General features: G+C 43.9%; 2 protein-coding genes across 3 annotated transcripts; one reads left to right on the top strand and one right to left on the bottom strand.

The window, feature by feature from the left end:
• Positions 1-25,107: 25,107 nt before the first annotated feature.
• On the top strand, positions 25,108-50,721 carry CHRNB3 (cholinergic receptor nicotinic beta 3 subunit). Of its 2 annotated transcripts, XM_082444409.1 has the most exons (6): positions 25,108-26,227; positions 35,399-35,893; positions 36,883-36,927; positions 45,805-45,914; positions 46,152-47,034; positions 49,222-50,721. In XM_082444409.1, the coding sequence occupies exons 2-6, from the start codon at positions 35,603-35,605 to the stop codon at positions 49,354-49,356; spliced, it is 1,464 nt and encodes a 487-aa protein (XP_082300535.1). In that variant the 5' UTR covers positions 25,108-26,227; positions 35,399-35,602; the 3' UTR covers positions 49,357-50,721. The 2 variants fall into 2 exon arrangements, with proteins under 2 accessions (XP_082300535.1, XP_082300536.1); XM_082444410.1 differs by lacking the exons at positions 25,108-26,227; positions 35,399-35,893 and adding an exon at positions 36,223-36,799.
• A 9,765-nt stretch (positions 50,722-60,486) lies between these two features.
• LOC309651560 (neuronal acetylcholine receptor subunit alpha-6-like) lies at positions 60,487-66,837 on the bottom strand. Its single transcript, XM_082444408.1, is given in 6 exon segments — positions 60,487-62,288; positions 64,334-64,680; positions 64,683-65,028; positions 65,032-65,311; positions 65,413-65,522; positions 66,243-66,837. Coding segments are annotated over 6 exon segments (1,242 nt in total). The 5' UTR covers positions 66,270-66,837; the 3' UTR covers positions 60,487-62,156.
• Between the last annotated feature and the right edge of the window lie 5,252 nt (positions 66,838-72,089).

The following is a 72,089-nucleotide window of genomic DNA, read 5'->3' as shown; positions in this document are numbered from 1 at the left end:
CTTCTGAAGTGGGTGGGCTGTCTCCTAGAAGCTAACATCTACCACCCACTCACTCCTTTAGAGTCTGGCTTCTGCCTACACCAGTCTTTCATTAGTGTCATTACTAGTCTCAGAAACGTCAGCGCAGGTTCTTTGGAACCACTACGCCATGTTGCTTCTCCAAGTAATTCATGGTTTGGTAGGAAAACACACTACATCAGTTGGGAGTTCATCTCACTGCAAGTAATAGAGTATCATCAACAGTGTCTTCAATTTATTGCTGACTTAACAGAGGTGAGCTATTTGGGTCTGGTTTAGCAGTTCAGCAACATCATCAAGGACCCAGGCCCTTTCAGACATGCTCAGTATATTGACGTTTTGTCCTCATGCTTGTTGGTTACTAGTCACAAGATGGCTGCAGTTGAGCCAAGTATCATGGCCTCACACTGCATTCAAAAGCAGGAAGCAGCAAGGAAGGAAGTGGGCAGAAAAGGACTTTCCTTTTAGTAGGGAGAAAAACATTTTCACAGAAGCCCCCCAGTAGTTTCATTAGCCAGAACTGAGATGTGGCTGCTGGTCTCAGCTTCCCTTTTTTCTCTGGTCTCCTAAATCAGAGCATTTCTCTGATCTCTTCAGGCAAACTTAAAAGGTCTTCTGTGTACCCACTGTACCTCTTGGGTACCTTGATGACAAAATTTAATGCTTTCATGTCTTTGTTTAAGTGCCTTTCTTCCTCAATGAACCCCACCTTTCATTTTTTCATCCCCAGGTTCTGATACCTTATAAGTACTTTTCACATGCATTTTTGAATGAATGATTGGGTGAAGGAGGGAAGGAAGAGGCCCTATCTCAAGTCCCTGCTTTTTTCTTTTCTGCTCACTCTTTTTCTACTGTTGCTGTCAGCCCTGATACGTCTTCCAGCCTGGAGTCTTGCATTTTCAACTCCTCCTGGAACTAGGAGTCTCAAATTCAACACATGTAAAATGAAACTTATCATCTTCCATCAAAAATAAATCCTCTGGAATGGAGATAATATTTTGGAAATCTGTCAGCTGCTTTTCTCCATTACAACCCCTCATGTGCGGCTTCTGACCACTCATTTGCCCTCTGGAGGGTTTGGCTTGCTGTGGGAGGAATGCAAAGTGGAGGTGGATAATAGGCAGCTTTAGAGATCCTGAGCAGTCTTTCAAAAACAGTCATTTATTATGGAAAATTCTAAACACATGCAAAAGTAGACAGAAGAGGATAGTAAGTCTTGGCATATTCATCACCCAGCTTCAACAGTTATAAGCTCATGATCAGTTGTGTTCATCTATAACCTACCTACTACCATCCTAAAAAAAAAAATCATTAAATATCCAACCAGTATTCAAATTTTCCTGACTGTCCTGTAAGGGAGAATAATTAGCCACCTCAAAATGTGTCTCTTGGACTTGAGAATTATTTTTGGGCTAATTGTTTTTAAGAAACAAAAGGCTCAGGAAGAGCTTTTATCTACTCCCCTTAACTGAGGAATTTTGATAAAGGGTCTGTTCCAGGAGGAAGTATCACCATAGAAAACTAAAGTATAATAAGGATGAGGTGTGGTAGCCTGGGGGAAATCAAAGTCCTCTCTGTGTCCCATTGTCTCTGCGTGGCCCACAAACATTTGTTTGCCAAACGTTTGCTCTTCCTCCTATAAACTGCCTTCCTTCCCTTTGAAGTCCCAAGCCCCTACCCCCTTCTCCTTCTCTCAGATGGCACATAAACCTCAATTGCCTATCTTGTCCTGGAGCCCCATTCTTATGGAGCTCCCACACTTATGTAATTAAGTTTATTTTCTCCTGCTAATGTCTCATGTCGATCTAATTCTAAGACCAGCCAGAAGAACCTAGAAGGGTAGAGGAAAAGTATTCCCCCCTGCCCCCCGCCCGTGATCCTTGATTGTTTTACAGTTTGTATGACTTGTGATGCAATTAAGATCCACACATTGCAATTGGTTGATATGTCTCTTATTTAAAAAAATCTATTGGTTCCTTCTCATCACCCTTTTTCCCCCTTACGGTTTCTTTGTTGAAGAAACATGAAGTTTCTGGTTTTTCTGATCATCCCCCTAAGGGGTGGATTGACATATTCCTCTGTCTTCTGCATTTCCTATAAGTTGGAGGTTAAAGCTATGGCTCGTTCAGATTGAGGTGGACTTTTTGGGCAAAGAGACACACTCGTTCAGTGATGTCAGCAACTGTTGGTGATCATTGCATAGAACCGTTAATTATGAGTTGCCAAATTATGACATCCTATCCTTTCTTCTTCATTCATTTGCTAGACTACTTCTTTAAAGAGCTTTCCCTCATCAACTATTTGCTTACGATGAGTTACAATTTGATCAGGAAAGGCCACATGAATGAACTCCCCTCCTGGTTCCGTTTAGCAGGAAATGGTGTTTAGATGCAAAAACCTGGTGCTAGGAGTGCCCACTCTTTGTGGAATGATCATTGTTCCTAGGTCTTTTCAGTGGATAGAATTAAGAAACACATTTTTAAAAGGCAAAATGCATCATGAATTTGTATTTATACTTCTGAATGAAAATCAGGACGACGTTTTTTTTCCCTTAATCTTGTCAATCTTACATCTGTGTCTTCTCTTTCCCATGCCCAAATCCTGATTCTCAATGACACCACTGTAATTACTGGTTTTGAAATCAAGTAGGACCCTGTGGGGCCCTCCCGGGTGCAAATCCTTTCCATGTTCCTCCGTTTCTTGTTTGTAGCAAAGAGGCTTCATTCAGCTTCCTTGACCTTTTCTGAGTTCCAAAGGGCAGATTCAAACAATTGCTAATCAGGGAAGGGAGGGAATGCAGAAACAAAGGAGGAGCAGCCAAGAAACCACTGTGCAGAAGACGGCAGAGTAGGCAGACGCGGAGTTCATGTCTCCTCACAAATAGGGCATCTACCAGGCACTGGTGGGGGACCTTGGACACCTAAGGGGACAAAGGGACCCCCATGTGACCGGGTAGGATGTGGTGGGGGGAGGAGAACTGGAGGCAGGATGGCACTGGCACCCCTGAGGGGCGGCTGGGGGAGGGGAGGGGTTCCCATGCTTGGAGAGGCCCACCCACAGTGAGGGGATCAGCGGGGACCAGGAGAGACCTTCGTGGAATCAGGAGATAGGAGGGGAATGGGGCCAGTGTTTCCCCAGCCCGCTCAGGCCCTGGTGAGCCTGCTGGGGTCCCAGGCCTAAATCTCTGCCCTCCAAAGCCCCCGTCAGCCGTGCTGAGCCTAAGCCCCTACCCGCCATCCTACTAGGATGTTTTCCAGCTGAGTGGGTCTGGAGCCTAGGCCCCAACCCCTGCCTAAGGCCCACCCTGCCTAAGCCCCACCCTCCCTTCACAGCAGAGGCTTTTCCTGGCCCTTATTATTATTTTTGCTGTTGTGGTTCTGTTTTGCCTTGTTGTTGTTGTTTCATTTATATTTTTATTTTTTTCTAATATAATTTTTACCTATCTAATTTTATTTTATTTTTTATTCTTTGTTATTGTTCTGCTCCTTTTTTTTTTTTTTTTTTTTTTGGTCTCACTGTGCAGCTTGCAGAATCTTGGTTCCCAGGCCAGGGCTCAGGCCTGAGCTCCTGTGGTGGGAACGCGGAGTCCAAACCACTGGACTAACAGAACCTCAAACCCCAGGGAATATTAATCAGAGTGAGGTCTCCCAGAGGTCCTCATTTCGGCACCAATACCTGGCTCTACCCAACCACCTGCAAACTCCAGTGCTGGACACCTCAGGCCAAACAACCAGTAAGACAGGAACACAGCCCCACCCATCAAAAAAAATGAGATGACAAAAAAATATGTTACATGCCGCAGACCGGCTGCAGAAAGCTAGAAGTTCCTGGCGGTGAGGGGTAAGGAACTGAAAAGCACCAGGATGGGGTCAGAAGGGCCAAGACAACTGATGGTTGCAAGGCAAGTTTATTCAAAGAGCATGAATGTATATATAGGTTTAGTACGGAACGAATATTAGACAATAAATCAGTAAACCTTGTATTTCCACACAATTCTGTCGACACTATCTATGCGCCACTATCTATGCGCCACTATCTATGCGCCACTATCTATGCGTCAGCATGCCTTATGGGCCGTTCTTTGGAGATACAGACTTCCCCCTCAGGGCAGCACGTCCTTCTTCTGGGGAACAACCAGGGGCTCTTAGATCCAGAGCAGGCACCTGGAACGAAACTGGCCGCAAGCCATTTTCCTTTTTTACGCTCAATACCGCAGCGTCAGGAGTGCATACCAAGAAAGAGACAAGCAGTTCTCCGGAAAGCAGAAAGCTGAATAAGCTTACAGTTTGGGGGCCACCACAGTTACAGATGAAGGAGCAAGGTAAAAACCTATAGGACCAAATAAATGAAGAGGAAATAGACAATCTACTGAAAAAGAATTCAGAATAGTAAAGATGATCCAAAATCTCGGAAACTGAATGGAGGCATGGATCAAGAAAATACAAGAAATGTTTAACAAGGACCTAGAAGAACTAAAGAACAAACAAACAGTGAAGAACAATGCAATAACTGAAATGAAAAATACACTAGAAGGAACCAATAGCAGAATAACAGAAGCAGAAGAACGAGTAAGTGAGCTGGAAGATAGAATGGTGGAATTAACTTCCAAGGAGCAGAATAAAGAAAAAATAATGAAAAGAATTGAGGACAGTCTCAGAGACCCCTGGGACAACATTATATGCACCAACATTCGAATTATAGGGGTCCCAGAAGAAGATGAGAAAGAGAAAGAGTCAGAAAATATTTGAAGAGATTATAGTTGAAAACTTCCCTAACACGGGAAAGGAAATAGCCACCCAAGTCCAGGAAGCGCAGAGGGCCCATACAGGATAACCACAAGGAGAAACACACCAAGACACATATTAATCAAACTAACGAAAATTAAATACAAGGAGAAAATATTAAAAGCAACAAGGGAAAAGCAACGAATAACATACAAGGGAATCTCCAAAAGGTTGTCCGCTGATTTTTCAGCAGAAAATCTGCAGGCCAGGAGGGAGTGGCAGGACATATTTAAAGTGATGAAAGGGAAAATCTTACAACCAAGATTACTCTACCCAGCAAGGATCTCATTCATATTTGACAGAGAAATCAAAAGCTTTACAGACAAGCAAAAGCTAAGAGAATTCAGCACCACCAAAGCAGCTTTAGGACAAATGATAAAGGAACTTCTCTAGCCAGGAAACACAAGAGAAGAAAAAGACCCACAAAAACAAACCCAAAACAATTAAGAAAATGGTAATAGGAACATACATATCGATAATTACCTTGAATGTAAATGGATTAAATGCCCCAACCAAAAGACACAGACTGGCTGAATGCATACAAAAACAAGACCTGTACATATGCTGACTACAAGAGACCCACTTCAGACCTAGGGACGCATACAGACTGAAAGTGAGGGAATGGAAAAAGATATTCCATGCAAATGAAAATCAAAAGAAAGTTGGAGTAACAATACTCATATCAGTTAAAATAGACTTTAAAATAAAGACTGTTACAAGAGATAAGGAAGGAAACTACATAATGATCAAGGGATCAATCCAAGAAGGAGAGAAAACAATTATAAATATTTATTCACCCAACATAGGAGCACCTCAATACATAAGGCAAATGCTAACAGCCATAAAAGGGGAAATCAACAGTAACACAATAATAGTGAGGGACTTTAACACCCCACTTACACCAATGAACAGATCATCCAGACAGAAAATAAGTAAGGAAACACAAGCTTTAAATGACACAATAGACCAGATAGATTTAATTCATATGTATAGGACAATCCACCTGAAAGATTGAATACAGAATACACTTTCTTATTATGTGTACACAGAACATTCTCCAGGATAGATCACATCTTGGGTCACAAATCAAGCCTTGGATAATTTAAAAAAAGTGAAATCGTATCAAGCAGCTTTTCCGACCACAACACTATGAGATTAGAAATCATTCACAGGAAAAAAAACTGTAAAAAACATAAACACATAGAAGCTAAACAGTGCACCACTGAATAACCAATAGATCACTGAATAAATCAAAGAGGAAAAAAAATACCTAGAAACAAATGACAATGAAAACATGATGACCCAAAACCTGTGGGACGCAGCAAAAACAGTTCTAAGAGGGAAGTTTATAGCAATTCAATCTCACCTCAAGAAACAAGAAAAATCTCAAATAAACAATCTAACCTTACACCTAAAGCAACTAGAGAAAGAAGAAGAAGAACAACAACAACAACAAAAACCCGAAGTTAGTAGAAGGAAAGAAATCATAAAGATTAGAGCAGAAATAAATGAAATAGAAATGAAGAAAACAATAGCAAAGATTAATAAAAGTTGGTTCTTTGAGAAGATAAACAAATTTGATAAACCTTTAGCCAGGCTCATCAGGAAAAAAAGGGAGAGGTTGCAAATCAATAAAAAAGGAGAAATGAAAAGGAGAAATTACAACTGACATCACAGAAATACAAAGGAGTATAACAGACCACTACGAACAGCTATATGCCAATAAAATGGACAACCTGGAAGAAATGGACAACTTCTTGGAAAGGTACAACTTTCCAAGACTGAACCAGGAAGAATAAGAAAATATAAACAGACCAATCACAAGTAATGAAATTGAAACTGTAATTTAAAATCTTCCAACAAACAAAAGTCCAGGACCAGATGGCTTCACAGGTGAATTCTATCAAACGTTTAGAGAAGCGCTAACACCTATCCTTCTCAAACTTTTCCAAAAAATTACAAAGGGAGGAACATTCCCAAACTCATTCTATCAGGCCACCATCACCCTTACACCGAAACCAGACAAAGATATCACAAAAAAAGAAACTTACAGATCTATATCACTGATAAACACAGATGCAAAAATCCTCAACAAAATACTAGCAAACAGAATCCAGCAAAACATTAAAAGGATCATACACCATGATCAAGTGGGATTTATCCCAGGGATGCAAGGATTCTTTGATATATGCAAATCAATCAATGTTATACACCATATTAACAAACTGAAGAATAAAAACCATATGATCATCTCAATAGATGCAGAAAAAGCTTTTGACAAAATTCAACAACGATTTATGATAAAAAGTCTCCAGAAAGTGGGCATAGAGGGAACCTACCTCAGCATAATAATAATATATGACAAACACACAGCAAACATCATTCTCAATGGTGAAAAACTGAAAGCATTTTCTCTAAGATCAGGAACAAGACAAGGATGTCCACTCTCACCACTTTTATTCAACATAGTTTTGGAAGTCCTAGCCACGGCAATCAGAGAAGAAAAAGAAACAAAAGGAATACAATTTGGAAAAGAAGACGTAAAACTGTCACTGTTTGCGGTTGGCATGATACTATGCATAGAAAATCCTAAAGATGCCACCAGAAAACTGCTAGAGCTAATCAATGAATTTGGTAAAGTTGCAGGATACAAAATTAATGCGCAGAAATCTCTTGCATTCCTATACACTAATGATGAAAAATCTGAAAGAGAAATTAAGGAAACACTCCCATTTACCATTGCAACAAAAAGAATAAAATACCTAGGAATAAACCTACCTAGGGAGACAAAAGACCTGTATGCAGAAAACTATAAGACACTGATGAAAGAAATCAAAGATGACCCAAACAGATGGAGAGATATACCATGTTCTTGGACTGGAAGAATCAACATTGTGAAAATGACTATACTACCCCAAGCAATCTACAGATTCACTGCAATCCCTATCAAACTACCAATGGCATTTTTCATAGAATCAGAACAAAAGATTTTACAATTTGTATGGAAATACAAAAGACACCAAATAGCCAAAACAATCTTGAGAAAGAAATATGAAGTTGGAGGAATCAGGCTCCTTGAACTCAGACTATACTGCAAAGCTACAGTAATCAAGAGAGTATGGTATTGGCACAAAAACAGAAATATAGATCAATGGTACACGATAGAAAGCCCAGAGATAAACCCACACACTTATGGTCACCTAATCTATGACAAAGGAGGCAAGAACATACAGTGGAGAAAAGATAGTCTCTTCGATAAGTGGTGCTGGGAAAACTGGACAGTTACATGTAAAAGAATGAAATAAGAACACTCCCTAACACCATACATAAAAATAAACTCAAAATGGATTAAGAGCTAAATGTAAGACTGGACACTATAAAACTCTTAGAGGAAAACATAGGAAAAACACTCTTTGACATAAATCACAGCAAGATCTTTTTTGACCCACCTCCTAAAGTAATGAAAATAAAAAAAATAAACAAATGGAACCTAATTAAACTTAAAAGCTTTTGCACAGCAAAGGAAACCATAAACAAGACGAAAAGACAACCCTCAGAATGGGAGAAAATATTTGCGAATGAAGCAATGGACAAAGGATTAATCTCCAAAATATACAAACAGCTCATGCAGCTCAATATCAAAAAAATAAACAACCCAATCAAAAAAATGGGTGGAAGACCTAAATAGACATTTGTCCAAAGAAGACATAAAGATGGCCAAGAGGCACATGAAAAGATCCTCAACATCAGTAATTATTAGAGAAATGCAAATGAAAACTACAATGAGGTATCACCTCACACTGGTCAGAATGGCCATTATCAAAAAGTCTACAAACAATAAATGCTGGAGAGGGTGTGGAGAAAAGGGAACCCTCTTGCACTGTTGGTGGGAATGTAAATGGATACAGCCACTACGGAGAACAGTATGGAGGTTCCTTAAAAAACTAAAAATAGAACTACCATATGACCCAGCAATGCCACTACTGGGCACATACCCTGAGAAAACCATAATTCAAAAAGACACCTGTACCCCACTATTCACTGCAGCACTATTTACAATAGCCTGGATATGGAAACAGCCTAAGTGTCCATCGACAGAGGAATGGATAAAGAAGATGTGGTGCATATATACAATGGAATACTACTCAGCCACAAAAAGGAGTCAAACTGGGTCATTTGTAGAGATGTGGATGGACCTAGAGTCTGTCGTACAGAGTGAAGTAAGCCGGAAAGAGAAAAACAAATATTGTATATTAATGCATGTATGTGGAATCTAGAAAAATGGCACAGATTAACTTATGTCCAGGGCAGGAATAGAGTCACAGACGTAGAGAATGGATGTGTGGACACAGTGGGGGAAGGGGAGGGTGGGATGAATTGGGATATTAGGTTTGACATAAATACACTACCATGTGTAAAATAGATAGCTAGTGGAATCCGATGACCTAGATGGGTGGGATGGGGGGGTGGGAAGGAGGTCCAAGAGGGAGGGGATATATGTATACATATAGCTGATTCACTTTGTTGTACAGCAGAAACTAACACAACATTGTAAAGCAATTATACTCCAATTAAAAAAAAAAAAAGAAACAACTGTGCAGTGACAAAGCAGGGTCCTGGTTCCTCCTCAAGGGCTATAACAATATCTTTGAGTTCTTCTGCAGGAACTAATGTCCCCACCCAGGTGGAGGATGGTAACTTCAGACTGAGCACAGGAGTCCTGGAGCGCCGCCCTGTTACCTCACCACCAATCAATCAGAAGAAAGTTTGCACATAGTGCAAGATAACAAAGACTCTGACCCTCTCCTCAAATGTTACTGTGATTAAGTTTCCCTTTCTCCCTTTAAAAACTTTCATGGTAGAGCACAGTCTTCGGAGTTGGTTCTTGGACATGAGTTCAACTTCTTCCTAGGTTGCTGGCCTCCTAAATAAAGCACCTTTCCTTTCCAACCAACTCCTGTCTCTTGAGTATTGGCTTTTGAACAGCAAGCAGCTGAATCTGAGTTCGGTAACAGTTTGCTTCATCTCACAATTCATTGACAACAATCTCAAAATAATAATACCAACACCATTATCAATAATACGATTACTGGACTTCCCTGGTGGCACAGTGGTTGAGAATCCACCTGCCAATGCAGGGGTCATGAGTTTGATCCCTGGTTTGGGAAGATCCCACATGTCATGGAGCAACTAAGCCCGTGGGCCACAACTACTGAGCCCGCGTGCCACAACTACTGAAGCCCATGCACCTAGAGCCCGTGCACCGCAATGAAGAGTAGCCACCACTCACCCTGACTAGAGAAAGCCCACGTGCAGCAACGAAGACCAACGCAGCCAAAAATAAATAAATAAATAAATAAATTTATTTATTTAAAAAAATAATATGATTACACAATACAGGTTTTGGGTGTGGATTTTTTTGGGGAGTACTTCTCTTTGTCATCAGGATCTATCTGACTACAGATGTACAGTCAAATTACTGTGAATTAAAGTCCCTTGAAATATCTCACCTCTGTGCATATGCCACCAACTCACTATACAGTCAGATTCATTTCTTTCAATTTTTAGAATATTTCTCTTTTCCTTTTTAAATTTAATTTTGTTTTATAATTATACAAAATACTTACTTGGTTTCAAAATCAAATCTACCAGATGAGGTATAGTCAGAGAAGTCTAGCTTCCACACCTGTTCTTTCAACCCCATTCTCTTTTTCTCCCTATCAGTAACCTTTTTTCCCTCTCTTTATGGTTTATCTTTCCATTTTTAAAAACACAAGTTTAGATATATTTATAGAAAGAATATGTGTGTGTACATTCACATCCCTCCCCTTTATCATATAAATGATATATTGTTTCTCCACTTATTGATATAATCCAGAAATAACTATGCAGTAGTAGTATATAGAAACATTTCTTTTTCCTTTTTTTCATTTGAATACTTCTTCATTTTGTAAATGTAAGTAATTCAACCAGATCCCTGTTGACAGACAGTTGCTTTGTTGCCAAACTTTTGTTGATCGGTGCTGCATGAAAGTGAATGCATCTTTTCATATTCATGCTACACTATCTTTGGGACAAACACCTAAAAGCAGGAAAGCCAGTTCAGTGAATAAAAGCATATGTAATTTTCATAGATATTTCCAAGTTTCCCTCCATAGGAATTATACATTGCTGGTGGGAATTTTGCATTCCCACCAGCAATGTATCAGAATGCTTGTTTCCCCACAGCTTGGCCAACAGAATACGTGGTCAAACCTTTTGCCTTTTGTCAACCTGCTAGGTGAGAAATAATATCTCAATGAGTTTTAATTTGCATTTTTCTTATTGTAGGCAAGGTTGAGACTCTTTTCACATGGGTAAGGCCCATTTGGATTTTCTTTTCTCTGACTTCTCCATTTCTCTAGTCCGTGTTTCTATAGATTTTTTGGCCTTTTTCTTTTTTAATTTAGAAGCTATTTTTATATCAGGGATAATAACACTTTGTCTATAGTATTTTGTCCTGGTTTGTTATAATTTGCTTATGGTATTTTTTGCCAACTTTTTTTTATGTAATCAGATTTACTAATCTTTTCTTTCATTGCTTTTGGATTTTAAGCTTTAGGAAAGTTTTCTCATTTTTCAAGTTACAGAGGAATTCACCCATGTTTTCTTCCAGTAGCTGTAGGGCTTAATTTTTCACATTTAAATCTCTGATTCATTTGGAACTTATGTCAGTATACCATGTGAAGAAGGGATCTAATTTTATCTTTTTCCACATGGCCATCCAGGTATCCTTAAACCACCTATTGAAACTTCTATTTCTCCCCCATTGACTTGAAAGGGCTCCTTCATTAGAAACTGTCATAGACCAATGGATCTTTTTCTAGATTTTCTAGTCTGTTCCTTGGTCTGTGTGTCTATTTCTGTGCTGATACCACACTGATCCAGTTACAGAGTTTTATAATATTTTCCTGTTTCCCCCATTGTTCTTTTTCAGGGGCTTCCTGGCTATTTTTGCTTTTATGTTTTAGTGAATAAACAAACTATCCATTCTTTTTATAGTTTATATGGTCATAAACTTTATAATCAGTTTAACTTTCATGAGATTATCAAGACTCCGGGCAATGCAGCCAGTTCCAACACCCTGTACCTACATGCCTCTCAGAGGAAAGGCAGCTGGGGACGGGGTGGGGGGGGTGGAGTGGGGGGAAGCTGAGCATTTGCCCCAGAGAGCGAATCATCCAAAGACACTGAGATTCCACCCGGCAAGCTGGAAGTCCAGGTGTCCTTTCCAGAACTTTCCAGAAGGTGAGGTCTCACGATTGGTTATGGAGAAATAAAGAGGATACATTTTGTGTATGTTTCAGCACAGGAGGGCAGGTAAATGTTGGTGCTGTTCCGCTTCCTATTGATTTTCTTGCTTCTCTTAATAGCATAAGCGTCTTCCTCCTCCTCCAGACTGGAACCTCGGGTTGTCTTTGCCCCCCTCCTTCCCATGCCTCATCCCATCAGTCACCCAGGCCTGGAGGTCCCCCCTTCACAGTGTCTTCACGTTTTCCAGGATAACAGATCAGCAGGACCTCAAGGCTCTAACCGCTGGCACCCAGCTGTCATTGTCAAAAGAAACACATGCTTTCCAGAGCCAGCTCCGTGTACACACATACACACGTGCTTCTAACCAATTAATTTTAACCAATTAACTTTAAGGAACAAAGGACACCACTCCCCTTATGGTCTCATCTGTCCACTATGTGACATAAATGTCGATGTTGTTCATTGTCTGATTTTATTTGTTATTGATTTATTTGTTTTTGGCCGGACCATGCTGGCTTGCGGGATCTTAGTTCCCCCACCAGAGATTGAAGCCAGGCCAGCAGTGAAAGCGCTGAGTCCTAACCACTGGACTGCCAGGGAATTCCCCATCCTATGATTTTAGAGCAAAGCAGTGTGCCTTGTCCAGAGTGGGGTCACTCACAATCGAAAATCCATTTTCTGTGGGCTGCAGATGGCTCTCTCTTTAAGAAACACACGTGCTGTATACACATACATATATACATATACAGATATATAAACATCTGTATACATATTCAGAGATGAAAAACTAGTGTGTTTTATCTAGGAACATTTTTAGAATCTAAAAATACTCTCAGACTCTACTCTTATGTATGTGTCAAGAGTAGTGTGCACCAAAACCCATGTGCGTGCCTTCTTAGTCATAGTACCTCAAACTGCAAACAGCCTAAATGCCCATCAGTGAGAGGGTGGATGAATGAATCGGAGTGAGTTCCTTCAGTGGAATTCTATGGGACAGTAAGGAGATCGGACTAGCGATAAACGCATCGATTTGGACGATGGGCAGACGTGAACATGGACCCAAGAAACAGACTGCCCCCTCCCCAGAAAGAAGAGTACATATGCATAGTTCCCTTTTTGTGAAGTTCAAGACAGGTAAAACCATGTATGATGATAAAATCAGAATAATCCTTGTGGGAGGGGGTGTAGTCTGGGAAGCGGCAGTAGGGAACCTCTGGTGGTTGGAGGTGCTCTGCATCTTCACCTGGGTGGAGGTTACCTGAGTGTGTAGCTGTGCAAAGTTTCACTGAGTTGTGTATTTAGTATTTGTATACCTTCCTTGATGTATGTTACCCTTTAACTTAGAAAATCTCAGAGAACCTTCCCTCCTGAATCCTCCAACACAGCAAACTTCTCTAAAACTCCCTGATCCCCAAATATCTGGCACAGGGAAAGCCGTGTTCTTACTCTGCCTTGAGCCCCCCATCTAAGTGTGTTCGATATGATGGCGCCCCCTGGAGCACAAAACAGATCCAGTTGAAAGGGAATTTCTCAGCCTCTTATTTCCCATGTGAGTGAGGGAAATATAGCTCAGTTTATGAATCATAAGTTGGAATGCGACAGAGTGAGATCAGAACTCCCATTAGGAAAACAGAAGTTCTCACGTCAAAGCACGCGGCCCGCTTCACAGGCAGCTCTAAATTCCTTGAGGGTGGGAGTTAATCATCTAAGCCTTGTTTTATCCTTTGTGCCTTCAGCACTGGCTTCCCTGAACAGAGTAGAAAATCAGAATGAATGAATGAATGAATGATGCGTAGTGGACGGAGGGGTGGATGAAACCTTACAGCCTCAGTAAAACAGCTTAATGATCCTTCCTAAATGTGTGTTTTCTTTGTGGTAGGTCCTCCTCAGGGCTTCATGATTAGAACAAGCCTCTCTCATCCCCTCCCCTCCAATTCTATTGTGTCTTTGATGAAATATAATTATATCTAAGGGGTATTTTTCTCAGTGCTCCTCCTTGTTGGAATACGTCCTGTTCTCATGATTTGTGTCCCATGGTGAAATTTTCCAGTGATAAGAGCTGGCTTATAATCTCACATTTTCTTCTCATGGGAATTGGCAACATGAAGAGTCAAGATAGTTTGAAATACACATACAAAAAATATGGATACCTGGGTTTTTCACCAAAGGCTTAATATAAAAATCAAACTGTCAAGCTTTTCCACCTGAGAAGAGTGAAGTTCTCTTTGAGAGCCAGCCCTGCCAGCCTGGGACCTGGGCAAGTCAAGGTCCCTCCACCCAGGGGAGGGGTGTGGGATGATGGAGAATATCTTCCAGGCTGGTGAAGGCTCAGCCTGGGACTGTGGAAGGGAATTGTTTGGTGCAAGGCTGCTGCTGTGTCTCTAGAGTTTGTTAGAACAGGAGTTGTTGTTTTAAAATTTTATTTTTTTGAAGAATAGCTGATTTACAATGTTGTGTTAATTTATGCTGTACAGCAAAGTGATTCAGTTATACATAAATATATATATATACATTTTTTTCATATTCTTTTCCATTATGGTTTATCACAGGATATTGAATATAGTTCTCTGTTTATCCATTCTATATATAATAGTTTGCATCTGCTAATCCCAAACTCCCACTCCATCTCTCCCCCACCCGCCTCCCCCTTGGCAACCACAAGTCAGAACAGGCAGTGTTTTTGAAGACACGCTTGTCCACTTAAGTACTGCTGATGTCCTTGGGCCACAGGCTGAGGAAGGAAGACCCACGGGTGCCTACTCTTTGCCACTTCCTAGAACATCTAGAACGTTCTTTCACTTTATCTGACACCTGTCCTTAACCCTCCAGAGAACTGGACTCCTACTGCATGTTCGATCAGAACCAGAACTTGCCCTCAGCACACTGGCTTTTGGGGCAGGACAAGGCTTTGTTGTGGGGTTTCCTGCACACTGTAGGGCGTTTTGTAGCATTCCTGGCTTCTACCCGTTGGATGTCCCAGTACGACAACCGAGATGGCCCCCAGTTGAGAAGCATTGGATTAAACTGACCAGATATGAGGGCCTGTACTCAAAACCCAAGAACTGGCTCCCACTTGTCTCTGCCCCAAACTTCCAACACCCCCTACTGCTAAGCCCCTGGGAAGGGGGCAGTAAAACCTGAACCCCATGACTCCATGATAGCCATTGGGGGGGGTAGCGGTAGAGACTGTCAGATAGAAGAAGGTAACAAAATGCAAATTTTATGACAATGTTTGGTGTCCAGGACCTCTTCTGCCTGGAGCCAGGCCACAGAGGACTCACACAGGATTGCAGAGCTGGTGAGATCAAGGAGTGCATTTGACCAAACTTTCTGAATCAAATCTAAGAGCCGTAGCATCTCCTTTGTGGTCACTCTAATGTAGGAGGAATCGAACGTGAAATCTCCCTAATTAAATGCTTTCTGTGATTCAGTTCCTGGATTCAGAGATGACCCTGCATGTCTGCAATGCCTGGGTAGCCCGAGAGCCACAGTGGGTGTGGCAGCATGGGCTGGGAGATGGTCCTCACCTGTGCCGCTGCCCCTTCCACGGCCACGATGGCAGCTCTCACTGCTGCTCTGTGCCCCCATCTCATCTTGCCACAGTGACTGTGGGGACTTGACTCTGTCTGACCCCAAATCCTTTCTCCCTTTTAGAAAGGACCCTGCTAGTTCCTTAGCTACAGAGGGGGCAAAGGACCAGGCCGGATGCATCATAATACCTCACCCCTGGCCACAGTGACCCTCGGCCAAAATCCTTTTTTGACATCTTCAAAGTTGGTAGAGAAGCCTCCTCTCCCCTCTGGTCAGGGACTGTTGAAAGGCACACGTGAGGCTGAGTGTCCCATGCGCTATATTGTCCATCACGCAGAGAAACCTGTCTCCATCGGGAGAACAAAAGCGTCACCTGGGGAGAGGACGTCCTGCTGACTTTGAGCCCCGGTCCTGGCCTCCACGCTGTGCAGTCCTGATCCCAGCCTTCCTGCATATGCAGAGCCTCATCTGACTCCATAAGACCCCCAGGATCACTCCAGTAAGTGCCCCCCGCTTTTATTCTAAGCAGGTGTGAGCTGGAGTCTCGTCCATTGTAACCGAGAAAGTGCTGGTGATTCTAGACTGGAAACGCCATCAAGGACAGGACCCTGTCTCACCATTTTCGTTATCACTCACGGTTTCTATCCCGGATGGATCTCAAAACTGGTTTTCAAGGGACACTTGTTGATTAATTCTGAATGTTCTAGTCTGAACAGTGGCAATTTGTAAACAACAGTCTTCACGTGGCTGAATGAGCCAGAAATTTACCTGCTTTACTATCCCCAAACCAACACGGCTTCGCCTTGCCCGAGAGGAACTGTGCTCGCAGTTAAGGACAGCCTGTCTGTGGCAGGTCACCCTGCTCATCTCCGAGGTGACTCGGCTGACATCCTGGACATGGTGCCCTTCCTCCCTTCATGAGGGTCATTCTGAGGCTGGTTAGTCTAAGAGGACAATCTTTAAAGCATGGAAGGACTGTTGTATCATGGGTATATCTGCCTATATTCCATGGATAGTATTACTTTTTAACACCTATATTAGTATTTAATTAGCAGTTAATACATACCTTATATATACACATAATTATGTCTAGTTAGATGGCACATGGAAATCGAGAACTCATTCCACGACCCTCAAGTTCCAATTATTTGAATGTTTCTCATATCACTCATGGGGGCCAGAAAGCTTGTGTTGGCAGGTGGTCTCTGTGGTCCAGCTTCTTCATCAGTTGAGACCATTTCTCCACTGTTGGGGTTTTTGCCTCCAGCCCTTTAGGGACAGAAGACTCGACATTTCCAGTCCCATCCTTCAGTGGTCAGTTGGGACCTCTGACCACTCCAGAATCCACAACTCACAAAAAAATAAAACACAAAAAAATATCAACCGTGAAGAAGAAGGACAATCTCTGTTTTCTTTTCTATGAGCCGCCATCTTTGTTTTTCTGATATTTATGTCTTAACTTCTTATTTAATGCAAGGGAGAAGCAATTCTACGATCTGTGCCTCTGAACTGCAAGAAATTATAAATTGTTGTCAGCAGTTGCAAAGAAAAAAAGTAATACCTTAGACTCCCATATTATCATGCCTTATTCCTCCTTTTATAAACCAAAGTACAGTTGCTTTGTCATTTTGGAAAAAGATGGGTGTGGTTTAAGAAGCTCCCAAGGACTCAACCAAACTTCAGGTTTAAAACCTGATTAATTTAGTTCGTTCTGGCTCTTGGGTCAAAAAAGATTTGAGTAGTTTTGAGAGGGACATGGCTGCCTTGTGGGTAAGATGATCATCCTATAAGATGGAGGGTTGGATAGAAGCTATTGAATACTAAGGAATGCACAGATATGGGAACAGAATAGAAGAAGAAAAGTAAGTAGGGAGAGTAAAGGCAAAGGGAGTAGATGAAAGAAGTCTCATCAAAACATAGGTCAGAATGTTTCTGTTTCGAGGTACATTTATCGTCTCTCCTGCATTAATTTCCCATTAAGGATTTTTTTAAATGGCAATTTCTCAAATTTCCTTAATCATGTAGCTTAAGCTCTACAGCCCAGCATGGCTACTATCAAAAAAAAACAGAAAATAACAAGTGTTGGTGAGGATGCGGAGAAATTGGAACCTTTGCGCGCTGCAGATGGGAGTGTAAAATGGCGCGGCCACTGTGAAACACAGTATAAAGGGTTCTCAAAAAATTAAAAATACAAATACCATATGATCCAGCAATTCCACCTCTGGGTATATACTCAAAAGAACTGAAAGCAGAGACTCCAAGAGATATTTGCACACCCACGTTCATAGCAGCATTATTCACAAAAGGCAGAAACAACCCAAGTGTCCATCAATGGATGGATGGATAAGGAAAACGTTGTCTATACAGTCAGTGGAATATTATTCAGCCTTAAAAAGGAAAGAAATTCTGACACATGCTACAACATGGATGGACCTCGAGAGCTCTGTGTTAAGTGAAATAAGCTAGTCACAAAAAGACAAATGCAAATATAAGCTCTATCATTCTGCCTATCTGAGGTACCTAGAATAATCAGATTCAGAGAGAGCAAGTAGAAGGGTGGTTGGCAAGGCTGGGATGGGGAGAATGGGGAGTTACAGTTTAATGGGTACAGTGTTTCAGTTTTGCAAGACGAAAAAAATTCTGGAGATGGAGGTGGGTGGTGGTGATGATTGCACAGCACTGTGAATGTACTTAACACGACCAAACTGTACACTTAAAAATGGTTATGACAGTAAATTTTATGTTGTGTGTATCTCACCACAATTCTTTTAAAAGCCCACAGCTCACGTCCCCCTTCTGGAGTCCAGGGTCCCACCTGCCAGATCTCCACGCATCACCCTGAAATGCAACAGGTAACACCTGGGACCTTGTTGGAAACACAAATAATCGGTCCCACCCCAGACCTCCTGAATCAGAAACTCGAGCCCTGGCATTATAGTTGTAACAAGCTTGCAGGGTGACTCTGATGTCCCTCAAGTCTGGGAACCGCTGCCCAAGGGTGATAGATGTGGGGCAGTCAGAAGGGATATGTTTGAGATTCAGGATATGTCTTGAAGGTGGAGAAAATACACCTGGGTGGTAGGTTAGACACAGAGTAGAGAAGAGGAATCAACAGGCAGAGGCTGAATAGATTTGAGTGAATGAATGTCTTTTAAAATTGTTCTGCTTTTAATTTTTCTTCATTTTACTAGAGTCAGAAAGAAAAAGTAAAAGCCTCCTTTCTCAAAGCATCAGGTTGGAGAACAGGAAACAAGGTAGGATGGTTGGTGTATAATCTTTAGAAATCCATGTGAGGTAGGCCTTATCCAAATGTGTACTTAACTGCACACACGGCAATTATGTAGCAGGTAAGAAGTGGTCGAGTCATACATTTGCTTACTGACAGGCCTGGTGACGTCACACACAAAACCCACACTCACAACACACCCCAGAGAGCTCTGAGCGTGCCTCTCTTCTTTCTTTTTATACCAACGTCGGAGGGGGAGTGATGTAGACCGTGGCCCGAGACTGAGGGGTTTCTGGGACCGGGGACTTTCAGTTTGAAAACTGGGACAGTCCCGGGAAAATCGGGGTGGTTGGTCACCCTACTTATAACCCAGACTCATAGAATTTCAAACCCAAAAGGAGAGTTCTTCTGGTCTGTGGTTCAACACGCTGGCTATAGATTAGAAACACCTGGAGAGCTTAAAAAATGTATGATTCCTAGGCCTCACAGTAGACCAGTTAAAATCAGTATCCCTGGGCACAATAGCAGGCATCAGTATTTGTGAAAAGCTCCCCAAGGGAGCATTGAGAACAGCTAATCTAATCCAACATCTTGACCCAATAGAGGAGGAATCTGACGCCACAAAAAATTATTTGTCCACGATCACACAATTAATTAGGGGCAAACTCAGGGTTCCTGGCGGTAGGCCAGTGTTCTGCGCCCACACACAGCACTTTTGCAGATACTGACTGATGAGTTACCTGCAATTCACCCCGGCCCAGGGCAATTAACTAGGACAACTCACCCCCACACCCCGTCTGGGCCTCAGTAAAGCTGACCCCGCCGAGCGGCCAGCTGTGTGCTCACGGCTGAGATCCAACACTCTCTTCTCTTGCTTCCTTCCAACTTTCCTCCCTCCCAGCTGCTCCTGAAGGATTCAGACCCAGCCCCTACTCCTGGCCCAGGGATGCCCTCTGCCCCTGGTTGCAGATTTGGCCTCCGCGGTTCTGACCCCGGCATTCTCTCCCTTCAGCCTCCGGAGGTCCCTCAGCGCATCTGCTTTGGGCACCTGGGACCACTCACCTGGGTCCAGGGACCACCTGGCGGCACCTCCACCAGCAGGGGCGAAGATGAAGCTCCTTTAGCTACAGAGCTGACTTTGTAGAACAAGCAAAAGCCACAGCAGCCTGTTTCTCATGCCTGGGGGAGCCTGGCGGGCTGACCACTTGCTCCACAGCCCGAAACAAGCCCCGCTGCTGAGGACGCAGAGCCTAGAAGAAACAACATGCCTCTGACCGGTGAGGCGCTAGCCAACCGGACCAGGAAGGGCTCAGCTGTTACCCCGCCCAGGAAAAGGCCCCGGAAAATGACAACAGTGAAGGAAGTTCGTGTCACTCAAGGAGGATGACGTAAACCCTCAGAAAAGAAACAAGCAAACAAAGAAAAGAACAAGTAAAGAATGAAATTGGCAGTGTTGAAGGAGATTTCTAGGTCCAAGATGGAGCCTCTCCTGCCCGGGGTGCCATGGCACGTAGGTAACTTTCACGTCCCTGTAAAGGCCCACTTGACCTGGATGTTCAGGGTAAAGGCAGTCAGCTGTCCCCACCCACCACGCCAACTCTGGTTGGGCTTCTCATCCCAAACCAGGTTGACGCTGGGGCCCCAGACAACCGGATGTTTTCCATTTTTCTCTTCCTTGTTTTTTATTCTTTATCCTATAAAAGCTTCCTGCCTTCTGCCCAGTTTTCCAAAAGGAGACCGTCCACTTCATGAAGTGTCAAGTGTTTGTATCACCTCAACTGTCTTCTTAAGTCATTTTTTTAGCAGAAGAACAATGAGAAGCCCCCCCGCAGCCCGGGGGTTCCTCCCCCCTCGCCGTGTCACAGCCGGCTTCCTGAGGACACGGTGCTTCTAGGGCCGCCAGGGCTTTGGGCCCTCACTGCCCCGCCTCCTCGTTTGCGGTGGTTTAATGTGGTTTGTTCCCCTGTCATCAAGTGTTTTCTCCTGGTCCTTGTGGTGCTTTAACTTGGAAGAGGATGCCGGTCGGTGGTCTGTGGTCTGTAAACCACGCGGGCCCCGTTCCAGACCCACCGAACCAGAACTCCCGGGGAAAGCATCCCGGAATTGGTGTTTCTCGAAAGCTCCCGGAATGGCTGGGATGCACAGATATGTTTGGGAAACGCTGGCGTGATCGATGCGTTTAGAGATGGTTTCTTTCTGTTTAACCCCCTCCTCGCCCCCTTCCTGGACAAACGCCAGGGTTCCGACGGTGGGCGCTTCCCGCTCCAGGGCTTGGCTCACTCCACGGGCGGGCGGGGCACCAACTCACCCCCTGAGCGAGTTCTCCGGGCCGAGTCCGGAGCGCCCTTCTTTGAGAGCCGTGCGTGGGTGGGTGGAGCTGTCGCGCCAACACCCCACTGCCTTCGAGTGCTTAGTTTTGGATTCAGGCAGCCTTTTAAATTTTTTATTTTATTTTTAAAGTTAAATTTTAAGGAACAACGTCTAAAGCATACTTCCTTTTAAAAGGGGCCTGTCGGCCTTAGCTTGCAGTCTGATCGACGGTCCAACAGGGGGCGCCCAAGCCCCGCACCGCCCCGTGCGCGCCGCTGGCTCCCCGCTGGCCCTGGTCTCTGGGCTGTGCCACTTGGGGGACCGCAAAGCTTCCCAGGAGCCCTTGGCTTTCATCCTTCGACCTCAGGAAAAAAATTGACACACGTAAAAACCATGATTTTCAAATCGCTACGGATAATGAGAAATGTTACTACTGGGAGGATGTCATACAGGTGCAGAGGAAGAAACAGGGTTGAGGCTTTGCCCCTCCCAGGGTCTTGGATTTAGTAAGTTTTAAACCAAATTAAAGAATTAATTTATGTTAACTTATTAAAGTTAACGTAAATTAGCTTCTTTATAAGTTTTAAGTCAAATTAGGAATTCCCTTTAGGGTGAATTTTTAGCTCTCAAAGGAGAGGTTATTTTGGAGGGCATGAGATTTTCAAGTTCAGGCACTGAGATTCCAGCCCTTCTGACTCCTATGAGCACTAACACCCATCCCTCCCACACAACATCCCCACTGCTGGCGGTGCGCATCGGAAACTCGAGTGGGGCGGCACTGGCTAGACGTGGGCAGACAGGCTGCAGGAATGACCGAGGGTGGAGGGAGGGCCCAGAGAAGAGGGCTGGGACCTCTTTGATGGATGACGGGGCAGGGATGGCACGGATGGGCCTTCAGAAGGCAGGTTGGGTGTCCTCCCCTCTCCCGTTTCTCCATGAGCTGGTACAGTCTGCCTGGGGGCAGCATACATGATTCTGGCCCAATTCTACCCGTGCGACCCGAGACAATGACTCCACCTCCCTGGGCCTCAGTTTTCTCGCCTGTAAAATGGTGTTGGTGCAGAGGGGTTAGCCATCGAGTGTAAACGTATCATAGCAGAAAGCTTCCTAAGACATTTTTTTCTGATCTAAACTCCTTGCCCTTTAATTTTTCTCATAAAACCTCCTTTCTGGGCCCTGGGTCTCCCAGCTCCCCCTGGATGAACATATTTAACTGTCTTAAAACACATTGCCCTAAACAAAGACAGTGTCCCAGATGCCATTCTCACAGGGACCCACAGACTCAGTGCTGTGTAATTGTATTCTTTGTGATAAAGGCAACTCATTAATTGAACACCTCAGTATAATTTAGTGTTTCTAACTCTGTAAGCTTTTTGGTAGAATAAAATCTTAAATAAGAAAGACATGTAACAGAGAAGAACAAACCTGAAATATACATGATGGCCCATTCTCAAGACTCTGACCTTCAAAGGGTCAGAGACCCTTTGAAGACTTTTTATTCACATAGAGGTAAGAAGTTGCAGAACAGAGAATAACATTTGTCTTGTTAGAGGTTTACAGGAACATCGTGACCTGACTCACAGGGACAGCAGCAAGAACAAAGGATTCCAGCACCAAGAAGTTTACAACAACTAGCCGTACCCCCTCCCCTTTCAGTATAAAAGCAGCCTGAATTCTAGCTGGGGTAAGATGGTTCTTTGGGACACTAGTCCGCCGTCTCCTCTGTCTGCTGGCTCTCCGAGTAAAGTCGCTAGTCCTTGTCCCAGCATCTCATCTCTCAATTTACTGGCTTGTCACGTGGTGAGCAGTGTGAGCTTGAACTCAGTAACAGACATATTTTGTCTCAATTTACAGAAATGTGGTCACTTTCAGCTATTCTGCCTTGTTCGTATGGGCCCAACATCCCAGGCTTTAGAGCTTTTTCTGGCTCTTGATTCTACCACTCACAGTGGATGACAAGCTTGTACGGTTTAGTATTGGAAGGCACCTTGGAAATCAAGCTGATCCTCTTATTTTTGTGTTATTTGCAAAACTGATAAGCATATCTTCCATGCCTTGAAGAAAATACTTGAGAGATTTAAACGTGTCAGAGCCATGCTGCCACAGGGGAGACCACCGCTGGAGACCTCCTTCCAGGCTGGCATCATTTATTAACCAACACTCTTGTTTGTGGTTGCTCAACTAGGCTTGAGGTTACTTATTTGTACTATGGAAGCGTCTACAATTCTTTTTGTCTACATAAAAATCAGGAAATACTTTCTCAAAGTTTCTTCTGTTCTCAAAGTCGATATCAAAACATTCTCCTTTTTAATGGTGTCAAGTTTTATATTATAGTCAGTAACAGTTCAGCTGAAGCCTAAACCTGTATACAACCTACATAACAACTATGCGATTGTGTGTGCGTGTGTGTGTGTGTGTGTGCACGCGTGCATACCCACAGGGGCACGTGCACTGGAGGGAAATAGACCAACACCTTGATGGTGGTTAGATTAGGAAGATGGATTATAAATCTTCTTAAAATTTACTGTTAAGATTATACTACTTTTACCATTTAAAAAATACTAATCATAACTTTGTAAACCTTCACGTGAAAGTACATCTGTTTCGCGGCACCTGCAGTTTTGGTTTGCGGCTCTCAGGATGTCCGTCCTGGAAGTGGTCTGGGCGGTGTTCCCGCGTCATCAGAAGGCGCAGGCTCACTCCCCACGGGGAGCGTGTTTGGTCAGTGATGGAGGAGCAGCGGGTTTGCTCGGGCTCCCAGGATGCAAACGTGTCCCCTGTTGACGATGGAGACCTTCTGATTATTCTGCTTTGGTGGACCCACTCCGGCACCCCAGGCAGTCACCCAGCTGACGTTTATCATTGGTTATAGAGCAGGTGAGGGAAAGAGCACACACTGGCTCAGAACAGGATGATCTGGGGGATATGAACTTGTTTTGTTCTCTGGAATTTTCTTTCCCCTACATTTCCCAAGAATGGAGCTAGGGCTCCTTACGTTTGTAGAGACCAAAGGCAGAAGCCCCTTGAAGACAACCTCTCTCCCTATTTGTTTGATGTCCGCTTTCACCAAGAGTTTGAACTCACTGAAGAGATTATTTGAGGTTTCTAGAGCAGGATGGAGACGAGGGGAGTGTCTTTTCAGGGGGAAAGGGGGCTGTAAAGGGAGATAGGCCAGAAATTTCCAGAGACTGGCCGGTCCCTCCAGCAGCGGGGACCAGCCACTGGGGAATCCTGTCACCCAGACTTCCTGACCAGGAAAGGGTAGCAGAACGTGGCCAGCCACTGACCCTCTGCTGTGGTCAAGACGGACTAGAGGCTACAGGCCTGCTTGTGTTTGGGGGGCCACAAAAGCCTTCCCAATTCTTTTGCTACCCTAGGCAAGGGGCTGGAATTCCTGTAATGACACAGACAGAATTTCCTGCCAGCTCAGTGGAATGGCAAGCTCCATTTTATTTGATTTATTGAAAATAAAGAAAGGTGATACTTCCTGCACCTTGGGTTAGTGGCTAATTGATTCCTGAGACAGTTGTAAGTTCACTGCGGGCCTGGAACGCAATCAGATGGATAGGAAATCAATGTCTAATTGTTTCCTTCCTCCTCGTTCTGAAGCATTCACAAGTGATAGGCGCTGGGGATGTCATGGAGAGAGGGTAAGAGGACGCAGCCCGTCCTCCGGAGCCCGTGGTCTGGGGAGGGGACAGCCGCATGGTGTGAGGGGGTCTCTGAGGGAGGAGCGGAGAGGGGGTTGGAGGAGGGGACGCAGTCCTGCCTCCCCCTCCTTGGCCAGGGCTGTTTTAATTCTGTGCTGGTACCTTGCTGAGCGTCACCTTGGAAGTTGCTAATGCACACGGTGGGGACTTGAATGAGATACAGGGAAATTTTAAATTGGATTAAATCAGTGTAGCTCAGGTCAGTGGTCAGTGCCCAGAGTGTGTTGTTCCAGAACTGGAGCCCCATTGCGTGACTCTGCTCCCACCTGGCCCTCTTCTCTTTCCAGCCCTAACTTTCTCTTGCCAGATTTGCATTGCTTGAGGGCCTCTGCGTGTGGACAGCACTGAGCTAGGTGAGAATCGGACCAACTGTGAACAAGATGAATCCAAAGGTGGTGAACAAGATGACACTCCGACTGTCCTTTCTCCTGTGGAGGGTCCGCTGGACCTGCCGCCTCCAGGAAACCACAGAGGATGCTCTGACCTTAAAGCACGTGAGAACCGCTAGATGACGACCCTAAAGGACTTAGTCATTATTCCTTTTTGAAACTGAGGTGCAATTGACATATAACATTATGTTGGTTTCAGGAGCACAACGTAAGGATTCGATATTTGTATACATTGTGAAATGACCACCACAGTAAGTCTAGTTAACACCCATCACCACACATGGTTACAAAATTTGTTTTCTGTGATGAGAACTTTTAAGATCTACTCTTTTAGCAGCTTTCAAATATGCAATACAGTATTGTTAACTCTAGTCACCATGCTGCACATTATATCCCCAGGGCTTGTTTTTATAACTGGGAGTCTGTACCTTTTGACCCCCTCGTGTTCACTATTCTGAAGCTCCAAGTCCAAAATGAAGGATGATGGAGGAACACTGTGTAGGAGAAACTTCCACTAGCTTCCATGTTGCATGTTTTCATATGTGGTTTTTCCCTTTCACACAGCTCTCCAACCATGAGAAAACTAGCTCAGAACATTCAGAAGTTGTCTGGGTTCATCTTCTCTCCATTGCCCTGCATCTCTTTGTGAGAGAGTGAATTAATAAGTCAGGAGTTAGGACCCAGAGATATTTCTCAGACTTAAACGATCTGACAGCCGACTAGAAATCAATGAGGTGTACTTTCAGAGACATCGCGCTGATGTGAGCTGGTTCGACCCTATTTTACCCTCTCCAGGTGTCCACTTTCCCCGGGTTCCGCTCTGAACTTTGAAGCACTGCATTTTCTTGTTCTTTCCGATGGAAATACCTTGTTGTTAAAAAGGAAGGAATTATCTTTCTCAAGCTGACATCACGATGCTGGCAGACTTCATCCCGGTGCTCAGCGCCCTCAGTGTCACCAGTTCAGGTAAGCTCAAGCTAAAATAAATGAAGACTTGATCATCGTTAGTGCTGATAATGTTAGAATTACAAAATGTAATGTGTAGGTATCTTTAGGATAGCCTTTAAAATGTGGCGCCGATGAGTAAGTCTATGAAATCTGTATATTGCTAAAGAAATCATATCTATGAATTCCATAATGTTTATACTTTTGTCATTTATTGTGTTATTCCTTTTGAATCGTTATCAGCTTGGTACGAAGATATAAAAGCAGGGAAAATCTTACCAAATGCACTGAATGGTACTCAGAGAATTGTTAAAATATTTAGCATAGGAATTGACTATATCAACATTTTAATATCCTATCTATGAACAGTCACTATATCTGTGTGCAGATAATTATCCAAAATATCATGTAGACATAGAAATATTTTCATAAATTTGTGTATGTAGGTATATTCAGTATGTATGTACATCAGAATTAAATGAAATATATATCAAACGTCTATGGACCTGTGTGAGTTTTCTGTGACTATTATCCACCAGAAAATAGAGGAATTCCTAATAAAGAATGAGGGCAAATAAAAGGAGAGAGAGAGAGTGAAAAGGAAAGAGGGAGAAAATAACTGAAAAGTTTAGGGGAAAATGGTCATTGTCTCCTGCCAGTTTTCTGGGTTTTGGAATCATTTCACTTTTCCTGTAACTTAAGAACAGAAAGCTCTTCCATGACACAAGAAACCATACAGAGCCAGGAGCCAGATGGTGAGAAAACAGTGTTATGCCTTTAGCAATTTGTATTTATTTGTCACTAGTATTTTTGCCACATCTGATTATTGTAATTTTCAGGTAGAGAACCAGAGGCACTGAGATAGATTTGCCCAAGTCCTGAAATAAATCCTGGAATTAAAAGTCATAAGGCTGTGAGGCACACACACCTGAACGTCATTATATCTTCAAAAATGTAGCCTTTGCTACGTACCTGGGGCTCAGAAACACACAGTCATTTCTAAGTGCAGAGAGTGGCAAACCCACTTTCAAATATCACTAAATGTGGTCTCTGCAAAGCCTTAAGTGCAACTTGCCAATCATAAAAATAATAATCAACTTCTGTGTGTTTTAGCATGCAATTAATCATGAAAATAATAATCAGTTTCTGTACAATTAATGTCTGGTGTTTTTCTGCCTTAATTATGAGAGCATCCTATTTCCTATGAAAGAATTGATTCCTACCATTCCGCCCACAGAGAAACCACCCTCTGGTTCACCTCTGCCCCCTCCTCTGTGTGTTGTAAGTTACACAGAAAGTTGGAATCAGAGGAGGGCCTGGTCCCCGTCTTCCTGTGTGGGCTGCAAGAGTTTGGGAATGTAGACTGAGCTGTATACATCCGTCACTGATCTATAACAAATCCATGTAGTAACCGGCAGTAACTCTGGAATTTGTGAGTAGTTCTAGATCCACTGGAGTCTATTGCTATTTTTAGATCTGCACCACCTTTCCTTAAGTTCTTTAACTTGACTACTCATTGTAAAGAAAATAGTTTCTTTTTGTTACACAAGACTACCTTTTTCAAATTACAAGGGACAAGCCCTCATCTCTGCATTTCTGGTTTTGGTGGCAGGATCACTGTCATGGCCACGCTTTGTGTCTGCTCCCAGAAATAGGGACTGTGTCTTCTTCATCTTCCCATCACTCTTACCACCTGATGACGTGTGTTATTCATTCAAAAAAATATTTATTGAAGATCTACCATATTGTAGTCATCGTTCCAGTATGTGGGATGCAAGGAGGAATAAAACAAGGTTGTTTTAAGAAACTCTCATGCTAGCAGGAAGCCATGAAATATTTATTATTTGAGTCCACCCTGAGGGCTAGCTCTGCGTGTCGGCAGAAGAGGCTATTTGTAGTATGATTTTTTTTTGGACGAGGTGATGATAATGAAAGGCAAACCCCAAATATACCAAAAGGTGTCAAACAAAAAATACGCCTCTCCCAACCATACTTGCTGAGGTTTGATATTCTTCAATTACTTCTTTACTCTTCCAGCTGAGGATAAACAATGGTATTATTTTCAATAAAATCGTAAATAATCATGGGAAGTTTCATCCATTAAGTTTTTTTATTGAAGTAGTGTTGCTTTATAATATTATGTAACTTATAGGTGTACAATATAGTGATTCACAATTTTTAAAGGTTATAATCCATTTATAGCTACTATAAAATGTTGGCTATATTCCCCGTGTTGTACAATATATCCTCGTAGCTTATTTTATACCTAATAGTTTGTTCATCTTAATCCCCTACCCCATGATACCCCTCCCCTGTCCCCACTGGTAACCACTAGTTTGTTCTCTATATCTGTGAGTCTGCTTCTTTTTTGTTATATTCACTAGTTTATTGTATTTTTATCATCTATTAAGTTTTATCAATTATTTATACTTTGGTATAAGAGAGTTTGTCAAAATTTTGCTGAAAGCAGTTGTTGATATGGGGGTGAGGAGAGAGCAGAGGGTCTGAGCACCTGAAGAAAGGTAAGGACACAGGAGCACGAAGAATAAAGAGACCAGAAACTCAAGTCGTGGGTTCCAAAGAAAAATTTGTCTCAAGCTGTTTCTGGGCGCCCCATCCAGATCTGTCGTGGTTCCACTCACTGGGGTCGAGAGAGCCCTAAGCTCCTCCCAGGGAGTGTCTAGTCCCGGGGTAGCTTTGGTCACCGTCACCTGGATGCCTTCTCTGCTGCAGCCAGGTGTGAAGGGCTGTTCTCGAATCAAGGGCACATCTCGATCTTGAGCTCTCTGTGTACCTTTGGAACAGCAGATGTTGGCATTAAGAGGTCACGTTCGTGGCTGTCTCATGGACGTAAAGAGCCCAGAAGCGCTGGGCGTGTGAGTGGCTGGACCTTCTCCATCACCGCTCCCTATTTTCACTGGGAGAGGCTAAAGGTCTTGCTTGAGCTCACACAGCCTGGAATCAGGACCAGACCTCTCGTCTCTGGGTCTGAGTCCAGGGCCTCTCAACGTTGAATAAATATTCATTGGACTCTCGTTCTAACGAGTGATGAGTTTGGCAGGAGACTCGGTGTCCGGAGCCAAGAGCAGCGCACCCTCCTGCAGCTCTGCCCCAGCCCGGTTCCACGTGGAGGAAATCACTGGAATCAGGCAGGGCGCTGCATCTCTGTCTGTCCGTCTGTCCATCTGTCCACATGTGCTGTCTGGTTCTCCCTCTTCTTGCCCTCTGCCTGCGGGGCCGCTTGTCTGCCCAAGGGAAAGATTTTGACAAAGAAAAATGAGACAAAGATTAAGTAGGGACGGGACTGCCCTGGTGGTCCAGTGGTTAGGACTCTGCGCTCTCACTGCTGAGGGCGCTGGTTCAATCCCTCTTTGGAGATCTAAGATCCCCCAAGCAGCGCAGCACGGAAGCAAAAAAGGATTAAAAACTTAAGTAGGGAGAAGAGAAGAAAGGGGGAGAAAGATGTTTCAGGAAGAAACGAAAATTCCTTTTTTACCAAAAGAGATGGTGAAAAGCATCTCTAACAGGCAGCACACATCCTCTGAAGATGTGCGTTAGACCTAGTGTGTGTTGTGTGTGTGTGTGTGTGTGTGTGTTTTGCGGAGGGGCTGCAGGGAAATGCGGGGAGACCCTTGTCTGGTCTGAAGCAGGGTGGCTCTGCTCTGTGACTGTAAAGCACTGGACGTCCCCCTCCCCAGAGAGCGACCCCAGAGCAGCGCCCGTTCAAGAGTCCCCCCAACCAACCCCGCAGCAAAGCAGCCTGCCAGGTGCCACCTGCAGCAGAGGGAGGTTCCGGGGAGGCGGGGTGGGCGATTACAGAGAACCCTCAGCAGGGCCGAGTGTGTCCCCTTGACCAAACAAGTCCTCCCCGGGACCTGGTTGTAGAGCACCATGCTTCCCCGCGACAGACAGCTTGAAGCAACAGTTTGGAGAATACAGTGCTGACAACACAACAGCAGAAAGAGCAGCAACAACCAGTATGTGCTCATAGACGTGAACTGTGGGAGCGGGTTTCATGTGGCAGTAAGACCACGGTGGAGGGAACAGTCTTTTGCCTCCTCAGTCCTCAGTGAACTTCAAGGGACGGTGGACAGATGGCAGCTTGGGATTCAGAAGGCCAGCCCGCCCCCCCATTCGCTGGGTGACCACTCTCAGGTCCCCTGGGTCTGCACCCGTAAAATGAGGGGCTCGCATCACCATGAAAGTCCCTTCTGGCTCTGTTGTATTCACGTCTTTATCATTTCTCTTTCCTTCCTCTTTAGTTAATGCTGAAATTATTTACAAGTACAAATGTCCTCCCGTCCCTCCCCTAGGAAGCTGACTTTGGGGACTGCAAACCCCCATGGCAGAGGGGGGTGGGAGACTCACTCATCTTCCAAGAGCAGTTTCCTGACTTGTCAATGAATCACTGAGATGTATCTTAGAATAGTGGTCTTGTCTAATTAAGCTGAAATAGAAGTCCATTTGCAAAAATTTGGTTTACACACAACTTTTCAGGAATCCACTTTTTTCTTAATGTATTTTTAAAATTTTACTGAAGTATAGTTGATTTACAATGTTGTGTTAATTTCTGCTGCACAGCAAAGTGATTCAGTTATACATGTATATATTCTTTTTCATGTTCTTTTCCACTATGGTTTATCCCAGCATATTGAATATAGTTCCCTGTGCTACACAGTAGGACCTTGTTGTTTATCCATCCTCTATATCATAGTTTGCATCTGCTAATCCCAAACTCCCACTCCACCCCTCCCCTACCCACCCACCTTGGCAACCACAAGTCTGTTCTCTATGTCTGTGAGTCTGTTTCTGTTTTGTAGATATGTTCATTTGTGTCGTATTTTAGAAGGAATCCATTTATTTCTTAAGAGACCACTTGTCCTGGAAATCCTGAGAACATCTGTGGTTCCACATCCTCTGGAGCCGTGAGCTGGTCTCCCATGCACAGAAAGTGCCGTTATAGCCTTTTGTGCATTTATTCATTCATTTGCTCATTCACTTAAAGTCATCTAATGTTTACTGAGGCCTTAGCCTCAAAGAGTCAACATGGAAGCCCTTGCCCTTCCTCATACCATTCTATTTTACAAGAAGAACAAACCAGAAACAGTTTTGGGCCTGTCTCTACATCTGCTCCAATAACATCAGTGACTTCAGCTTCTATTTTGGGGAAGATACTAGGCAGAAAACATTCAACCTTTGGCCTTTTTCTTTTCTTTTTTGGTAAGGTCTGTTTTGGGCAATGCAGATTTGTACTAGCCAGCTCAGGCCACCATAACAAAATACCACAGACTGGGTGACTTAACAGAAATTTATTTTCTCACAGTTCTGGAGGTTAGAAGTCCATGGTCAAGGTGCCAGCAAACTCGGTTTCTGGTGAGGGCTCTCTTCCTGGCTTGTAAACTGCCGCCTCCTGGCTGTGTCCTCACGTGGCCTTTCCTCTGTGCTTGCCTGGGGAGAAATCTCTGGTTTCTCTTCCTCTTCTTATGAGGACTGCAATCCTTTCGGACTAGGGCCCCACCCTGCTGACCTGATTGAACCTTAATTGCCTCTCTTGAGGCCCTGTCTGCAAATGCAGTCACACTGGGGGTTAGGGCTTCAACGTATGGATTTGAAGGGACACACATCCAGTCCGTAAGAGCCAGTACGGAGCTACGCCTTTGCCTCCTTGACTCAGATGGCAGCTCACCCTCTGACATGGGCAACAGGGTCAAAACAAACACACAGGTCTCTGAGAGCAGATCTGCTCACTTCCCTCTGGACGCTGGTGAAGAGCAGGGTCCAGCTGTCCTCACAGAGGGGGTGGCTTTGGGAGTGGCAGGGGCTGGGGAGGTCAGGTCATAGTCTTAGGAGATCCTTCCCAACGTGCAACTCCCACTGCCTCCAAACTGACAGTAAAGTTATCCTGCCAGGAAGGAAGGTCCGAGGTGCAGTCTTAGGATCCTTCTCACATGTCCAAAATTATGATAATGCAGGGCTGTCCCAGCTAATAAGCCCATGGTGTGGGTGTGTGTGTGTGTGTGTGTGTGTGTGTGTTATGTGTATGGTGTGTGTGTGAGTGTGTGTATGGTGTGTGTGTGTTATGTGTATGGTGTGTGTGTGAGTGTGTGTATGGTGTGTGTGTGTGTATGTGTGTGTAGTGTGTGGTGTGTGTGTGGTGTGTGGGTGTGTTATGTGTATGGTGTGTGTGTGAGTGTGTGTATGGGGTGTGTGTGTATGTGTATGGGGTGTGTGTGTTATGTGTATGGGGTGTGTGTGTGTTATGTGTATGGTGTGTGTGTGAGTGTGTGTGTGGTATGGTGTGTGTTATGTGTATGGTGTGTGTGTGAGTGTGTGTATGGGGTGTGTGTGAGTGTGTGCATGGTGTGTGTGTGTTATGTGTATGGGGTGTGTAGTGTGTGCTGTGTGTGTTGTATGTGGTGTGTGTGGTGTGTGTGTGAGTGTGTGTATGGGGTGTGTGTGTGTTATGTGTATGGGGTGTGTGTGTGTGGTGTGTGGTGTGTGTGTGTGTTATGTGTATGGTGTGTGTGTGAGTGTGTGTATGGTGTGTGTGTGTGTGTGTTATGTGTATGGTGTGTGTGTGAGTGTGTGTATGGGGTGTGTGTGTGTTATGTGTATGGGGTGTGTGTGTGTTATGTGTATGGTGTGTGTGTGTGCTATGTGTATGGGGTGTGTGTGTGTGGTGTGTAGTGTGTGGTGTGTGTGTGGTGTGGTGTGTGTGGTGTGTGTGTGTTATGTGTATGGTGTGTGTGTGAGTGTGTGTATGGTGTGTGTGTGTGTGTTATGTGTATGGGGTGTGTGTGTGGTGTGTTGTATGTGGTGTGTGTGGCGTGTGTGTGCTGGTTCAGACATCGTGCAGTTGTCCTCCGCCTTCCTGGTGTACCTCCACCATCATGAGATGTTGTCCTCAGTGACTTGCTCTCACGGGCGGAGCTGGGACGCAGGGACTGAGGAAGGTCACGGCGTCCTGGCTGGAGGGGAGCCACGAGCGGGGGGTTGAAGCTGGCGCCGCGGCTCCTGAGTGGAGTTAGCACCTGTACAGGGAAGAAGGCCGAGTAGCTGGCGGGCAGGTACTTGCAGGCCCAGCGCGGAGCCCAGCACACAGCGTTTTCCTCCTTAGGGGAGGGGCTGCCTGCACAGGGAGGGGGACGGCGGGCGTGGGGGACAGCCGCGGCCCCCCTGCTCCTCCTTCTCCTGGGGGGTCCAGCTCCGGCCCAAACTCTCCAAGGCTACTCGGCAAACACATGCCAACTAACTGCGCTGGTATCAGCTCGGCAGCCACGGTGCTGGCACTGTCCTGAGAGCTGGCATGCCGTAGGGGAGCCAGGTGACAAGCAGATGGGCACACAGCACCATCAAGAGCTCCGATGCGGGATGAGGTGCCCACATTTAAAGGTACAGGATATGAAGTGCATACGCAGTGTGGGGAGGGATCCTTAGATCGTGTAACCTCAGTGACCTCTTGAGGAGGAGACGTGAGAAAGGCAGGGCACCGTGAGGAGGGGAGGGTGGGCTCCCTAGGACAGGAGCTTCCCGGGCAAGTTCTGAAGAGTGCAGACGGGCTGAGGCCTGGGGACGAGGGGCAAGGCCAGGGTGGGGGAGGGTGGGCACCCTCTAGGGCCTGGGAGGCCACGGTAAGAACTGGGGGTGTTTTTCTAAGTTTGATGGGAAACCATGGGGAGGGTTTGAGCAGGAAACTGACATAATCCTCTTCTGCTTTTAAGCAATGGTCTAGCTGCTGGAAAATGGACTATAAAAGGGGCAAGAGTGAAGCAATTAGGAGGCAGCACACGAATCCAAGAGGGAGATGATGGAGTCTGAGATCAGGGTGGTGCCCCGGGAGGAGCTGGGAAGCCATGAGAGCTGCCGCGCTGCTTAGGAAGCTAAGCCCAGGTGCGGGTAGGGAACTCGGGAAGTTCAGCCTCTTCCCTCAGAGGCTTCGGGGAATTTCAATTCCCTATCCTCCCACTGCCCGCATTTCCAGGAAGGTTTTAGGGCCAGTACAGAGGGCTGTCCTGGCTGCCACCCGCTGACCTGCTTCTTGATGCCTCTCTGCTGGCTAAGAGTAGTTGACGTGTCGAAGTTTGAGAACCGTTAGGCTTTTGCGTCAATAAGCACAGACGTAAGGTTACACCTCTACCACCCCTCAGCATCTTCATCGTCACCAGCTTTCTAGAGCGGAAGAGAAAGGGCGGGGACAGCCACGGCACGCAGCCCCTCGTATCCGCGCCCTGCTCACCCCAGGAGGAGCATTCCGAATTACATTCTGAATCACGACTCCCCAGTAAAGTGAAGGTCTCATGCACATGTGGAGCATGTGTGCGATTTTGCTTTTCTTCCCACTAAGACTCTCGGTGTTTTCACTGGGTAAACGTGCGGGTGTGTCTTGCATGTGACCTTGCCAGCCACATGCGTCTCTCAGTGGGAAGAAGAGGTTTTCTATGGGAAAGCGGATGGTGCAGAATGAGTCATTGTAGGATTTCAGAGGGTGCTGGACAGAGGAAGAAAGGGGCCATATTTAAAACAACAAAGAGTTTTCTGGTTTGAAATTGGATAGCATAGCACTGAAAAGAAACAAAACTTACCTCTAGACCACGTTCCTAAACCATTTCTTCAACTTGAGTGTTAAAGCTTGAAATTAGGGCGTTTCTTGGGCTTTTGTACACTTGGGGCGGAAAAGAGTTGTTGTTAGAACCTGGTTCTTGGCCAGGGAAGCTCTCCGTAAGGGAGGACTTCCCCAGGAGGAAGGGAGGGAACCGGCGGGGCATGCGGTAGGTGTTCTGTGAACATGTACTGAACGTATGGAAAATGGCCTGGCTCTCCCTTCATTGGTGCATTCATTAAGTAGACATCAAATGAGCTCCTGCTGTGGCCGGTCACTGTGCTAGGTGCTGGATGAACATCACGAAACAGCACAGATACTGTGCCTGCCATCGTGAAACCCGAGGGGAGGACAGACAGGGACAGATGCATGACAAATTGTGATGAGGGATGTGAAGGGGCCAGACCAGGCGCAGTGATGGACAGTGCAAGCAGGCAGAGACCGCCTCCGTCAGGAGGGGGTCACGGGGCAAGACGTGGCTGTGAACGATCCTTCTGGGGTCAAGGTGTCGGCCTCTTGATGAGAAAGCCCTGTAAGAAAGCAAAGCTCTGGGTAAGGTATAGAGTCTACTTTTAATTATTTTTTTCTTCCAGTTTTATTGGGGTGTAATTGACATATAGCCCTGTGGAAGTTTAGGAGGCACAGCATAATGATGTGACTTGCATGCGTCATGAAAGGATGACCACAATAAGTTCAGTGACCATCCATCGCCTCATCCAGATACAACATTAAAGAAATAGAATGAGAGTCTACTTTGAGCGGTGCGTTTGGGGAGGGAGCTGGGGTGGGTAAGGAGAATGTTTACAGAGAGCCCTTGTAGCCTCAACCCTGCCTCTGCTGAATCAGGCTGTTTAGAAATACACGATGTCTGGCTGGAGAATGTGGACCCAGCCGTCCCACCTCCCTGGTTAATTCGGGTCCCCTCATGTCTTACAGCGGCCGCAGGATTCAGGTCCATAGCCGAAGAAGAAGATGCGCTGCTCAGACATTTATTCCAAGGTTACCAGAAATGGGTTCGCCCTGTATTACACTCTAATGACACCATAAAAGTATATTTTGGGTTGAAAATATCTCAGCTGGTAGATGTGGTGAGTAATCTTCGGCCCTCAGCTGCAAAGAACATGCATTCCTTCACCCATTCTCGAGGCTAACATTTGATTTTGTTTTCTTTCCCCACGTCTGCCATTTCAGTTTTAAAAATAAAACCTGCCCCAAGAAGCCAGTGAAATGACCCGCGGAAAGAATGAGAATGTCATTTTCATTGCAACACTGTTGGCGGGGCGTGGGTGGGGTGGAGGAGGGACTTTTTCCCCGGGGGAGGTGGGGGGATGTGCCTGCTAGGAGGGCATCGCCCTTGGCAGTTCTGCTGGAGCCACCAAGGTGAGCATCAGGGTGAGGGGCAGGGCTGCAGAGGGGGTGCTGAGCCAGGGCTGGCAGGGGTGCTTGCGGGGAGGGACAGCAGATGGTGACAGCACCAGAGTGAGTGCCTGGGTGACCCCATCCCCTCCCGGATCCCCTCAGGACCCCATACCCTTCCCTGACACGCCACACCTTAACATTCTCTACTAATTTTCCTGTCGGGCTCACATTTCTGCCATGATGTCCCTGGGGAAATCCATGAACTTCAACAACCCCGATTCTGCAGAATCATTCTGCCGTGGTCCCCAAAGTCGCAGAATAATCCTCCACCATTGCCCAAATCCTCCACCCCACCACAAGTGCACACATGCGTCCTCCCCAGCTGACTCAACGCCCAGGATTCCTTCTAGAAAATCATGCGAAGCCCGTCTCCCATTTAGCTAATACTTCATTCTACTTCACACCCTTACCATGCCTTCGGTTATGCAATTTTATATAAATATCACCACAGTGAACTACTACTTGCTCTAATTATTATTTTTCATTTTAAGCAAAATATGCATAATACTTTAGGGTCTCAATGCCATTTAACTGTTCTTCAGTTGAGAATCCTTTTCACTTTGGACCCCTCAAAGGTAAGACTCAGGAAGTCTCGGACAAAAAAAAAAAATCCAATACACGGTTTCACTTAATTTGAATTTAATTTTCATTCTCTTAGGATGAGAAGAATCAGCTGATGACAACAAACGTGTGGCTCAAGCAGGTACCTGTCAGTCCCAGGCCTGTAGCTCCCCCCTAACTGTTCCCGTTCTTTCTACTGAGAAAGGCTCCCGTTGAGAAATAATGATTTTAAAGAGCATATTGAGTTCTCCAGGGAGATATTTGGGAGAGTTTGGGGAAGGGTTTATTCTTTTGTATTCTCTTCTGCACGAGTCAGAGGTCAGTCTGGAAGCCCGTAGGCACACCTTGCTCTGTCTTCTTGCTCCTGGAGTTGGCAGGTAGGAGGGTGACTCTGACACTGGTCCCTGGGCTACTTGGAGAAAGGGGGGAAAGGTTCCAGGGTGCAACTTATCCCCATGTAAGCTACCACAACTGGATAAGAAAATCAGGGATGTTAAAATCTCCCTCCTCCCCCCTGGTCCTCCCTGGGATGACTCTTCCCCTAATGTTGTTCCCTAGAAACAGAAAACAGGGAATGACAGAGGCCACTCACCACCAACTTCAGAGCAAGGTGAAGCCCAAGTCAAAATGATGAATCTCCGTTTTCCTGACATGACTAGAAAAGCATGTGAATGGTTTTCAGCTCTTAGCTTGGCCATAGCCTGTTTCCTGCTCTTTCTGGAGTTGCCAGGAAATAATTACCATCCAAGTTTGCATATGTCATGTAAAGGAGAAAATATTGGCACTTCCTTGATAGGAGGGGAGAAGGTTGATTTAATTGCTTACTTTTTATTTTTGTTAGCAATTATTTGGTTTTTTACGGGATGTTGCCTCATCTCCCAGAGATTTAAAATCTTCCCAGTGGGGATATGTTAATTACCTCACTTAATTTTAATGTACAAACATAATATTTTTCACTTGTTTATGTTGAAATGAATTAGTTATCTATTCAGGTTTAGTAGACTTGTTCAGGTCTTTCTGCTAACGGTTTGTTTATAAGGAACAATGGATAAAAGAGACTGTAAGGAGATTCCCTAGACTTCATCTGGTGTCATCAAATTTCTCCCACCCAAAAACTTTGATCAGAGTTGGATAATCATTATAAATTTTACTAGTTTCTAGTTCTCTGATTCTTTTCTTGGTAGGTATGTTAACATGTTATGAAATGGATCTGCATATTATTTTACTTGCAAATAAAAATGTCCAGGAGAAAATAATAAGCTAGGAATGTAGATATAAAAATACAATTTAAATAAATGTACTTTTCGATATACCTATCTCATTCCTCAGAACTTATCCCACTTTTGCACTTTCTGAAGTGGAATTTGGAAGTATTTTGAGTTCATAAAAATCAGTAAGAAGTCCTGTATTTGAGCTTTCAGGGAAGAGAAGAAAAACTTTTCTGTTAAAGTGTAAATAGGCTTGGGAATTTGGCAAAAATAAAACAAACGAACAGACTCTCACTGATTCACACACACCTCCTCCAGCTGCTCCTTGAGGTTAAGCTCTTACACTTAAAACAGTGGTCCAGGACCCTTGGCCTTTGAGATAGCAGGGACTTCTCACTTTTCTTGAGATTTTGGAAATAGGGAGTCATTTCAGCCAAAGAGAACAATGTCAGACACGAAGGGAAGAAACCACTACTCCTTGGTTTCTAGCTGTACTTTAGAAATGACCTCTCGCAAACCTATGCCCCAGAATCACGGTGGCCTGGTGAGAGCCTCCAGGACAAGACAGAACCAACACCTAAAAACCCCCAACACCCAAAACAGAGCAAGAGAAATCTCCAGGGGGAGGTGGGGGCTTGCTAGCTGACACTTAGAAAATCCAGCTGGGGACTTTGTTTCCCATGTCATAGAAGTAACGAGAGTAACACGGTTTCATTGCATTAATTTGCAATGGGTTGTCATGGCTCTTATCCATTTACATTTCTCAACCTCTCTGAATTAGCAGAGCAGGTATCATTACCCCCGTTACCAGAGACTGAAGAGTCTGCCTCACCTGGCTGGAACCAGCCTTCCCCAGTTAGGGCCTTGTCTGCACATCCAGCTTCGCACGAAACATCAAGGCTTGTTTCTAAATTAGAGGAGGATTCAAAGTGGGAGAAACCACCGAGAATATCAGGAAACTATTCCACTCACACAGATTGGATTTGGAGCGGGAATGTCACAATAGGTATTAGTCAGTAAGGGCTATGTTATGGCACAAACAATGTGGCAACAAAAAAGAAAGGAGAATCTATGGCCTAGGTGGCAGGCAGGGAAGGCTGCCTGGAAGAGGAGGCATTGGAGCTCCACCATAATGTTACTTTTATACATTTTTTAAAGCTTTTTAAAACTAAAAAAGTAAAAGAAAGGACAGAAGAAAAGGGATGATAAAAAGAAGAAAAATTGATGTTTAAAAAAAACTACCATTAGAGTTTTACACAGACATCAGTTTCAGAGTAGCCAACAATAATACTGAGATTTATTGAGCACCTGCCAAGTGCCCAGTCACTCTGCCGCTTGTGTCACGGGAATGAATGCATTCAATTCTCACAGCCACCTCCTAGGACAGGCCTGTTATTATTCCCACCTTGCAGATGAGAAGACTGAGGATTGGAGGACTGGAGTGACTTGCCTCGGGTTACACACTATTAGGTGCAGCCTGGCTTGTATAAAGAAACATATTCTTCTTCAGACTGGAGGCAGCTGAAGGGAGACGTCCGGCCCTCCTCTCAGGGCTGTCCCTGTAGAGTCCGATTCCTAATCCTGGCCTTCTAAGGCTTCGATTCCTCAACCTCTGGGACATCTCATGGAGTTGGTCTAGAAAGACATGTGGGACAGAATGAGGCTAGGGTTCGCTCCATCTTCCATTCATTCCACAGGGTTTATTGAGAGGCGCTAAGGGCCAGGCACTCTGCTAGATCCTGGATGTACAGAGCACAAAACAGCCCTGCTTCAAGGAGAGGATCTGGTGTTAATTGTGTAAAAAACAACTACTGTAATATGATAAACACCATAAGGAAAGTATATACATAAGGAACTGGGTCATTACAATAATGACAATGAAACAGGGAGTAAATCAGGGAAGGCTTCCAAGGGGAGGAGACATTTAAACTGGCTCTTGCAGGATCAGTAGAAGTTCTACAAGCCATAAAAGTGGAGAAGTTGTGACCCACCTGAATAGGCTTCCCGATAACACGACTTCCCAAAGCTCTCACACCAGAGCAAACCTACAGGAAACTGTTTCCAATCACCCCTGTCTACCTCAGTCAAAATAAAGACAAAAATGACCAAACCTTCCTCTTTTGTCATTGCCCTCTCAGACACTGAAAAATGCTCCCTAGTTCATTTCCACAGAGGGAATAAAATTCTACCTACTTGGACCAAAAGCATGTCTCCTGATAGCATATGCAACTGAGACGCTTGGTTTTTTTGTTTGTTTGTTTGTTTACCCAATTCCTCTGCTGTATCTTCTATTTCCTTCATTCTCGTCTGATATATCTAGACATTTCTATCCTCTCAACCACAGACCTTTACAAGCACAAGTTTAGTGACATCCTGAAAATTCCTCTACGTGGAGCTATTTTTATGTTACTGATTTTATTTTGCAAACTCATTTGTCTTCCTCCTTCGTACTTCCAGAGAGTAATCAAGACCACATAAATCATAAATAGATTATTAACTCACTAAAACTCCGTGAGAAATACTCACTGTCCTAGCCGCTCAGATTCTGCTTCGTCGTTGTCAAGGGTAGGAAAACCGCACCGTAGGTACCCAAAAGGGGATGGAAGATGAAAATATCCCTTCTTTAATGACAGGAGGGTTGGCCCTTTGCCAAGATGTTATCGTGTGAATAATCACTCTGACGACAGATGTCAAGTATATTCACTCAACTAGCACTTCCTGAGCACCTACTACATGCCGGGGATGGTGGAGGGCACTGGGCCTGCACCGCTGGAGGCATACTCCAATGAACCAGTAAGATTCACTGTCGCTGAGAGCCGGCTGCTATCCTAGCCCCATGGCGACCCCAGGGGAAACGAATCTTACTTAATCTCTGCCCAGGCCAACACCTTAGACTGGTGTTGTTTCTCCAACAGCTGATTCCTGTTTTAAATCAACAAAAAGTTCAGAAACATGATGAAGACCTCATTGGATGAATCCCTGCAGCTGGCTTGCAGCAGAAAACCAAGAAGCTGGTTTATTTCATAACAAACCCAAGGAAAGGACGGCCTTGCCGTTAAGGTCTGGGCCATGTCCCCAAAGCCTTCCACAACCTGCAATGGCACTTGTACGTCTAGGAATTTACCTCAGACCTCCCTCACCATCTTATTTTCCTTCCTTTTCTACAGCCTCACTCTGACCTTAGCAGAGGAGACCCGTGTGGTCTTCTGATTCACATGGATTCAAGCAGAGTGAGTCAGGAATCCAAAGTCTCGCTGTATAAACTTGAGCAGGTCACTTCGCCTCTCTGACCCTCAGTCTCTTCATCTAGGAAATAGAGGCAATGCCTAGCTCACAGTGTCGCTGGGAGGTTGAACGGGATTGTGTGCATGAATGTGACTCCTACATGGTCTGGCACATAGTGGGGACTCAATAAATGTCATTTCCTGGTGCCACCTTTGTAGGCTTTCTCATCCTTAATGACAAAGCCCATTTCTTGGCCTTGAAAACTCATAGATACTATGGGAATATAAGACATATAATATGTCATGTTGCTGTCTTTAAAGTGAATCAACATTAATTCAGTTTTAGGAATTTCACACCTGACTTTGAGATAACTGAAGATCCCAAGGGTGTCCCAGAGGTTGCCAATCACCAGCAAGGAATATTTGTTCCTTACTATCTTTTGGTCTTGGGATTAAGAATTACTAATTGTTATAATAATATTTTTTCTAATTATTAAGAATAATTAGGAGAATTTATTTATTATAAAAAAGTCATGACTTATAGTTTTAAAAAGTCTTATGATTTAGGTTTGAATGAAATTTGGTAATATCTCGACACTTATGGGTGATATTTCAGGTAATATATGTAAGAAAAGACAGTTTTAAGGGAATATATATGATATGCATTTGAAGTTGCACTTTTCAGAATTAAGAGAGCTAGACTGAGAGTATGTTTCCATTTTTTTTCTCAGTCAGAGATTAACTTTGGTATTTGGCCCTGGCCTACCCTGCGCTCCCCTGTTTCCTATGATAACAAGCTCTCAAGCCCGGGACTGCTGCAAAGTGAAGCTGATGTTTGTACAGGGCTTTGGGAATCTTGGCCAGGACATGCGCCGTGAACACTGGATACTGTTTCTAATCTACTGCTTTAAGAAAGCAGAGATAGGAGATCAATCTCCAAACGCCTCCACGGTTTCAGAGAGAGCAGGGAAGTGATCAGAAAGCCTCACAGCTCCTTAGAGAGCAGGGCCGGGGATTTGGGCTCTGCATCCTCACCTTGACCCAGCTGACCCCAAGACGAGCAGTGGCCCTGGGGTGTGGGGCTCAGCCAGCATCATGGTGGACCACAACCTGCTGGGAATTCTGTGAGCCGCTCTGATGGGCACGTCGGGGGGGAGAGCATCTCTGATTCCCCAGGTCTAGCATCAGAAGGACCCCAAGATGGTGAGGAATGTCTCCCTTAACCCCGCAGAGGAGCACAGCTAGTAAAGAACAGTGCGGGGGTGGAACTCTAATTCAGGGCTGCCTCTCTCTTTCTCTCTCTCTCTCTCGGGTACCCCCAAGTCAGCGGCAATGACCTCAAGTCCCACCTGCCCCTTTTCCTTTACTGGTCAAGAACACACCCTGAATCCACTGGAGCTGTCTTTATATCCTCCTCGAGGACTGAGACGTGTCCCTCATTCATCCATCCACTCACGTCTGCTGTTCATCCTGGAACAGCGGCCACGGCTGACCTGCCCTCCACAGCACCCACTGCCCCTTCCTACCCTCTGCTTCAGCTGCGATGTCGTCACATCCGAACCTCCTTCCCTGTCCACTCACCGTCCTGCATCTTTACACCCGAACCGCGCCCTTCATGGCAGTGACCACAGGGTGTGGTGATGGTTTGCCGGTTAGTTTACTCGTTCTTGTCTGAGACGGCCCCAGGCTAGGAGGGCAAGGCGGCCCTGCGCAGTGCTGGTATAAGCCTCGCATATTTGTGGAATGAATTAATTCCCCCCAAATTGTGAGCCTCCTGAAGCACTGTCTCTGTGCTGTCTCTGGCCACAGCTGTTCATCTTGCTGTCCGGTGAGCGAGACAAATCTTTCTGACTGAACAGCCTCTCCCTCTGGGGCTTGGCCCACTTCCCTGAGCACAGTCTGTATGGCCAGTGTGCATTTGCTGGGATGTGCCCCCAGAATGTGAGCTCCCCACCTTCCTCCTTGGCTGTAGAGCCGGGCTTAGGTAAAGAGGGGCAGTGCCTGTAGAAGAGAGAAGACTGAATTCCAGAAGCAGGCAGTTTGATTTCCAGATCTTTAGGTTCCAAGCGGAGGAACTGTGGGTTTGGACTCACTGACTGTGCTCGCTTAACACTGATTTTTAAAGACGGAGCCAGAGTGTAAGAGCCCAGCTCCAGCCAGTCTGCCCGAGTGCACATCTGTCCCGGGGCTCATCGCCTGTGGGCCTGCAGCTCGCTCCCTGCCCGGGATCTATTTTTATATAGAGAAATGTACTTTCCATATCTATAAAGAACTAAAAACTCAGTAAGAAGGAAACAGACAACCCATTTGAACAATGTGCAAAAGATTTAACAACCACTTCACCAAATAAAATGTGTGGATGGCAAGTAAGCACAGGAAGAAATGCTCAACATCATTTAGTCATTAGGAAAATGCATAGTAAAAACCATAGTGAGATACTACTTTACAACTATTATAATATAGTTAAACATTTAAATGTGACAATACCGAGTACTGGAGATGGTGCCAAACAGCTGGAATGCTCATGCGTTGCTAGTGGGAATGCCAAATGATTCAGCCTCTCCGGTATGTATCATATTAAGTTAAACGTACACTTACTCTATGACCCAGCCATCCCCCTCCTAGGTATTTACCCAAGAGAAAAAAAAGAATGGTTTTCACCCAAAAAACTACAAAATGTTTATAGTGGCTTTATTTATAATCATTAAAAACTGAAAAGAATCCAGATATTTTACCTGGTGAATGGATAAAAAGAATTGTGGTATATTCATACAGTGGAATACTTCTCACTAATATAAAAATGAACAAACTACTAATACAACCTAGAAGAGTCCAAAATGTATTCTGATAAGTAAAAGAAGTCAGGATGGAATGGCTACCTATTGTATGATTCCATTATATGACATTCTGGAAAAGACAAAATTATAGGATCAGAAAATAGATCAGTGGTTGCCAGGGACTGGGGATATGGGAGGGGTTGATTACAAAGGGGCAGCCCGAGGAAAATTCGGGGGCAACAGAGCTATTCTGGTATCTTGATGGCATTAGTGATTATCCAACTGTTTGCCTGTAGAACTGTAGAGTGACTTTTATTGTAAGGAAACTTTTAAAATGTAAAAGTGAAAACAAACCAAAAATGCTGCTCTGAGTTCCGTTCAGCATTTCTGGGATTCAGGCTTGCTGCCGGTAGTAGAAATCTCCTTAGCAGGAGACAAATAATTCATAGGAAGGAAATTACATTTGCTTTTCAAAATGGGCAGAGGAAGAGGAAGGAAGAGAGAAGCTTGTGAGTACCAAGTAAGCATGGTAAATGCTTTATTAGTTTGGGCTCTTAAACTGTCAGTCTTCATATGCATGGTTTTCCATAAGTAGTCATGCAATTTTATTTAATCCTTTACAGAGTAGCTTTTTAAAGACCCATATCTTTTTAAATTTGTTTTTCAAGGATTAAGCCTCACAAATATTGCCTAAGAGAGACGGTGTCTCATCTGGTGCGTATAGTTCCATCCTTTTCCAGGCATCATGCATATTTCAGTATTTTACCATCTAGTGAATCATCTATCTGCTGACTCCTGATTTTTTAATGACAAAGTTGGCATCACGGGGCTCCAAGAAGCCTCACACTGGGCATACCCTCCCAACTTCCTGAAATGTCATTTAATCTTCTCCTGTATCATTCCTCAACTGTCCACATGACAGACAGGGGAATAATTAATTTTCAGGTCAGATTTCATAAGATTCTAGATCCTAAATCTTTTTAAGTCCATTTCTGCTGTAACTGGGTCATCCATACATCATCCTTCATAATTCAATCAATTAATGGTCAGTTTTGTTAATCTGGATCCACCAGCCCCTGTAAAACATGCTAAATGATTTCATTCTATTACAAGGAAAAATATGCAAGCATCTGGAGGCTAACAGCATTAGGAATATAATTTAAAACTGGATTTGGTACTCACAAAATAAATTCAGATTAGAACTTAAAAGGAGATTCCTGGGAAATATTTTTTCATTGGGTAAAAGTTATAATGTCCTCAAGAGTAGTCAGCAGATACTGGAAGTTTCCCATTAACATGCTGCATGCATCTTTGCCCAAGACTCTTGATTGATATTCAAAATCATTTGTCTCAATACCATTATCATGAGATTACAATATCACTGGACCAACTCTACTAGAATAAACTGAGTTAGAGCTATCTTTGCTTTTCTTTTGTTCCTTAGGAGAAAATAGGCTGAAAACATAGGTCATGAATCAGTGGTGTTTGTTGCTGAGCCTCTAAATTGTGAGGTAGTTACGGCAATTTTGGAAATCCCAGACTGGACAGGTGTGAGAGTCTGGGCACCATCAAAGACCAGGCTGGCTTGAACTGTATCTTGACCTGCCCTGAGTCACGGATAGGGTCATAAGGTCTGAAGTGGATGAATTTCCCTTTTAAAATAAAACACTGGATTAGTAAATTAACATAAACTTGAAGATTGTTAGATTGTTAGTGGGAATGCAAAATGATTCAGCCTCTCTAGGTATTCAGCCAAACTCTAATACCTTGAATTTTCAGAACAAAATTACAGTATATTAATTTCACACAGGAATGGACAGACCACAAATTACGCTGGAATCCAGATGAATACAGTGGAATTCATTCAATTAAAGTTCCGTCAGAATCTCTCTGGCTTCCTGACATAGTTCTCTTTGAAAAGTAAGTATCACAGTAGAAAAGTGCACTGGTCGGATTAAGAGGAGAAATAGAAAAGCCTGATTGTGCCAAAATAATTAAGAGAAAGGTACAACTTTAATGAGAAAATTATTCCTTTTGGAAATATTGTTTGACCCTGTGGTAGGAAAGTCATAAAATACAAATAGTATGACGGTGGGAAAAACAAAAAAGCAGTTAATATGTGTTCAACTAACCATCAGGTGAACTGTTTTTCGACAGCGCTGACGGACGGTTCGAAGGCTCGCACATGACCAAGGCCATCGTGAAATCCGACGGGACCGTGGTGTGGACGCCTCCCGCCAGCTACAAAAGCTCCTGCACCATGGACGTCACCTTCTTCCCATTCGACAGGCAGAACTGCTCCATGAAGTTCGGATCCTGGACTTACGACGGGACCATGGTTGACCTCGTCCTGATAGACGAGAACGTGGACAGAAAAGACTTCTTCGACAACGGAGAGTGGGAGATCCTCAACGCCAAGGGCACGGCGGGGAGCAGGAGAGACGGCGCGTACCGGTACCCGTTCATCACCTACTCCTTCGTGCTGCGCCGCCTGCCCCTGTTCTACACCCTCTTCCTCATCATCCCCTGCCTGGGGCTGTCCTTTCTGACAGTGCTTGTCTTCTACTTGCCTTCTGACGAGGGGGAGAAGCTCTCCTTATCCACCTCCGTCTTGGTTTCCCTGACAGTGTTTCTCCTGGTGATTGAAGAAATCATCCCGTCCTCCTCCAAGGTCATCCCGCTCATTGGCGAGTACCTCCTGTTCATCATGGTCTTCGTCACCCTGTCCATCATTGTCACCGTGTTTGTCATCAACGTCCACCACAGATCTCCCTCCACTTACCACCCCATGGCCCCCTGGGTTAAGCGGCTGTTTCTGCAAAAACTTCCTAAATTACTTTGCATGAAGGACCACGTGGATGGCTACTCTTTCCCGGATAAAGAGGAGAGTAAACGGGCAGTGAGAGGTAAAGTCCTCGAAAAAAGGAAACAAAAGCAGATTAGCGATGGAGAAAAAGTTCTGGTCACTTTCCTGGAAAAGGCTGCGGATTCCATCAGATACATTTCCAGCCACGTGAAGAAAGAGCATTTCATCAGTCAGGTGAGGGGACCGCCGCAAGCCAGGACTGAGATTTTAACATCTGTTTACAGCAAATGCGTCCTTGTTTAAAATGTGACCTTATTAGCTCTCTGCTTGACACACATAAAACTTAAAACAAGCCCTGACACAAAATAGAGACTTCAGTATGGATTTTCAGGGAGAGGTTCACAAAAACAGAATGAGCAAAAGAGGAGCAACTATAGATTAAGCACTATTTCTTATAAGTAGCCTTAATTCTATCTAAAATAATTCAATTCTACATTTTAAGTTGGTTTTCCTGGTCTCTGGTCATTTATCTCTCACTTTTAGTGGGATGACGTTTATCTCTATTCAGCATATTTGGAAAAAAGAAAACAGAAAGAATCAATTTTTAAATTTATACAAAAACATGGTGTAACAACAGATATTTAGTTCACAGATTTAAACAGATTTATTTTTTGAAATGTGACGAGGGTGTGGATTTCAGACTCAAAACGGTCCTGCATGCAGATGCTACCCATGTTCCATATGACTTGAGAAAAGCTACTTAACCTGAACTTCAGTTTTCTGAAACCTCCCTTGAAGGGTTATTGTGAGGAATTAGTGACGTCAAGTATGAAACATGCACTGTGTGCCCAGCGCACGTGGTCTCATGATTATGTAAGCAGTCAGTAAATGTCAATCCTCATCTTTCTTCTCCCCGTCTTCCCTCCCTCCTCTACATGGTCCCTCCCCCGTGGAAGGAAAATATTATTTGACATATAAATACTCAGCACAAAAACAGGTCTGTTGCTTAAAACGAGTTAATACTTACACCAGTTTATAGGGTTCGATTATTTTACTCTAAAATCAGTGAAAATTAGTGCCAAGATCCTGATCTCATAAACAAACTTATGAAAGAATAATGTTTTTTAGAAATATCCTCTACTTTTCATGTAGACACTGCCTAGTATCTCTCCTCTCTTACAATTTGTCATTTTTTTCATCCACTGAAAAATGTTTTAAACAGCACTAGAAAAAATGCTGCTATAGAAAAAACATTACAGCTATCCTTAAGGGTTTTTTGTTTGTTTCTTTCTTTATATCTTTTAGAAATTCTTTTTTTAATTTTATTTTGATTGAAGTATAGTTGATTCACAATGTTGTGTTAATTTCTGCTGTACAGCAAAGTGACTCAGTTATACATACATATACATTATTTTTCATATTCTTTTCCATTATGGTTTATCGCAGTATATTGAATATAGTTCCTGGTGCCTTTTAGAAATTCTAATACAAAGATTTAAATAGCTTTTTTAAAAATTATAAAAATAACACATCATCAGTATAGGGAATTTGGAAAATACAAAACATTTAAGATGATTCACATCATTAATAATCCCCCACTTAAGTTTGAAACTTTTAACATTTTCATCTGTCTTCTTCGTGGTTTTCCCCAAGGTTTTATTTCTAAACCTCTATGTGCACAAAATACATTCAAGTTCTGCATCAGCTTCTATGTTCCTTCTAGAACGGCAGGCATCCTGCTTGGTTCTATCTTTACCAAATCCCCACGTAGTGGAAATGGGACACTTATTTTCCCTTGAAAGATTGCTGGCCCCGTCTCTGAGGCTCCCCCCGACCCCCGCCGACCCTGCAGCTTGTCCTGCTCTGACCTTGCCCTCACTGGCCACTGCCCAGTCTCCCCAGCCTCCCTTCCTCCAGAGGGACTTGGTCTCCTCTCTCCCTCACCAGTTCCTGTCATCTCCTCCAGGAGTGTCCATTGCAGCCCCACCCACCTGGGGAGTGGAGGAAAAGAGGGCCTGAGTCAAGTGACCACAAAAATTCTTAGTTTATAAATTTGTGATTTATTTCCTATGTCATATCAGGAAGCATCACAGTAAGAGATGCTGGCTTTTTATTTGGGTAAAAGTCAGGCTTTTCCCATTTCAATCAGTGACGTTTACAAACGCATCAATGATTCTGTTCTTTCAATTTTACATCCTCAACGGTGATGAAAGTGTTTTCCCATGAACTTGAAATATGGGCTGTTTTCTTGGGCACCGTCAGTGAGGTCCCAGGAAGCCTATATTGCAGGGGATGTGTCAGGTGCGTTTGGAAAACTGCAGGGCTGTAAGTCTGAATAGGAATCTTCCTGAAGTCCCTTGAAATGAATTCAGAACAGCTGCCCAGCATCCTGAATGGGAGGCGTCTTTTTCTCTTTTGCAGGTGGTGCAGGACTGGAAGTTCGCAGCTCAAGTTCTCGACCGGATCTTCCTCTGGCTCTTTCTGATCGCGTCTGTCACTGGCTCAGTTCTGATTTTCACCCCTGCTTTGAAGATGTGGCTACACAGTTACCATTAGGAACAAGCCTCCAGAGCAATCTGAATCACACACATAAAGACAGAATTACACCCTAGAACTGACATCCAGCCCCCACGTGTATACAGCGTCCAGGCGCACATGCTTATCAGGAGGCCCCGAGTGTAGACGGCATCTTGTGTCATCCTCAGGGAGGTTGAACCTTGGTTGCCGTGAGAGTGAGTTGGGTTTACATCAGACAGACCCTCCTCAGACCCCTGCCTTGGCTTCTGCAGACATTCAGGGAGGAATCGTGTGTCCAGGCCTGAGGTCACGAGCCGAGACACACTAGGACTGTGGCAGTGGCCCATGAAGAGTTCCAGGAGGAGGTGTGGGCAGACCCAGCCTTCTCCTAGAAAACTGAAATTCTGAACATGCTCTGATAATGGTTTTTTATGTCCCTTCATCTAATCTAATCCATTTCAGCTGCGCTCTCCAGGCTTTCCATTCTGTTCCTTTCCTCTTCCTCCTTCTCCTTCTCCTTATTCTTATTCTTCTCTTCTTCTTTTTCTGAGAACATTTAAGTTCTACGCTCTTAGCAAATTTCAATTACACAAAGCAGTGTTATCAACTGTAGTCACGTTTTACATGAGATCCTCTGACCTTATTCATGTTATAACCCAAAATGTATACCCTTTTACCAACCTCTCCCTATTTCCCCGCCCCCTAGCTCCTGGCAACCACGTCTCTACTCTCTGTTTCTATGAGTTCAACTTTTTCTTTTCTTTTTTTTTAGATTTCACTTATAAGTGAGATCATGCAGTATTTGTCTTTCTGTGTCTGGCTTATTTCAGTAAGCATCATGTCCTCTGGGTTCATCTATGTTGTCGCAAACGACAGGACATTTGCTGTCCTGTCAGCAAATGGTTGAATTATATTCGGCTGAATTCATTATAGCTGAATTATATTCCATTGCATATATATCACATTTTCTTTATCCATTTATCTATCGACAGACGCTTAAGTTGTTTCCATGTCTTGGGTATTGTAAATAATGCTGCAGTGAACATAGGGATACAGATATCTTGTCAAGAGAATTATTTCATTTCCAGAAGTGGCATTGCTGGATCGTATGGTAGTTCCAGTTTTCATTTCTTGAGGACTCTCTATACTGATTTCCATAGTAGCTGCACCAATTTCCATTCCCACCAGCAGTGCACAAGGGGTCCCTTCCTCCACACTCTCATCAGCACTTGTTATCTCTTGTCTTTTTTATGACAACCATCCTAATAAGCATGAGGTGATACCTCATTGTGGTTTTGATTTGCATTCCCCTGGTGTTGAGCACCTTTTCATCTACCTGCTGGCCATCTGATTGTCTTCCTTGGAAACATATCTATTCAGATCCTTTGCCCATTTTTTAATTGAGTTATTTGGTTTTTGCTACTGAGTTGTATGAGTTCCTTGCATATTTTGAATAGAAACCTCTTCTTTCTTTTTTTTTTTTTTTTTTTTTAAATTACAGTCATGTTTCTTTTTTTTTTTTTTTTTTTTTTTTTAATTTTATTTATTTATTTATTTTTGGCTGTGTTGGGTCTTCGTTTCTGTGGGAGGGCTTTCTCCAGTTGTGGCAAGCGGGGGCCACTCCTCATCGCGGTGCGCGGGCCTCTTACTATCGTGGCCTCTCTTGTTGTGGAGCACAGGCTCCAGACGCGCAGGCTCAGTAGCTGTGGCTCATGGGCCCAGTTGCTCCGCGGCATGTGGGATCTTCCCGGACCAGGGCTCGAACCCGTGTCCCCTGCATTAGCAGGCAGACTCTCAACCACTGCGCCACCAGGGAAGCCCCTTGAATAGAAACCTCTTAACGAGTATATGGTTTGCAAATATTTTCTCCCATTCTATAGCTTACCTTTTCATGCTGATGGTTTCCTTTGCTGTGCAGTCGTTTTTTAGTTTGATGTAGTCCCACTTGTTTATTGTGCTTTTACTGCCTTTGCTTTTGGTGTCAGATCCAAAGAAACCATCACCAAGACTCTTCCCATTCTGTTTGCATGTGTCTCCCTGCCCTCTGGGAGCACCTCATTCCCCCACCCACCCCGACTCCCTCTCTGAGACTTATGGGGAGAGGCTGACAGTCTTCTCTCTCGATGATGCCAAATCCTGGATTTTAGCTTGAAATAATTGTTCTCCTTTCCCAGTTCTAAATCCAAGCCTTCTCTGGATTATTTTGTGCAAGGCATGTTTCGTATAAACTCTTTGCAGCTGGGACTTTCAAAAACCCAATTTAAGTATTTACCCTTTTCACATAAATTGTTACCACCAATATGTTTAACCTTATTTATGCCATTTTGTTTGTGTTTTCTGTGTAATGTTTTCTTGTTCTTTCTTATTTTGCTCCTTTTCAGCCTTGACTGAATTTGTCTGTTCCGTCTTCTCTAATGATTTGAAAAGTATGCACCCTTTTCTACTAATTTATTAATAAGCACATACAAACTTCTTTTACCAGTGTTGAGAATTAACACCTGTCCCACTACCCTCTAAACAAAACAAGATGCTAAATCAACTTCACTTCCCCTGTTTCTTTATCACCTTTTATATTTTCTCTAAATCATCCAGAATTTAGCTCCAGATTATTAATTTTTATATTATGTGTCTCTTTCTTCTGAATAATGTCTTGACAATACATTTTGTCTACAACCATATTCTAAACAATTAATCGTTTTATTCATTTCTTGGTTTACCAGTTTTTTTAATCCTAAGTTTTCCAATTTTTTTTATCCTGTTTTTCTCTTTTGCCGACGCGTTTCGTTATTTCAGAGGAATCCATCTCTAAGCCATTCTTTTAGAAAGTTTTGAGTGTGGTAACCTTTCTGAATCCCTGCATTTCTGCAATTGTAGTTCATTCTGCCCTCACAGAATAGGTCGGCTGGGCCTGGAATTCTGAGTTCAAAATCATTTTCCCTCAGAACTTAGAAGACATTGTTCTACAATATCCCCCATTATAGATGAGAACTATGGTGAGGGATGATTCGTATTCTCATTGCTACAGATTCCTGTTTTTTCCTTAAGCTTCTTAAGCTTAAGCTTCTCTCTTCATCTTTGGACTTTAGAAATGTCACCTGTATGCTGTATGTGTCTAAGTGTAAGACTTACTCCCTCTTTCCTTGTCTTGGCACGTGGTGACTAATGTCTTTCTTCAACTTGTGCAAATTTTCTTGTCTTCTTTCATTATTTCCTGTCTTCCATTCTTCCTCCCCTTTCTTTTTGAAATTTCTAACAGAAGGGTTTTAGTATTCCTAGATGTCTTCCATATTTATTAACTTATTAACTTTTCTCTCATACTTCTTATTTCTTTAACTCTTTCCATTGTCAGTTTGATGTTACAGCTGACTAATTTGCTTTTCAGTTATTGTTTAGTCTTCTATTCAGCCCACCTACCCAGGTGGGGGATTGGTTTGTCTGTGGATAAATCATGTATTTGATTTCCAACAACTCTAATTCTTCTTTTTGGATGTCATACCCTCTGGAATATATATTAGGGGAATAGTTACTTTAAAGTCTTCTTCTAGGGACTTCCCTGGTGGCACAGTGGTTAAGAGTGCGCCTGCCAATGCAGCTGACACGGGTTCGAGCCCTGGTCCAGGAAGATCCCACATGCTGCAGAGCAACTAAGCCCGTGCGCCACAACTACTGAGCCCATGAGCCACAACTACTGAGCCTGAGTGCTGCAACTACTGAAGCCCGCACGCCTAAAACCCGTGCTCTGCAACAAGAGAAGCCACCTCAGTGAGACGCCCACGCACCGCAACAAAGAGTAGCCCCCATCACCGCAACTAGAGAAAGCCCACGTGCAGCAATGAAGACCCAATGCAGCCAAAAATAAATAAATAAATAAAAAAGTCTTAAAAAAATAAAAGGCTTCTTCTACTGTCTGCAATAAAAATTTTTCTGTAGCGGTTAATTTTTCTGCTGATTTTTGATGCTTTTTGTGGTCATTTTATTCAAATGTTTGGTGAGTTTTGATATTGTTTACTCTCCTGACAGTGAAAACCATTTCCAATTACAGGAAACCTAGCTTCAGTCACTTTCCTTTACTGTCTTGTGTCCAAGCAAGCATTTCTCTAGGGTGTGCGTGTAGTTCATCTTCTACATTTGGGACACCCCTTCCTTCACGGTAGCTGTAAGTGACCGCGGGCACTGCCCTAATTCTCTGATCTGGTGCCCACTCTAGTTCTCCACGTGTCAGAATGACCGCATCAGTGGGGACAGACGGCAGAAGCCACTGTGAGGGTGGAGAACCCCAGCAGCTGCTCCTCCGCCCTTCACTCATCTCCCCATGTAGAATCTTAGGGTTATTGTGGGGTTTGCTAGAAAAAAATAATTTCTTTGGTGGTCCCAACTCTCCTGCATGGTACCACAAATTCCACTGCTCTGTTAGGTTTTTCCATAAATCTGATCTCATCTGTCCTACCTATTTCAGCCATCCCCACCGATCCAGTCTATGAAGATACCTCAGCCAACTTTCCAGTACTCCTATGGATTCGTTTTCATTTCACATTTCTTCTGAAATATCAGTAGGATTTAGAAGACGAAAAAATAAGAAGAAGACGAAGGAAACACATCAGCCAGTCATTTATACTAAACCTTTTTTCTAAATGCCAACCCCTATAGACATGTTCAATTGTCGATGGCAAATGGACACTGAAAAATCACCCAGAGTGGGATCACACCATGAGAAGAGTGAGGTCTATTTTAAGGACTGAATGATCTTGACTTTGCAGCCTGGTAGGTGCTGGACATGGGTGGGGACTAGAAAGATGATTCTGTTGGGAATAGAATTGCGAATTTATTGGCCAAAAAAAAGTGAGGCGTGTCTTGAAGGCAATGATCCACATGTGTTGTCAGACATGGCAGGAGGACCACATCCACTCTCGTGGGGCTCTTCACGCCTGGCTGTTTCAGTCTCCTTGACCTTTGCTGAAGTCTCCAAACTGCCCTTCCTTCTTCCAGGCAGATCACCATCCTGTTCACACCAACCAGCCCTTCTCCTTCATACCTATCTCTCCTTCCCTGTGCCCTTGACCCCTCCTCCTGGAAATGCTTCCTTTAATTACCCTCCTGTCTTGTGAGGCTTCCTTTCCTACAAAGTACCCAGATCTGCTCTATTCTTAGAACAAAGCACAGAACCATAGTGAACAGAAATGATAGAATGTTTTCAAATAGCCTGGACTGTTTTTTAGATTTATCCCATTCGAATCACCCTCAAAAGAAATTCTAAATTCAAAAAAAAAAAAAAGAAAAAAGAAAAGAAATCATATTCATATATTTTAGGTGTTTAAATAATATTTAATGCGGTCAATGTATTTGTTTTCAATAGATACCAAATTTTGTTGTATAGAATTGTATTTTTCTGTGCTATGTGCTCACATTATGGAACAATGGGGCCCCTCGTATGATACACATAGTCATCACTTTTCTGCATATTTTGCTGAATTTTTAAAGGGAGGCAACATGGCAAAGCAGAAACCAGGGCACTAGGACTCTTGGGTTCTAGACCAGCCATTACCTAGCTGTGTGAACTGTGGGGTCTTCGGTGAGTCACTTGTCCTCTCTGGGTTTTAGTTTTCTGGTCAATAGCAAGAGGTTATGACTGTGAAGACCTCGCCTGCCCCCAAATTCTATACTTTAGAGATTAAATACTGGAACTTTCACAATTTTAAACCACACAACTTGTAATTGTAACGTTGTTCCTTTGGGAAAACATAATCTGCTTTATTGCTGCTTTAGGACAGCATTTGCTGGACTACACTGTGATGAAAATCAAGGATTCCCTGCCTTAAATCCCTGACGGGATTATGGACTCAAAGGGCAAATCACTGTTCTTTTTATTGAGAACACTGTTGACTTAACTCATTACTTAACTTTGTTTAGCTCATTAGTTTGCTGGGTAAATGACAGTACTAATCTTGGAAAGATGAATTTAGAGTTGAATTCAGTTTTAAATTATGAAAAATGCCACATGAAACACTTTCCACGCCAAGGCTCTTTCTGACCAGACACAAATACAGCAAAGGTCAAGCATTTCTATGTGTGCACGAAGCTTAAGCCTCGTCCCAGCTAGACTGGGAGGGGATAACGGTCTCAAGTGTGGGAAAGGATAAACATTTATATAGCACGATAACCCTAAGGAGTAACTACAAAACCTAACTTCAAAGCAAAGCAATTTTACATTCAAATGTTTAGCAAGACAAATCTGCGGGCAAAATGTTCCAGCTAACTCCAACCAGTGGATGTTGGAAGACCCATACAACTTTGCATCCCACATGTGAGCACGCAGGACACACATGCGGGCACACACACAGGTGTGGAACACACACATGTGGGCACACACAGGTGAGGGCACACAGAGAGCTGCCCTCAATTGTTCTCATCCTTCAGTTCCCTGCTCACACCCCCCTCCTCATGAAGTCCTCACAGAACATGCAGCCCACTCGGAGCCCCTGTCTCCGAGAGCCTGTGGTGCTTTCAGTCTCTGATATATATGTAGTTTAGAACATAATTGTTCTCTATTGCTTTGTTCTGCGAATTTTATTTCCTCAGCTATTCTGTAGCATATCCTCCATTACATCCCCAACAGCATCTAAGAGAGTTGAGTACGTGGTCAAGGCTTAAATCATATTTGTTCATTAATTAACCCAGTATCACAAAGTTTGGATTGGGTTATTTGTCTAAAATGAGGACAAATTTGTATTCTTGCTCAGTTCCACCCAATATTTCCAACTCTCTGTGTGCATGTGTAATTTTCAGTATGCCCCTTAAAGAACCATTTTCTTACATTAAAAGAATTCTAAAATACTATGATCACACTTAGAAGAATCAATAACTCCATATTCAAGTTTCCCCAACTATCTCAAGAATAGCCTAAATTAAGAGATAGCTTGTCTAAAGTAGGATTCAATCCATAGTGCTATGCCTCTTAAATCTATTTTAATTTCTTTCTTGTCACTAACTTGTTGAAAGGAGTAGATCAGTTTTCCCCAAGAATGTCTCATTTTTAGGATTTGTCTTCTTACTTGCTTCTGGTGTCATTTAGCTTGTCCCCTGTGTCCTGTATTTCCTGTAAATTGGAAGTTACAACTATAATCTAGTTCAGTATTGTTGGCAGAATACATCGTCGATGATGGTGTGTGGTTTCTATTTACCACACAAGGGGACATGCTATCGGGCTGTCTCGTCGTTAGCGTTAAGACTAATCCCTGGATTAAGGTGATGTGTCCACCTTAATCCACTGGTAATTTTACAAGTATAGCCTGTGACCATAACACACAGCAAAGTTACAGAGACTCTTACCTGTGACCTTGGTCCTTTTAAAAATGGTCTCTAACTAGCTACATTAGAACACTGTAGTTTCCAAAGAGTAATATCTTTACGCTGGGATGGATTTTTTTGGTTGTGTCATAATTCTTCCTTGGAAGCACCTACTACTATTATGTATTAATGTGAATTTGTTTACTTAATAGCCATGGTGACTACCATTTATGTTTAACCTGACATATACTCCTTCTTTGTATTAAGACTTTCTGTTCAGTATGTCAATAAAATAGCAGTGAAAATGAAAGTAATGTTATTTCTCCGGTTCATAGACAATCGTAGTTTCAGGCAAACTAGCCGAGAGCAGCAGTATATCCACTGGTGCACGTATCCACTGCCTGCCCGGGCAGGCAGAATAGCGGCGGTAGGGCAGAGCAGCCTGGCCTGCTGCAGGATTAGAGGTGCCCCCGAACACTCAGGGGTGATCTCCGCCAGGCCAGAAGAGTGCAGGATCCACAGGGAGGTCAGAAGGAAGAGTACACGTCGTGAAGATTGACTCAGGCGACCTTCCAAGCAGCGCTGTGTGGAAAGCACTATCAACACCCAGGTTTACAGATGCAGGTCCCCTCCACCTGCAGAACGCTGTCCTCAGGGGAGAACACAGTGGGGGAGGAGCCTTACTGTTTCTCCAGGAGGATGGGTGCTTCTGCACCAAGGACCCAGTGAGGGTGCGACGTGTGGGGTGTGTGGTGGGTGGGATACGTGTGGCGTGGGTGGGGGCTTGGTGTGTGTGGTGCGTGTGTAATGTGTGTGGTGTATGGTGTGTGTGGTGTGTGTGTAATGTGTGTGGTGTGTGGTGTGTGTGGTATGTGTGTAATGAGTGTGGTGTGTGGTGTGTGTGGTGTGTGTGTAATGTGTGTGGTGTGTGGTGTGTGTGTAATGTGTGTGGTGTATGGTGTGTGTGGTGTGTGTGTAATGTGTGTGGTGTGTGGTGTGTGTGGTATGTGTGTAATGAGTGTGGTGTGTGGTGTGTGTGGTGTGTGTGTAATGTGTGTGGTGTGTGGTGTGTGCAGAGGGTGTGGAGTGCGTGCTGGGTGTGGTGTGTGGCTGCCTCAAGCAGCCCACAGAGTGCGGGTCTTCACAGGCCTGCGCTCCAAACTGACCACCCGTGAGAGGCTCAGACTTTCCTTTGCGAGTTATGGGTATCTTGTTTGGGACAATTCTACACTGACCTGCCCCTCACACTGCAGGAGGCTTACATCCCTAGCCCCAGACCCTAAGTGACAAAGCACCCCAGTCATTCATTGTGACAACCCAAAATACCCTTTTAGACGTTTCCAAACACCAGCTGGAAATTGTGTGTGTGTGTGTGTGTGTGTGTGTAAGGGGTACAATAGCAGCTCTGGCTGAAAACTGCTGCTGCTAAAGAGTTCAGATGATAGTTCCCAAGTCAAAATTGGGGATGGGTGAGGGGAGACGCCTCTGTTCTCATCTCGCTGTCCCCTCACTACACCCAAGAGGCACACCCTAGGCCTCGGGGGAGGTTGGGGCCAGTGGGACAGCCCGTGTAGAACTCTCTAGGCCCTCAGATGGAGCTCCGTGGTCCCGGGGTCCACCTCCTCCCCCTCCCACCCCAGCACTTCCCTGCCCCTGACTCTGCCCCTCCTGCCTGACCTTGCCAGACAGAAGGAATCAAGCCCTGGTTTGTTTAGCCAAAAACTGCCAACTCACAGCCCTGCAGGCAGGTTGTTTTGTTTAGCTGACACCGAGACTTTATTTTTGCTTCTTAATTTAGTTGCCACGTTTTAAAACTAGGAGATTCTGTATAAAAAGCTGGATTTTCAGTGTATCTTGAAAAATCAGAAGATCAAGCACCCAGGCCCACATTCAGCATGATGGCAAGGGCCCGGGGCCCAGTGGGGGGCAAATCAGCCTCTCTGCAGAGAGCAGACCCTGCATGATGGGCCCCTCTTTGGTCAGTCTCTTTACGCTTCAGCATCTGCTAACGTCCAGCTTTTCTCCTCTGCCCCCGCTCTGCTGCCTCAGCCAAGGGAAGCAGGTGTTCCTGCTTGGGGCAGTGAGGGAGAAAAATGCTTCCACTCTGACCTGGGACTTATATTCCCAAGAATGTCTGCAGTTCAACTCAGCAATGACTGATCTCGTTCTGAAGACTCACATATAGCCCACAAAAGTTATTTGTATCCCCTACCCCGGCTAAAATAAACTTTGACACTAATAGTCCTGACTTTCCTAAACTAAGAGAGCATTTGCTGCTTCATCTCTCTAACCTGGTTTACATTTCTAAGCTTTTTTTCTTTCTGATTACTGACAGTGAAAGGTGCTTTTCCTGGCCTTTGGGAGGACATGGGGATGGGAAGGGAGGAGATGGGCCAAATCAGTTGATCTTCTGTCTTTTTCGATTCCCTTCTCATGAGAGAGACTAAATTATCCAGGGGCAGGGAAATGGTTTAAGAGTCAGGAGATGTGGGTTTCAGAGTTGAATTTGTTAGCTACGTGATCACGGGCAAGCCGCTCTGCCTCTTGAGATTAAAAAAAGAGTTGTGCTACATAATCTATGAGATCCGTTCCATCTCTCAAAGTCACTGATTCTACAGACCTGATACACAAAGACATCTCCACGCTGTGATGCCCCTTTTATTCAAATGCTTATTTCTTTAAAATGTATGTTGCTAGTTTGTCACTGCCCCTGAGGATCACCAAGCAACTTCTGGAAAGCTGGGCTGGGAGGGCTGATGTCCGTTCATGCACAGAAGAATATGCTAAGAAGTCAGGATCCTGGCTTCCCGCCCCTGGCTGGGAGCACTTTCCTCTCAGCTTCCTGTTTTGCAGTTCTTAAAAGTCTTCTTTTTATATCTGATAAGGGGTTAATATCCAGTATATATAGAACGCCTACAACGCAACAAGAAAACAACCCAATCTTAAAAAGGGCAAAGGACTTGAATACACATTTCTCCAAAGAAGATATACAAGTGGCCAATAAGTACATGAAAAGATGCTCACCCTCACTCATCGTTAGGGAAAAGCAAATCAAAACCACAAGATATTACCTTACACCCATTAGGATGGCCACCGTCAAAAAGCTAACACGTGTTGATGAGGGTGTGGAGAAGATGAAACCCTGCTCGCTGTCATGAGGATGTAAAATGGTGCAGCTGCGGTGGGGAACAGTGTGACAGTCCCTCAAAAAAATTAAAAAGTTATTGCTTAATGGGTTCAGAGTTTCAGTTTTGCAAGACGAAAAGAGTTCAGGGGATGGATGGTGCTGATGATTGTACAACAATGCGAATGTACTTAATACCACTGAACCGTACACTTAAAAGGGTTACGATGGTACATTTTGTTATGTGTATGTACCACCATGAAAACTTTTAAACAGTGACTTGAAATAGTGATTTGGCTTAATAGAAAAAAAAAAAAGTATCAAGAAACAAGCAACCCTCTGTAAAGACAGATAAAATAGAGGTGCTATAATCACATGACATGAAGAGAGTAAAAATACTTTAAAACAGAGTGACTTGTGCCTGGGGTACTACAACCGGCCTTAAGCTCCAGGATGAGGTAGACAAGGAAGAATTAGCACATGGTAATGAGACAGGTTGGGATCGGGGACCTGGGACCCTCTGCTGCAGGGCTTGCACCTGGACAAACGTCTCCTTGAGCAAAAAAATACAAAGAAACTATAAGGGAGTAAAAATAGCTGCGTATATGTGCAGTTGTGGCAAATTATGGACAAGAAGATACAAAAAGTCCAAAAAAAAACCCCAGCTGTCACTTCCGATGAGTTGGGAGCAAAAGCAGGGTACTGCGCATGCCCCCCTGCACACAACCCCACCTAAGCCCCCCTCCGGCCTGACCCCTGGACACACCCTTACCCTCACCCCATGTAAGGAACTAGCTCGCCCCCCTCGGTGAGTGAGCAAGGGAAGCTGTTACTTGTTTTCGTTCCTTTCGCTCCTGCCGCCTCAGGAGCCCCAATAAAGCCTTGCCTGAGTTTCTTGTCTGGCCTCTTGTCAATTTCTATTGATTAAGGGAAGGTCAAGAACCTTGGTCAGTATCAGTAATAGAAGTTGTAGGGTATCAACACAATGGAGGTTATGCAACCACAAAAATTATACTTCAAGACTGCGTAACATCTCGGAGAAATGCTGCTGGCATGATATTGAGAAAAGAGCAAAATACAAAACCGAAAGGTAAAACTGAGGTGTCAGATTATGTGTGCATTTAGACAAGGACTAGAATGGAAAAGGCAAAATGAAATTAGTTCCTGTGTTAGGGTAGATTTTTTTTTCTACTTTAAAATGCATCTTTAAAACTGTTATAATAAGTGTATACAAAAAATAAGAAGATAATAAACGAGGGTAGAATAAAACAGAATACCCAAGGTTCTCCCTCTCAGAAAGGGAATTGCTCTAAAAGGTACAAGATCACCATTTCCTACAGAAGAAACACTTTTCTTTTCAGTCTTAGTTACAAAGAGCAAATGGAAACTGCTGATGAGAAGAGACACCTTTTGGACCCACGGCAAAGGTTGCTTCAGGTCTCTCTGGCCAGACCACGTCATGCTTTATTTTCGTTGCTCTGGTTACATTCCCCACGTGATACCTGGTCCTGGAGATCTCTGTGTTTATGACTTATCCTACAAAGCTCCAAGTGCATGGACAGAACCTATTTCTGGGACTGTGGCAATGTCACCACTCAAGCCTCTTGCCAGATGAATGATAATTAAATACGGGGGGTGGGGGACAGAAGGACGGGGAGTTTGGGATCAGCAGATGCAAACTAGTATATATAGGATGGATAAACAACAAGGTCCTACTGTGCGGCACAGGGAACTATATTCAGTATCCTGCGATAAACCAAAATGGAAAGAATATGAAGAAGAATGTATATATATGTATAACTGAGTCACTTGGCTGTACAGCAGAAATTAACACAACATTGTAAATCAACTACACTTCAATAAGATTTTTTAAAAGGGGAGTAAATACAGCCTGTTGGTTAGACTGACTACCTGCTGATACTTTTTTACCAAATAATGTATCAAACAATGCTGCAGTGTGTGCTCTACATCACAGAGCTGTGCAGGAGAAAGCAAGCATACACAAGTTCACAGGTGCTGCAGAGGTCAGCAAGTCCAAGGTCCAGAGTTTCACGTCTGGCAGGTGTCATTATACTGAGAAGCCCATAAACTGGAGAAGCGAAAGAACCTCTTAGCGTGGCTTGACTTTGATCCCACGGTTTGCTGTTCTGTGGGTGGGTCACGGCCCCGGAAGCCAAACGTGTACAGACAAGAGAAGCCTGCAGGCGCTGCCAGCTCTGGGCTCCAGTGTCAGACCCCAGACACTGGGATCATAAAGTGCTCCTCTGTGCCGCAAGGGAGGGCATCCAGGCTCCTGATTGGCAATAAAGTCCTCTTTTCCCATCTAGATGGGGACTTGGTGCAAAGCTTTCTATCCCTTTCCTTGTGGTGGGGGAAACATGGAACAAACACAGTGTCTTGTAAGTTTCTGAAGCTAAAGGGAAAATCCATCTTACGAATGTTCTGTGTTCCGCAGGAGTGGCTGGAGAAACAGCCCCGCAGTTCCAAACACGCAGACGATCATAAACACCCACAGGAACAGCCTGTCCACCACCATGGCCACATATTTCCAGTCGTCCTGCACCTGAAAGACAAAAGTCAAGCAGCTGTAAAAAAAAATCAGAACCGTGGGAGATAAGCTTTGTCTCATAAGTAAGCTACTTCCTTTTCACAGAAGATTTCCTGGCGATTTTAAAGCAAATATCCCTGTGATTCTGGTTAACCCGTGTCTCCTCTGTAGCACACAGAGAACTTCCGTTTGTCTGCAGAGGGTGGGTGCGTGCCCTCCATCAGTCCTGGGACAGCGGGCTGCAGGGTGAGCAGGCTTATGTGGGCGCACAGGACCTCCCCTGACTGCAGGCAGCACCCCAGAAAGAGCTGCTCGGAGAGCTCCACTTTTGCGTTGACTGAAAAAAAAAATGCACAACCTAACAGTTGAGAATTATGTGTTATTCAGTGGATTTTCTGAGGAATTCAAGCCCGGGAGGCAGCCTCTCAGATCGCTCTGCGGGACTGCGCTGAAGAGGTAAGGGAAAAGTCAGGGCATAGAGGGGGTTTTGCAACAAAGACCAGGTAGCCGGAACATCGAAAGATTACTGTTGCAGAGCATTTTGTTGCATTTGACGGCAACAGTAATCCTTTGATGTTCCGACCACCTGGTTTTTGTTGCAAAACCTCCTACATATCGTGGTTCCTCCCTATCCAATCTCCTGAGATAAACCATAATGGAAAAGAATACCAAAAAACAATGTATATATGTGTATAACTGAGTCACTTTGCTAGGCAGCAGAAATTAGTACAACACTGTAAATCAACTATACTTCAATTTAAAAAACTTAAAAAAAAAAGATTACTGTTAATTAAAGAAAACCAGACATCTCAAGGAATTTAGTGCTTTTCTATGTACGGGAAGATGCAGGAGTCTGGGTTCATGGAAATCATTCCCTTGATACGCAACTTAGCTATCTAGGGCCAGCATCCTTTTCTCCACCCTGAATCCGCTTAGGGTGCACAGTTGGGGGTGACTGCAGTGGTTGATGGCTTGGGGGGGTGCAACATCCTTTGTTTACTGATAGGGCAGGTGACACTTCTCATCCACCCTTGTCATGGGCACCACGGGACATTCTGACTTCTTGGCAAGTCTGGGAAATGGGTTTGAGGCGGGGGGTGTAGGACGTGCGATGTGATGGGCCCCCCATCAGGCATAGGTGGCCCTCTAGAATTCGGGATCACGCTGGTCAGGGAGAGTTCATTACATCTCTCACGTCCTTCCTGTTCCCGACCTCCAAGAGCCCTACCTGGTGGTGATCAAGTCAGCAGCAACTGTCCCCTAGTTTGACGAAGGTGTCACCACAGAGGGGAGTCCTAGGCTCACCTGCCCCTGATGCACCCCTCCCCGGCCTGTGTGACATGCAGCCCGTGTCCGCCTCAGCACCAATGGGTGGACTTCAGGTCTGCCATGTCCCTTCATTAGGAGATAAGGATGATGGCTACTGCCATCAGGTCAGACACGGACCCCTGGCGGCAGGAGTTTTCAGAGGCCCCCAGCTAGTCATCCTGATGGTATGGAAAATTGGCATAAAGTTCTTGAGCTCTCTCTCTCTGGAGGATGGGGAGGTCCGAGCTGCTATAGTTAGGCTCTGGGCCGCAGAAGCAGACTGTGTTGATGCTAAAAATATCCCTGAGGTTCATTCAATCAGCACCTGGATCCCCGTCAAGTGGAGTAAGTGGGATTGGAGCTGCCGGAGGCTCATGCCACCTTCCTCCCAGGCTCCCAGACTGTGAGCGGCCCTGCAGGCTTTCCTCCTGCCGCTCAGCCGGCTTTTCCCTCTCTCACCCTTCCTTATGCAGGGGCTCTCAGTTTAATAAACAAACGTTGCCCTGAGTGTTATTTTAACCAGATTTTACTTGAGTTGACATTTCTGGAGGCAGAGATTTGCTCTGAGGCTACACCTTACCCCACCCCCTCCCCAGGGCAGTTCACCCATAACTGCATCATCACAGGGCTGGCTCTTAGGGCACCACTCCCTGACCGTCTTGCAAACAGAACTCACACTGAAGATCTGACATGTCTATGCAGGGCCCCCAGGCCTGCTGCGGGTGAACAGGCTAGAAGAGCCATACATTTACCTCCTTTGTTTCATTTTGGTTCTTCATGTTTTCTGCTATGAATTGAACACTATCAATTACATCTTCGACTTCAGGTGAGGGCTCCAAATTTTCAGTCATCCATTGTGAAGGCTGATGACTTAATCGTCTCTTGCTGGTGGCGATCTCACCGGACTTACGACAGTGGCAGCATTCTTTAAGAAGTTTGGGCTCTCTGCGATGATCGAACTTGACTTTGGCAGGCCTACCAGAGAAGCCTTTGGGGTTTTTGTCGTATCTTGTCCCCTTCCTCTTGTCCAGAGGCCTCCTCATCATCAGGATCTGGGGTAACAGCCAGAGAAAGACTGCCTTCACCCATGTGGGCATGTGTGTGTGGTCGGGGTGCGATTGTGGGTGTTCAACACAAACACCGTCACCACGATGGACAAGGTGGCGAAGATCATGGTGAACAGCAGGTACTTGCCCACCAAGGGGATCACAAGAGACGTGGATGGGATGGTTTCTGTGATCACCAGCAAAAACACTGTCAGGGAAAGCAGAACTGAAATGCAGAGCATCACTTTTTCACCACAGTCAGAAGGAAGGTAGAAAACCAACACAGTTAGGAATGAAATAAAGAGACAGGGGATGATCAGATTAATGGTGTAAAACATCAGCAATCTTCTAATGTAAAAAGAATAGGTTGTGTCTGTGTATATCTCTTCACAACAGTTGTATTATAGGTCATGCTTGTAGCCAGAAACATCGACAATTTCCCATTCACTGTTTTCCCAAAAATCATTCATGTCCACTTTAGAGCCAATGATTATAAGATCAATTTCAGCTTTGTCATAGGTCCAGGAACCAAATTTCAGGGAACAATTTTGATGATCGAAAGGGAAAAAAGTGATATCCATAGGACAGGAACTCTTAAAAATAGCTGGTGGAGTCCAGGTTATCATGCCATCGTATTTAAGAAGAGCTTTTGTCTTGCCTTTGACTTGGAAGTCGCCGACAGCACTGCAAAGTAAATCAGACACCATTAGTGACACCCCCTGTGCTTTGGGTCAGCCTGTACCAAAGGCAACTTTGGAAAGAGACTGGCAGTCAGATGCCCATACTGGTTGTAGAGAACAATGTCAGGCTTCCAGATCTTCTCTGCAGGAACACGAAGAGTCTCAATGCCATCATATTCCACTGGGTCCCACCGCAATTTATAATCATTCCAGATCTAAAGGGAATAGAAGTCAGTTTAAAAAAATTCTTGACTTTCTTCCAATGTTAATTCTATGTTGGTTCAACCACTTTTTGAAAAATTTCTTATTTAAAGAGTTGGTTTCCTACCAAAAGTTGGAAGATTAAATCCATGGGGAACAAGGTAGCTGAGCTGATTTTGGGCAAACATAGATATTAGATAAGTATCTGTTGATTATTAATTAGCTAGCCAAGTTTATAGGCTCAGCTTCCATATTCCATGGACTGTGCTCAATCTCGAGTAGCAATCCATTGCTCATATTAAAAAGAGAATTCAAGTGTATGATGATGGGTTTGTTACAAAATCTGCATAGAAGATTGAGACAGGAAGGAAGAACAAGATGGTCTGACTGACAAAACCAGACGGTGGGATGTAACCCAGAGCAGGATCAAAGAGTGGGCAAGCATCTGGCTCTGGAGCTTGAGACTCAGACAAAAATAGGAGGCTTGAGAGCAGAAACCACCGAAGGACAGTCAGAGAGAACTCTGTCACTCAGTTCTGCACCGTGAAGCTTGCACCCAGCCAGCCGTTACCAGATTCAACTTTGGGCTTTGGAGCTAGTTAATATTTTATGCTCGATCATAAGCTGGAGATGCAAAGAGGGAATGCTAGTGGATTTTATCCATTGGACGTTGTGAAACTGACACACAAGTGTGACACAATTCCAAGAGAAGAACGTGTGACGTAGACACGTACGTGACGTAGCCACAGATTGGTTTCCATGATCTGGTTTACTTCATCCTGGGAAGAAGAAACAATATTTTTTAGTCTCAAATGTACTTGCTAATAGAAGTGAATCTTAGAGCAAAAATTACAACTAAAAATAGCCAATCTGAGTTATTCATGCTAACGGAGGGAAAAAAAGAAGACTGAAAAGGCAACTTATAAAAAGCCAAAAATACAATATTTCCACACTGGTCCCAACCCTGTTGACTTTGAAATGTGGCTTTATGACTGTCTTTCAAATCTGATTGAAGTCCCACTTCTGTGAAGCCTTTCTGACCACTGCAGCCTATAAAGATTTCTGATCCCATAAAAGGAAAGAAGGGAGAGAAGAGAGAGTGGGAGGGAGGGAGGGGAAGTCCTGCAGATGGTGATGGGTATCATTGTTTCTGCCATCTTCTTCCTCAGCTGTGCCCCAGCACCCTCTAGGTTCTGAGTCCTGAGCCCCACTGCCCCTCAAGGTGTCAGCCTCAGCTCACCACGGAGTTTGCCAGCCGGAACCTGCCACTCCCCAGAGCACTGCTCCCACCCAAACCACTGCCGATTGCTTCAGTCATTCATTAACAAGTATTTAGTGAGTACCTACTGTGAGCTCTATAAATGCTGGGGCTACAGAAGTAATCAGGATGGAAAATATCCCTACCTACATGTGCCTAAGCTATTAGCTGGGGAGACAGAAAATCAATAATAGATACATGGTATAATGTAAGATAGTGATAAGTCCTATGAAAGAAAATAAAGAGGGATTGAGTGGTGTGTGTGTGTGTGTGTGTGTGTGTGTGTCTGCACACACACGCACACACGTCTCTTTTAGACAGGATGATCCAGGAAGGCTTGTCTGAGGAGGTGGTTTAAGCAGGTACCTAAATGACCTGCAAAGAGTCATGGGTCTCTTGAATAAAAGCGTTCCAGGATGACATCCCAAATACAATGTGTTCCTAATCAGCTACTACCTCTCAGTGGAGCAGCTACTGAAGGCACATCCAGAACCTTCAGCAGTCTCACAGCGCAACACTTGGAGGCTATTGATGGTCACCCAGTGGCGGCAGTGGGTTCCCAAAACTTACCAACCTTGTTTCCCCAGACACATGAGCGCCTTCGAGAGTAAACACCTCACACTGGCTGAGGAAGCTGTGGCCAGGGCTGGACACCAGCCCACTCTGGTTTGCTGCTCTGCAGTTCTCCATGCCCCCCAGAAAATGCTACCTGGAGACCTCACCAGCTTCCTCCTTCAAAGGGATTTGTGTCAAGTCATGATAAGCCCCAGGGTTTTAAAAGGTCAACAAAAGGAGTTACATTCATGGTTTTCTGTTGGTCAGGGCAAGCAAAGAAATGGACTATTACTTACTCATGACTTTACAATTACCCAAGTCTAAGGACAGTGTCTTCTGCTCATACCTTGTGCCCAGCAGATTCAAGCAGGGACCATGTCAATAAATCCATTGGCTGTCAGTCAGGAATGGACTAGCTCTAGCAGTCCAGAAATGTCTCGGAGGGAACAGTCATAAGCGTCTTCCAGCGACTGCTTCCTCTCTGTCCACTAATACACTGGTTAGAGAACTAGCGCACACGTGAACTAGAACGTTGTATTCTGAGAATTAAAATCAGTTGGCAATATCATCCCGACAGTATTCCTGTCTCCCCATCTATACTTCCGCAGCCTGGTGAAGCTCCATGTGGTGTGGACCTGCTTCATGGTGGACGGACACCCTCAGAGGCGTCAGCCCAGTTTATGGGTCAGGACCGGGTCTGGAAAGTTCCATTCTCCATCCAATGCCAGGCCGCACCTGTGGCCATGGGAACTGCTCTCAGACAGCCCAGCTGAAGGAGGCCAGAGACCCACAGTACCACCCCACATTCCTGGGACCATCACCCTGCGTCTCCTTCTTGGGAAAATAAATTAGTTGACACGTGGTTCAATGAAAGGATTGGAGTTACAATTTCAAATGGACTAGATTCTGGAGCAGCAGCAACAGACTCAGAGACTGAGACCAGAAAGGCCAGGCGGGCTACATTTTGAGAGCCTTCAGGTCTGTCATGTCAGATATGCCAGGCCATCAAAAACGCTGGGCAGGGGCTTTGCCCTGGCCCCATGAGGGGGACAGTGGAAATACACTTACTCTGAAGATCATCCACTCATTAAACTTTGTGGCCAAGTTCATTCTATGCAGCAGCAAACACCCTTCCATGTAGAGCTCTCTGGTGCTCTAAGGCCAAGCCTGAGGCTCAAACAGCAGCAGACGGCCTATAGTCTTCTAGAAGGGAGTTGGTAATTGTGCATCTGGGCTGTACTGCATCACAGTCACTCCCAGACCTCACCATGGCTCAGTGACAAGAATGAATATGGCCCACAGGGACTTCTGGTGCCCCACATGAGGACAAGTAGACTCTAATACACTAATAAGAATTGCTATATTAATACTGGACAAAGTAGATGCAGAGGAAAAATATTACTAAAGACAAAGAGGGACATTACATAATGAAAGAAGGATCAATCCACCAGGAAGACACAATGATCCTGACCATATATGCACCAAACAGCAGAGTCTCAAATTATATGGAACAAAAACTGATAGAGCTGAAAGAAGAAACAGAGAAATCCCCAATTACCATTAGAGACTTCAATATCCCTCTCTCAGCAACCAATAGAACTCAGTAAACTCAACAGAAATCAGCAAAAATAGGGAAAATCTGAACAACATAATCAACCAACAGAATTTAATTGACATATATAGATACTCCACTCAAAAACACCAGAATACACATTTTTTCAAGCATGCATATAATATTAACCAACACAGAGCATATCCTTATCATAGGCCATAAAACAAACCTCAACAAATTTAAAAGAATTGGAATCATAGTGTGTTTCTGACCATAATGGAATCAAACTAGAAATCAATAACCAAAAGACAACAGGAAAATCTCTAAACCCATGGAAATTGAACTTCTAAATAATACATGGGTCAAAGAGAATGTCTCAAAGGAAATTCTTTAAAACACATAGAGCTGAATGGGAACAAAAACACAATATATCAAAATATGAGGGACACAGCTAAAAAAAGGGCTGAGAAGAAAATTTATAGCTAAATGCTTACATTAGAAATGAGAAAAACTCTCAAGTCAATAACACAAGTTTCTACCTCAAGAAATTAGAAAAACAAGCACAAAATAAACCCAAAGCAAGTACAAGGAAGGAAAAATAAAGATAAAACAGAAATAAATAAAGTTGAAAAGGAAAACAATAAAGAATATCAATGAAACAAAAAGCTGATTCTCTGGGGGAAAACCAACAAAATTGATAAACCTTTAGCAAGACTGACAAAAATAAAAAGAGAGAAGATACAAATCACCAATATCAGGAATGAAACAGGAGCTATCACTACAGATCCTATAGCCATTAAAAAGTTAGATAATACCATGAGCAACTTTAATTTTATCATAAATTTGGCAACTTAAAAGAAATGGGCCCATTCCTCAAAAACCACAAACTAACTAACAAGGATCTACTATATAGCACAGGGAAATATACTTTATATTTTGTAATAAACAATAAGGGAAAAGAATCTGAAAAGTGATATAAATAGACAGTCTGAATACCCTATAGCCATTTAAGAATTGAGTTTATAATTAAAAAGCTCCTGGAAAAGAAATCTCCAGGCCCAGTAGGTTTCTCTGAAGAATTCTACCAAATATGTAAAGAAAAATCAATACCAACTTTCCACAATCTCTTCTAGAAAATAGAAGAGGAGGAAACAACTCCAAATCCTTTTTGTGAAGCTAATATTATCCTGACACAAACCCAAACAAAGACATTACAAAAAAAGAAAATTACAGATCAATATCTCTCATGAACTTAGATGTAAAAATCATTAACAAAATATTAGCAAACTGAATCCAACAATGTATAAAAAGTTATACACCATGACTAAGTGGGATGCAAGGCTGGTTCAACATTCAAAAATTAATCAATGTAATTTACCATATCAACAAACTAAAGAAGAAAAACCATGTGATCATATCAATTGACGGAGAAAAAGCTTTTGACAAAACTCAACGTCAATTCATGATTAAAAACTGTGAAACTAGGAATAAAGGGAAATTTCCTCAACTTGATAAGAGCATCTGCAAAACATCTACACCTAACTTTATACCAAATGGTGAAAGACTGAATGCTTTTTCCTTAAGATTGGGAACAGGTCAAGGATGTCTGTTGTCACCACTCTTATTCAGCATAGTACTGGAAGTTCTAGCCACTGCAATGAAGCAAGAAAAAGGGGGAAAAGGCATAGACTGGAAAGGAAGAAATAAAACTATCTCTATTTGCAGATTATAAGGTTGCCTACAAAGAAAATCCCATGGAATCTATAAAAATGCTGAAACTAAGTGAGTTCAGCAAGATCTCAGGATACAGATCAATATACAAAAGTCTTAAAATTCTATATACTAACAATGAGCATGGAGAAACCAAAATTAAAAGCATAATACTATTTTCAGTCGCCCCCAGATAAAACAAAATACTTACGTATACACATAACAATACAATGGGATCTGTATACTGAAAATCACAAAATCCTGAAGGAAGAAGAGCTAAATAAATGGAGAAACATCCCACATTCACGGACCGGAAGACTCAACAGAGTAAAGACGTCACTTCTCCGCAGACTGATCTGCAGGTTTAATGCAGTTCCTACCAAAATCAGGGCAAGGCTTTTTGTGAACATAGGCAGCTTATTCTAGGCATAGGCCTCAGAATAGCTAAGACGATCTTGACAAAGAAGAACAAAGTGTCAGGAATCACTGTAGCCAATATTAAGTCTTACTCTACAGCTACAGTCATCAAGATAGTGCAGTGTTGGTGGAGGGATAGTCACACTGATCAATGAAACAGCATAGAGGACCTAGAAATAGACCCACACAAATATGTTCAACTGATTTTTCACAAAGCTGCAAAACCAATTCAGTGGGAAAAGGATGGCCTTTTCAACAAATAGTGTTGGTACAATTGGACACCCACAGGTCTAAAAAACAAAAATCTAGGTCTCATATCTTATATAAAAATTAACTCAAAATGGATCATAGTCTTAAACATAAGACATAAATAAAACCTTTAGAAAAACATAGGAGAAAACCTCTAGGATCTTGGATAAGGCAAAGAATTACTAGGCTTGATGCCAAAAGCACGACATATAAAAGGAAAAATTGATAAATTGGACCGCATCAAAATTAAAAACTTCATGTGAAAGCCCATGTAAAGAGGAAGAAAAGATAATCTACAAACTGGGATAAAATATTTGCAAACCACAAAACTGGCAAAGCACTTATATCTAGAATATAGCCAGAACTCTCAACACTAAATAGTAAAAACAAACAATCCAATTAGAAAATGGGCTTAAGGACGTGAGCAAACATTTCACCTTAGAGGATACGTAGATTGCAAATAAGCACATGAAAAGAGGTTTTATATCAATAATCATTAGGGAAATGCAAATTAAAACCACAATGAGATATCGTTTCATACCTAATATAACTCAAATAAAAAACAGTGACAATACCAAATACTGGCAAAGCTGTAGATAAACTGGATCACTCACATATTGCTGGTAGGAATGTAAAAGGGTACAGCCATTCTGGAAAGCATTTTGGCAGTTTCTTTGAAAACTAACACACAACTACCACATGACCCAGGAATTGCACCCCTGGGCATTTATCCCAGAGAAATAACGATTAATGTTCACCCAAAAACCTGTACACAAATGTTCATAGCAGCTTTATTTGTAAAAGACCAAAACTGGAATCAGCCCAAATGTTCTTCAACCA

This window comes from Balaenoptera physalus (assembly GCF_965194825.1).
Source record: "Balaenoptera physalus genome assembly, chromosome: 21".
Classification (NCBI taxonomy): domain Eukaryota; kingdom Metazoa; phylum Chordata; class Mammalia; order Artiodactyla; family Balaenopteridae; genus Balaenoptera; species Balaenoptera physalus.
Note: the sequence above shows the minus strand (reverse complement) of the source record. Positions and strands in the feature narration are given on the sequence as shown.

Coding starts and splice junctions, on each gene's coding strand:
- CHRNB3 (XM_082444409.1), top strand. CDS start 35,603: ATGTTTACAGAGAGCCCTTGTAGCCTCAACCCTGCCTCTGCTGAATCA. Junction 35,894..36,882: donor TATCTCAGCTGGTAGATGTG/GTGAGTAATCTT, acceptor TCATTCTCTTAG/GATGAGAAGAATCAGCTGAT. Junction 47,035..49,221: donor AAGAGCATTTCATCAGTCAG/GTGAGGGGACCG, acceptor TCTCTTTTGCAG/GTGGTGCAGGACTGGAAGTT.